Source organism: Quercus lobata, chromosome 9 (assembly GCF_001633185.2).
Source record: "Quercus lobata isolate SW786 chromosome 9, ValleyOak3.0 Primary Assembly, whole genome shotgun sequence".
NCBI lineage: Eukaryota > Viridiplantae > Streptophyta > Magnoliopsida > Fagales > Fagaceae > Quercus > Quercus lobata.
In genome coordinates this window covers 4,275,357-4,347,445 of record NC_044912.1, presented here as the reverse complement: position 1 = coordinate 4,347,445, position 72,089 = coordinate 4,275,357, and the positions used below count along the sequence as shown (strand labels likewise).

Genomic DNA, 72,089 nt, shown 5'->3' with positions numbered 1-72,089 from the left:
AAGTTTTCAAAAAATTAAGTTGGTTCTTGTTAATATCAGGTTTAGGCTTGATATTAGCATGCCGGTCATGGTCACAAATCCGGGTATCGGGTTTGAGGCGTGACAGTTGTGGTATCAGAGCAAAGGTTATGATTTTGTAGACTTTAAGTATCGATCTTCAGAGTAAGATATTAAGATTGGGTAGTTAAGGGTAGACAAGTAAGATGCATCTCTTCAGAGATGTTTGAATTGTTTGATCATTGGCTTATTATTTGATGTCTACTAACATTTTTGGATATCTTGAATTATGAAAACATGCTCAGTATTGCTATGGTTTTAGCTCTTTTGTTATTAGTACTATGATGCTTGCTACATTGGTGTTTTGTGGTCAACAAGGTCACTTTCATCATTTTTGTTCCATAGAAACCCCTGGAATCATCTTCGTTAGAGTACTATGGAATCATAGTAGGCTAACTCTATGTTTGATATATTTTGTATTTCTCTAAAGAAGGAAATTGCGGTTGGCTTCTCTATTTGACTAGAAAATGAAAATGGAGCACAAACAAGATGTGTGATGTATCTTTATTAAAAAGTAGATTTGACCGCCTAAATGGAAGCCAAATCTTAAAGCCCTTAATAAATAAATAAATAAATAACCTACAGTACTCCAGTCTTTTCTATTATTTGGTGATCTGACTCTTTTTATTACTGTGACATTCAAAAAGGGAAGCATGCATGGTAGAGCAAGTTTGTTACACCTTTAGCCGAGGAATTTTTAATTTTACCAGAGATTTTGTTTATTACAATTGCTATTAACTTAGTAAATTTAGTGTAACAGACATTTCTAAGGTATTGGAAGGTTTAAGCAGTTGTATGGCACATGGTTCTATCAGAATGAGTGTTTTGGCTTGTTTAAGTATGATATACAATAACCGATGTTTGGTACTCTATGATTCAAAATTGATGTCATGGGGTTATTCAGTTTTAAATAGACTCAAATTTGTAAAGTTTTTATTTATTTATTCTTTCATTTTCCTTGCATTGTTTTTCTCCATTACATGTCGAGTCCTTGACAAAGCTATTTTTATAATAATGTTTTCTGGCATTATTCATACAGCATTAATTCTTAACTAGTTTACTTTAGATGTGCATGGTGGACATATACTAAGAAATTGGCCCAGGATCATAGAAAGTATATATATATTTATATATAAATATATATATATTCATAGTATACTTAGAGAGAAAAAAAATTTGTGCTTGGTAACATGCATCTGTTCTTGTATAACAATTGCATGTGTCAATTGAGGTACTACATTTTTGAGTTTTCATGCAGCGTTGAGACAAAGTTTCCCATTACAAATTGCAATATTGTTTGAATAGTGAAATGAGGGAAAATAAGGTTGTAGATTATTTTGTTTGCTGGCTGCTAGTGCTATCTAAAATGTGCTTATCTCCTTTGCCTTTTCTTTCCTCTTTGTTATTTTAATATGATGCTTCTTAAATGCTACATGGGTATTTACTATATTAAACATTAAATTAGCATTATTGCCATGGACATTGTGCTTCTATGGCCTTATTTGAATACTATTAAGATTGGCTTGGAAATTTGTTCTGCAATTCACTTTAATGCATATTTTGGAGTTGGTAATCTTCTTGAAGCTAATATGATTCTTCTGCCTCTAAAGAATTTTGGTAGTATGCATGAATTATGGCCACCCTGATAATCATGCTGACAGTAGCTTTAGGCAGGTTGAAAAATCTGTCTATGAGTGCTTGTGGTACTCTTAGGGTTAGGATAATTTGCAGATTAAGGGTTTAGAACTTTAGAAAGAAGGGTTAGGGTTCAAGAATAACTAGGTTTTTAGTAAGCTATGTTTATTATTAACACTATAATTATGCCCTCTCTCTTTTCTAGTACAAGTGAACTTATGAGATACCTCAAGTAAATTATAGTGTGGTGATAATATATTTATACTTCAATGATGAGGGTTCCATTTTGATTTTTGAAATGAAAAAAAAAAATAAAAAAAAATAACAATGATTATTTTGATTTTTGAAATGTAACACAATGATTATATTGTCTACTTGGAATTGCTTATCAAACTTTTTAAGGAAGAAAGAAGTTTTTGAGAGTGAGTTATTAAATGTTTAAAAAAAAAATTGTATATATATTGTAGTCAGCCTTCCTAATGTTGGTATGGACTGAATTAGTTGAACACCGCTGACCACGTGTGATCTGCTAAGTCATTTGCCAACTAACCTTATGTGAGGTGACATAAAATGATTATTTTGCCTATTCTTTGGTCAAGTAATTTGTTAACTGCCGTTGAGCTCATGTGTGGTTAAACAAGTTATTGACAACGTATTTCTTTAATATCACCTAACATCACTAGTGATGATATTATTTGATGAAGTTTATTTTGAAAAAAAAAATGTTTTCAAAGTGAATTTTGATAAGTTTTTGGTTGTTGATAATGTATAATGTTATATATCATTCTTTTTATATAAAGGAGAGATATATGATAAATGGATGCTTTCTAAGGAGTATTTGAGTTTGTGGAATTGATCTTATTTGATTAATTCATTTTCAGGTTTTGGGTTTGCTTCGTTCCTATTGTTTATTTCTTGGAGATCTTTCTATAGTCATAATATTTTCACAATCAATATTGAGGTGGGAGTGCTATCTGGAGGCGCTTTCCTACAACAAATACTACTATAAAAGAAGAAGTTCACAATTTCTTCTAGCTAGTATCCGACACCCAGTCACATTGTTCAAGAGGTTTTAGAGCTTTATAATCCTCGTTGCAATTCACAGAATTCGTAAGTTCTCACTTCTCTTGCCTGCATCCATCTCTTTTGTTTCTTTCATTTCCTCCTCCCTAATTTATTTTCCTTTAAACTTGTTCTTCAATTTTAATTGAATGTACTTTTTATGTTATAAATTGTGGTTCAAGATTTATCAGATTATTTTCAATGGCTTCCATGCACACTGAAAGAGCCCCATCCTCATCGTCATCATCATCTTCCTCTTTCACACCTCAATTGACATATGATGTATTCCTCAGTTTTAGAGGTGAGGATACCCGCTATGGTTTTACGAGCCATTTATATACTGCTTTGGATCAAAAGGGCATTTACACCTTTATGGATGATGAAAAACTTGAGAGAGGAAAATCAATTTCACCTGAGCTCATGAAAGCAATAAAAGAATCTAGACTTGCTATTATCATTCTCTCAGAAAATTATGCATCTTCAACATGGTGAATAGATGAACTTGAAGAGATCATTGAATGTGTTGAAGAGCAAGGAATAATAGCTTTACCTGTTTTTTATCATGTGGAACCATCTGATGTTAAGAAACAAAAAAAAAACTTTTACACAAGCTTTTTATAAACATGAAAAAGAGAACACAGAGAAGGTGCATTCATGGAGAGCTGCTTTGAGAAAAGTGGCCGCTACTGCAAGGTGGCATATACCCACTAGGTAATTTTAATTTTACTTCATGTAACATTCAATTACTTTGGACTTCTTTCTCCAAAAACAAAACCCTACTTTTTTATATGTAGTAGTTGTTGTTATTGCTGTTGAAGGGAAAAAACACTTTCCCACTTGACATCTATTTGATCAAACTCTATTAAATTGATGATAAAAATGTTGCATGCTAACATGTCATTTACTTAAGGGAAAATTTCCCAAATTATCCTCACTTTTAGAATTAAAATCCATTGATTTAAATTTTTAATTAAATAGTATTTAAAAATATTTAGTATAACTTTTTTTTTTTTTGAGTTTTCATTGGATTGTGGAGAGATTTGTCGTTACAAGTATTTTGGTGCTTGATAAGCCTGTTATTACTATTCTAAAATTTTCAATTATGTTTTTACTAATCATGGTTAAACTTTGGTTGGTAAAGAAAAATTTATAGAAATTTAGAACATTATGTTACTAATATAAACATAAGGGGGGAAATGTTATTTTCTTCAAACCTCAAGGGAGGAGAGTATTTTTTTTTCCATTGGAATTATCCCTCATTATTATTCTTATCTTTAATGCAGTTATTAGCATTAATTACTTATTTTCCTTTAAAAAAACAGCAATTATAGAAAAAAAAATGACAAGGTAACCTTAACAATATAATTAAGTCATTTTTTTGGAATTCACACACAAAAAAAAAAAAAAAAAAAAAAAAATTCAAAACAGCTTATCCAAACGCTTATGGTGACTAGACATGGAAAAATAGGTCGCGATTCACTGATCCAAATAAAAAATAGGATAACCTGTAACCCGACCAAACCTAGCTAACCCATGACTCGACCTTTTTTTTAAAACTTTTTTTTTTGTAAAAAAAAAATAAATAAAATTAAGACGTGGTTGATTTACTTGTTTGTTGTGAGCTTTACAATGCACAACTTAAACTCAATTGACAAATATAATGCATGTGATTACTTTTTTTTTTTTTTTTTATAAAAAAGAAACATTAGCTTTTTTAAAATATTTTTTTTGATAATGCCATTTTTTTATATTTATATTTAACACAATTCAAATATAATGGCCTCAAGAAAGCAATTGAGACCTTTATCTAGTTACATGCAAACAAATTGAAAGATAAATAGCACGATAAGAAAATATTTTTAGATATCAAATGACAAAGTACATGCCATGATAATTTGGTTGCAGTAGAGTTAAAAGCATATATTTGAAATTATGGACATGATTTTTTTTTTTTTTTTGAGAAACAATTATAGACATGAATTAGAAGTATTGATAAGTGTGAAAATAGTGAAGCCGAATTATATCAATGAAATTGTCATAAATTATGGATTCTTAGGCCTATTTTTTAACAATACATGGCCTAGATAAACAGCTCTTCAAAAAAATTTATAAAAAAAATGATATTTTCTAGAGTGTGTATTGCTTAACAATGATATGATATTTATAGAAGAGACCATGTATAAATAAGTAAACAATCAAACTTTGATGTATATTTCCAAATTGAAATAGAATGCTAACCACGGTGCATCTAAAATTAAATACAACTATTAGATTTTTTTTCAAGATATAAAATTCTGAAATTAGTTTTTAATATTGTAAATTTCTTATATGTTTTTACTCATTCTCACATTAGCTATCCAAAAGGCCATTTATAATTTTCTTTTATGCTTTAGGATGTTAATATTGTGTACAAGTGAAACTTGTATGTTTCAAAGGGTAGACTAGACTCCTTTGTGTTTGTACTATTTTATTTTGGTTAGCAATGTTAGAATTTGTATAATTTTATAATTACTGAACATATATCAATTTGCTGAGCTGAGCTCTTTCTTGATATGGGTGATGAATTCAAAATAATGTATTTCTCACTAAATAATTTGCTACATGATTTACCAAGTGGAAAATACATGTTTATATATATATATATATATATATATATATAAAATCATATAAAAAACATGGGTCGACTTGACTGCTCGACGCTCAACCTGATTGAGCCAACCAGTTCAAATCCCTTTAAAATGACCCATTTTGACTTGAACTCAATTGACCTGACATGAACCCGACTTGACCCACCCATTTTGCTACGTCTAATTGTGACTTTAAAAATTAGAAAATGAAATTTTTCACATTTTTACCAAACATTGTGGCTTGTGGTTTTAAAAATTTTGTGTTGTCAAAATGGATGTTTTAAAAAAATGCTATTTTTTAAAACTTACTTTTTAAATGAGTTTATCCAAGTGGACGCTTTACATATTCTCTAACTTTAGACACATCTACTTCTAGACGTTTATAACTTAAAAATAAATGGGTCCAAATGCCGAAATCTTTGCTTCTCAACTAATTCTATATGTTTCTTTTCTTTCGTTTCCTTTAGAGATTTTAATTGTCGTCCCTTCTTTTTAATTGGTTGCCGTTTCACCAGCCATCCTCAACGTTTATTTATCTTATTCAATTTGTCAATTGAAAAGTTTTGTAACAAAATCAAGAAAAATGGAACATAGTAAACAGATCTAAAGGGAGGATTTGAGAGAGAATCCAAAACTAGTCAATTATTGATTCTACACAAATGAAAAAAAAAATTACTTTAGGGAAATTTTTTTTTTCAAAATATTGTGATTTTCATTATATTAAGGCATCCGTTGTAAATTAATGGAACTTTAATAAACTAGAAGATTCCTAATTAAGTATACTTATTACTTTCTTCTAAAAAAAATGGTAAATTACAACTGACAAACTTGTGGTTTGACTGAAATTTAAGTTGCTACCTATGTTTTGAAGGAGAGAGACGTAATAGTGGAGCAAAATTACATATTTAACCTCGTTTTTAACCAAAGTGGGTTATAGAACTCTAACTGAGCTAACCTCAAGTGAGTGAAGTGTCAAATTTTAAATTACAGGTAAGCAACTTAAATTTCGGTCAAATCACAGGTGGGTAAGTTGTAATTTGCCAAAAAAAAAGAAAAAAAGAAAAAAGGTAGACTTATTACTTCAGCATAATGGCCATTGCTACCCTAAGCAATGGGATTGGATGACGACATTGAATCCCTCATTTCTGAATATTTTGCTCATTTTCCTTACCTTTCTTAGGTTGTTTCTTCTTCTTCTTTCCCACCCGTTGTATATACTCTGAATTGTAAGGCCAGGATCTTGGGAAGTAGGGACCCGTTTCATATGAAACTAAAATCTAAAAGGTAAAATAGGATAATGATTGAAGATGTAAAATCTAGTAACCTTCAAATCATATATCTATAAAATTAAGAAATGACTAAAGGAACTATTGTATTGTTAAAATGAACTATAACACAATACATGTATAGGTCTAGAAATATTTAGTTAAATTTATTAGTCCATTTTTCAGTTTTAACTAACTAACTAAACTGAATGTCATATATCTATTAAATTTTATTTTGGGTCCTTTCATGGTAGGTCAAACTCACTAGTTAGTATTTTTTTTTTTTTTTTTTCTTCTCTTCTTTGTAGGTCGGAGGCAGAAGTTATCCAAGACATTGTGAAAGTCACATTTGATAAATTGAATGATACATCCTCAGTAGATACCAAGGGACTAGTTGGAATAAATTCTCAAGTTGAACAATTGAAGTCATATTTAGCTATAGGGTCAGAGGATGTTCGCATTATAGGAATTTGGGGTACTGGAGGAATGGGTAAGACAACTCTTGCTAGAGTTGTTTATGATATGGTTTCCAATCAATTTGAAGCTTGTGGTTTTATCACCGATGTTAGGGTAAATTCAAAAAAATATGGTTTGCCTTGGTTACAAAAACAACTTTTGAAAAAGCTTTTGAAATGCAAAGACATTGATGTAGAAGATGTCAATAGTGGAGTTCTCATGCTCAAGAAGAGGTTACGTCACAAAAAGATTCTTGTTGTTCTTGATGATGTAAATCAACCAAAACAACTAGACAAATTAGCTGGGGAGCATGATTGGTTTGGTCTAGGTAGTAGAGTTATAATAACCACAAGAGATAAGCATTTATTGGTGACACATGGAGCAAATGAAATATATGAAGTTAAAACATTGAATAATGATGAAGCTCTTCAACTTTTTAGTTTGAAAGCTTTTAAAAAAGACCAACCTGACATTGATTATGTGGAGCTATCCCAAGCTTTTGTACATTATTCTCAGGGCCTTCCTTTAGCCCTTGAGATCTTGGGTTCCTTTTTTATTAATAGATGCGTTCGTGAATGGAAAAGTGAATTGGATAGGCTTAGAAAATTTCCCAAAAGAGAAATTTTTGATGTACTTTAGATAAGCTTTGATGGACTAGAACAAATGGAGAAGGAAATTTTCTTGAATATTGCATGTTTTTTTAATCATGAGAGTCAAGAAACTGTTAAAGAAACATTAGATATTCTTGAGCTTTACCCTGAAATTGGATTAAGGGTTCTTAGGGAAAAATCTCTCATAAAATTGAGTTGTAATCATGTGTGCATGCATGGTTTATTACAAGAAATGGGTCGGGACATAGTTCGTTGTGAGTTCTTTGACAATCCTGAGAAGCGTAACAAATTGTGGTTGTATGGGGACATTGACAATGTGCTAACCAAAAATAAGGTATGATGGTATTTAAAGAACATAAGCAAACACATTATTATATTTTTCGTTTTTCTTTTGAGAAAAAAAGAGTTAATTATAATAGTTTTAATAATCAAGCATTTTATGCTAATCCCTTTTTCCTAATTATTAGGGTACATCGAAAATTAAAGGCATTGTCCTAGAGTTATATGAACCAAAAAAGGTAGATTGGGATCCTCAAGCCTTCTCAAAGATGCAAAATCTAAAATTGCTCATAATTGATAATGTTCACCTCAAGCATGGTCCCAAAAATCTTCCTAATGATTTAAGATTTCTTGATTGGAGTGAGTACCCTTCAAAATCTTTGCCATCAAATTTCCAGGCAAATGAGCTTGTTAAACTTTGCTTCAATTGCAGCTACATTGAAAGACTTTGGGAAGGAACAAAGGTAATTTAGGAATCTTTTTTTTCTTTTATTTTATTTTCTATTATTTATTTATTTTTAAGTCGTTAAACTATAAGCCCTCGTAGAAACTTTTTTTTTTTTTTTTTTTTTTTGGGGTGGCTTTTAACGGTCTTTTAGGAATTTGAAATTCATCCAATCAAACAAGTCTCTAAAACTTATTGAAACCCCAAACTTTATCGAAGTCCCAAATCTTGAGAGATTGGTTCTTGAAGACTGTATAAATTTATGGAAGATTCATCCATCAATTGGTTTTCTTCAAAAGCTTACTCTTCTTAATCTAAAAGGTTGCAAAAACCTTAGAAATCTTCCAAAAATTTTTGCAATGAAGTCTGCTAAGATTCTAATTTTTTCAGGTTGCTCAAAAGTAAAGAGAATTCCAGAGTTTGGGGAAAACATGAAATGTGTATCAAAGTTTTTCCTGGATGGCACTGCTATTACAAAATTACCCACATCAATTGGGAACTTGACTGGTCTTGTTTTATTCAGTGGAAGAGATTGCAAAAATCTCTTGTCTCTTCCCAGCACTTTTTTTAATATGAAGTCTCTTAAACATGTTGATTTTACCGGATGCTCAAAACTACTAGAGAACTTGGGGACTATTGAAAGTGTGGAAAAGCATGATGTGGGTGGAACTTCTATACAATCGATGCCTTCATCCTATTCTCTCATCCAAACTGTAAGGTTGAATTTATTCAACCATCTAATTGGCTTTATTCCGTGCCAAATTTGCTTGTATTTCAGCATTTAGTAACCTTGTATTTAGGTGGGTTTGATGTAAGGGTAGTGAGTGAGATAGAGTGAAGATTGCTCAAGAGTGTGCAAGAAAACAGAGACTCGCGGCTTGGCCTCGCGGGTGACTCGCGGCTGCAAGCCGCCAGACGCAGCACATGTGCCAAGCATGCTGGAAGGTGAACAGTCATGCAAGCTGGAGCACTACAGAACAAAATAGGACAACTGGCCATACGGTTATCTCGCGACTGGATCTCGCGACTTAGTAAAGCCGCGAGGTCAAGCCGCGAGCCACCCCTGTTTTGTAAAACCTGACGTTTCACATTCCTCTCACACTCCAATATAAATACCCCTTTTACCCACGATTGTAAGAGAGCTTCCAGAGAGAATTTTGAGAGAGAAACCCTAAAGAAAAACAAGATTGATTCACCCACAATCTATACATTAGAGTCTCTTCAAATTCCTCAACTCTCTTCCTCTCCATTGTCAAATCCTTGAGAGGCATTATACCAAACCTGATTCTCACCATTATCATTACTGTGAGAGAGCTGTTTGGATTTCTGGGAAGCAGTTAGGAAGGAACCAATCTTCATTGGTTGATGCTACGGTCTAGTAGCGGAATCCGGGAAGCTAGAAAAGAAAAAGGTTCGGCGCAACCTCGTTGGAGCAAGAAGCTTGGAGGGCTTAGGTGCACTGGGTAGATTAGGCTTGGAGGGTCTATTGCTGTCCATGTATCCCAACTGTATTTTCTAGTGGATTGTTTACCGCTTGGAGGGCGGCGGAGAGGTTTTACACCGAGGGCTTCGGTTTCCTCTTCAATAACATATCGCGTGTTGTCTTTGTGTTTGCATCTTCCTTCCTCTCTATCTTTGCCTTTTTATTATCTGCTGTGGATTGTGTTTTATTTTGGCTTAGATAGTTTTTACCAATTCCATATTATAGCTTATGTTAAGTTTCCACACACTAGTTGTTTAACATATTGCTTGAATTGGTTAAGTTGTAATTTGGGGGTCTAAACGTTCAAAGGTGTTTATACATGTTTTTGAACTTTCACAAACTTTAAAGAAAATAACTTTCATTGGATTTAAGCTCCTCCATTTTTATTCAATGTCGAGAAGTCCCGATCCCTTGGACTTATTATCGACTTCTTTGACACAGCACTTAATCTAAGTTATGGCAATCTTAGGGCAATCCCCAATGATATTAATCGCTTAGCATCTTTGGAAGTATTAATTCTAAATGGAAATAATTTTGGTTGCCTCCCAGAAAGTATTGGTCAACTATCTATTCTGAGATCTTTATTGGTGGATAATTGCACGATTCTTCGGTCATTGCCAAAGCTTCCAATAAAAATTGATTATATTAGGGGATTTGGTTGTACCTCACTGGAAATGGTACCAGATTTATTGAAGCCAAATTCGTTATGTGAGCCACGACTCTATCTTACAAATTGCTGTAAACTGGCAGATAATCAAGCCTACATTGACATTTTTTTGGCAAGGATAATGAAGTACCATCAGGTCTCTATCTGTGTCCCTCTCTCTCTCTCTCTCTTCTAAACAACCTGTTTTCAATGTTTCAGGGACTCTCTCTTGATGACAGATATGACACTACATTTTGAAAAGAGATATGACATCATTATTCCTGGAAGTGAAATTCCCGAGTGGTTTAGCTATCAAAGCATTGGAGCTGAAGTGAATGCAAAAGAACCTTATTCTCATTTGTATAATGAGTGGATGGGGATTGCTGTTTGCGTTGTATTTTCCCCTCATCCATCTCACCACATCCATAATTGCAGTTTAATTCACTGTAACTTGATAACTAATGGAAAAGCTGTGTTGTTGGCCGGATATCAGACCATTGTTTTTTTATCAGATCATATTTGGCTTCTTTACATGCTTCCTCAATACGTAGCCAGGAGTCTAGTCAGGAAATGTGATGACAATGGATTCTGGGAATGTGATGCGAATGGATTCAGTCAGATTGGCATTAGATTTGTAACCTGTCACTTGAAGGTGAAGAAATGTGGGTTCCGTATGATATACAAGAAAGACATTGAAGATCTCAACCAAACTATGGGTCAGAGTAGCAATACCAGCATCATTCCTTTTGAGAACTTGGGTGTTCACAATCATAAATTCGACAATTCAGCAGTCGTAGCAGAAGTTAACAAAGCAAAGCAAACCCGTGACGATTATGATGGGGCTGGACCAAGTGGAGAAGGAAGCTCTAATGATATGCCACTCCCAAGAAGGATTAGAAGGCTCACAGAATTTAAAACCCATGGTAACTCTGATTGGGCAGAGTCAAGTGAGTACAAGGAATGTGGTGAGGAGTTTAGTGATTGGCAGGAATCTAGTGAAGTGACCAGGTAGGTTAATCAACTTTTTTCTCTTCGTTACCTGTAAGCCACTGTATTTCTTCTTAATTCAAGTTCAGTTGGTTGCGGCATTATTTTTTCCTCTTAGTGTACAGGTATTTCCCACTATATGTTTGATTTGCGTTTCTTATTTGTTCTAGTTGCTACCTTCATGGAAGATTATTAGACTTGTTGGTGAGAAGAAACTCTCAAATCGCTAGGAGACAAGAAGAAATGCAATTGAAGGGTAAAATATTCACTCTTGTTGTCTATAGGTTGTCGCCTAGAAATTTTCAATGTACAAAAACGGTATATGCATACCACTACAATCATTATAATTGGAATTAATTATTATGTTTATACGTGACACGTGAATAACTGATTTTTTTCAACTTTTTTATTCTTCCTTTTATTTTCTTTTCATTTTTGTTTTGCTATGGCTTCTTTTAAAGGTTCACAGTGCTGCTGTTGTGCTTTTGGGAAGTACACTGCTCAAAGTAGAAAGATTGAGTTTTGCAATTGTGAAGGAGTTCACAAATGCCATCTGAAACATGGATATTTGAGATCCAACAGTGATGTAAGAGTAAGACGCTTCCTGGTTTCTGGTTTTGTTATCATTGTTGATTTGAAGGTTTAGAAATATCAACATGTAGTGACATCTCAATGTTCTTGTTGTACATTTGATGGTTTAGAAATATCATCTTGTTGTTTAATTGTTTTTTTCCTTTTAAAATTATGCTTCTGGGTTGTCCTTATTTTTGAAATCCATAACATAAAGCTCAATTTATTTACATGACGGGTAGTTCAAACGAATAAACTAGAATTCTAATTCTTACATTTTTCCTTGTAGTCCTTCCCATATAATTTGGTTTGGTTTAATTTAATATATGCAGAGGGGATTTATATGTTTGGAACTATTAAAGGGCTTCCTTGTCTTTTCTTGTCATCTAGAATCTGGTTTGGTTTCATCTGTCCATTAGAACTGATTTCCTTCAGCCTTCTCGATTCAGGCATGGATCAAGAGCTGCTGAAGGGTATCAGGGGAAATTCAGAGAACTTAAAGTACTTCTTGGTGTTGTTTGTCTCTATTTTATGCTCTATTTGGACTTATAGGAACAGGACAACTGCTAAGGGAGATCCTTTCCCTACCACTAATGTGGTCATGTATAGTAAAAGTTTGATTTCTATGTGCAGGGTAGCTAAAAGTTCAGAAATAAAGGAAAGCATCAACAGCAGCAAAATAAGCAAGGCCAGACCTTTATAGAGTCATTCAACTAGCAGCCAATTCTGCTGGAGGAGAGCAACAAGGGTAGAAGAACGAAATGGAAGGGAACAATTCATTCAGTTTTATTTGTAAAATTAGAGATGGGTCCAGGGCTGGTAGTTTGAGCTAGGCTAGAGAGGCTGGAATAGAGGTAACAAAGAGGTGGCAGAGCTGATGAAGGACATTCAGATGTTTAGGAACCAGTTAACAGATATTCGGGTTCAGACAGGTGGACAGACGTCTTCTGTCAGAGCCTCAATCTCTAGCAACCATTGCTTCTAACTTGTTTATGAACATTAGCTTGGATAGAACACAATGGACTCCCAATCGTGGGCATTTTTATTCTAGTGCCATTTATGTTCCTGTGTATCAATGTATCATGGCGCAAATCAATCACCAAAGTCATAAATTTTGTAGAACAAAATAGAAATCCATAGAATTTTAAGATTACATTTTCTGTTTAGAGAGAAATTCCTCATTATATATGTTGATGACAATCAACAGTTAGGCTGTCATTTTAGCCTCTCGTTTTTATCTTCCATTTCGTTTAATATAGTTGAGTAGTTTTTGGTCGTTGTTTTCTCATTTTCACACCTACTTTGTTTAAACAATTGAGTTGTTGACCTCACTGCAAAACAGAGGATGTGCATACCAATGTCCAATCTTAAATGTAACAAGAAATTAGTAGAGTAGTACTAGTGTTTAAGGTTCTTCCTTCTTTAATACATGAAAAGGCCACCAAAACAGTTCTTTGTTTTGAATTTAACGGCTCTTTACGTTAAATGACACTGCTTATCTAATTTAATGGCACGTTTTGTTTTCAGTTAATACTATTATTTTGAGTGACAACATCGTTTAGCCATTAAAGAAGAGCGATACACTTTCGTTAATTGATAGTGATACTGTTCACTTATACATTGGTGCAGCTCAACATAACCAATGGTAGAGGACACTTGAGAAAGTACTAAGCAAGCACACTGGCGAACAATCTGAAACCCTTATTTACATAGCTCATGACAAAAATTCATTAGGAAAGTCATAATTTTTTTATTTTACACCTCAATAGATCAGATATCAAGAAAAAAAGTTCTTGATTGACAAATGTCAAAAAACAAATGACTGAATGAGTTAAATCTAAAAATTGCCAATCCAAACTGGTTTAGCCATCAAAGTATGGGGTCTGAAGATGAAGTGAATATAGAAGAAACTTATTCTCATTTGTGTAAAGAGCAGATGGGGATAGGGATTGCTGTTTGTGTTGCATTCTGTCATAAAAATAAAAAATAAAAAATAAAAATAAAAATAAAAAATAAAAAAAATAAAAAAAACAACAAGAGGGGTTCACTTTACCACTCGTTGATAGCCAAAGGAAAAGAATTGCCTTGTGCACCAGGCGCTGGCACAATTTATTTTACTCTTGAATGCTACGAGGACAAGGAAAACATGTACATATTGAGTGAATGTTATGAAAAAGGGTTCAGTAAGATTGGCATTAGAATTAATGATAGCTGCTTCAAGGTGAAGAAATGCAGGTTGTGTATTGTATACAAGAAAGACGCTGAAGATTTCAACCAATTTATGGCTCAAAGAGGCAACAATGGCTTCACTCCGCATGAGGGCTTTGATATTCTCCAAAATAATTTTGGCATTTCGACAGTGATAGTGGAAGGTTACAAAGCCATGTGAAGCCATGGCAACTCTGATTCCGAGGAGTCAAGTGAGTACGAGGAATGTGGTCAGGAATCTAGTGCGAGTGACCTCGAAGGTTGATAAACTTTTTTTCTCTTGATTACCTGTAAGTCACTGTCTTTCTTCTCAAATCAAGCTCTGTTGCTTGTTGCAATTTCTTTTTGTACATTTGTTAGCGGATAGCCCACCATATATTTGATTAGAGTTGTCTCAATGGCACTCCTAGCATTGAAGAAAAAGTTCAAAAGGATAATAATGTTACTTATGGAGATCAACAAATACTGTTAATATATTCTCTTTTTTTGTTTTCCCATGTTCTTCTTATTTTCAGACATTTAGTACCTTAGTAAATTATAAAAATATAATGTCAAGTTTGAATGGAAACGGTGCTACCGGCCTATCACATGCATTGCCTCATTGATCTGTAATATTAATAGTTAAGCAAGGAGTATTGGAGGAAATCACTATTGAAGGATTCCAATGATTCTAGGACAATTATGGTAGGAAGGCAAGCGGCACGGTTGTAGAGGTTATATATAGTTTGTGCCTCAAAGGTGTCCCCTTAGTGGTTTTTTCCATTCAAGAAGTCCTCCTATGGTTTTCCACTTCATAACTAAATCACCATGTCAATCTCTTTGTTCTTAATCACATAAGGGTCTAAATCTAATCGTTTATCATATTTTTAAAATTAATCGTTTATCATATTTTTAAAATTGGTTGATAATTATCTCTCTCTTTCAGTCAATCCAAAAAAAAAAAATTAAAAATTAAAAACAGTCCTATAAAATAAAGTGACTAGGGTCTTATAAAACGGAGTATAAACGGATCTAGCTAAGGCAGAAGCATTGCCTTGTAGTATCTTCATCATACATTGTCCAAGTGAAAGGTATGAACTTTGTACAAAAGGGAAAAGATTAATGGCAACATCACTCACAAAGAACAAAATTGACAAACAATGCAGTTATACACATACTCTGCAGTCTGCAAAGAATTAAGCCCAATATAATCCTATTTGGTGACATTTTTACTTTTTACCTCATTTAAATGTAAAAGTTTACTCTAAAATTTGAAAAACCAACAAAAAATTCAATGAAGAGAAATGGAACCAATGAAGTCACATCATGAGAAGGCTTGGAACAGATTAAGTTACTATTACCAACCTGGATTTTTTGGACACCCTTTCATTAATTGACATGTTCATTTAAAAAAAAAACAATCACAATATTGGCAGCGTGATCCCATTATTCATTTTAAAGAGACATATCATTAGTTTGAAAGAGTAAAGATACTTCAGTTGATGTCAAAGTAGCTCTAATATAAATAATCTTGATGTCGATTACGAACTTTGCTTGCTCCTAGCCTTCCCTTTTTTTCCCCACATTATTTTTTACTCTCTTCATTTTCAGTTTCTAAATGTCTAAGTCACCCTATCTGTGTACTTCTATAGTTTAATTGCACCCTCTGCCTTTTGTCATAAAATTATTCCTACTTATCATAGAGAGACCAAAAAATAAAAATCAGCCTTACTAAGAAACCCCATATGAAATGACTCTAAATAAGAAAGAAAAAAGAGTAAAACAGAAACTGAGTGCAAACACAGTTACACATCCTTATCATTGTTATCAATGACCTGAAGTGCATAATTATTTTGCGCTCTGCTTATATTAAATTAGTTAGTGGATGTATTAGTCATAAAGTTTCCAAATTTCACTAAGCATTTAAATAAAAATAACTTTATAGTTTTTCAAAAAGCAATTAGAGCTGGACTTCCAGGTAATTACGCAGAATGTGTAGGAGTAATTGTCATCAAAAAGCAATTAGAGCAGGACTTCTAGGAAATTACGCAGAATGTGCAGCAGTTTTAAATTTTATTTGAATGTATTTGTTGTATAAATTGTGGTTCTAAGGTTTATTAGGATATATTATGATTTATTCCTTTGAAACTGTGGGTTGGGTGTAGTGGGTCAGTAGATTTTGTGATTCGGACTTGATGGGGGGTTTGAAGATTGGTATGTTTTTAGGAATCAAAATCTTGTGTTTATTTCCCTTACCTAATCTTCTGTCTCACTCTCTCACAAGTTTGAAAATAGTTTTGTCCCATTAGATAATCTTACTGAAAAATGGGTCAATGCAAGGTCAACACAAAAATCAAAAAGAGCACCGAAAGCCCATACAATTTACCTCGCTCCATGAGATTATTTTCCACTAAGCCTGGTATTATTATGCCGTCCACGATACGATGACGTCTAACTTGAAGAAACCAATATTAAGAAACTTCACAAAGGATAATCATGAAGCTAAATTTTTTGTCCCACGATTTTTTTTTAAGCCTATTTCCCTTAACATAACTTTAGAATATGTTTCAAAACATAATTGTAACTTTAATATATACCTACAAAACATACATTAAAAAGAATTTAGAAAGACAATCGTGAAGAAAGAGCCTTTCTCTGCCACTAATATGGTCTTGTATTGTAAAAGTTTGATATCAATGTGCAGGGTAACTAACAGTTCAAAAACAAAGAAAAGCCTTGATTGGAACGGTTAAAAAGCAGCTGGATCAGCAAGTATAGACCTTTAGAGAGTGTCCCAATTAGCAACCAGTCCTGTTGGAGTCGAGCTGCAGGGGTAGGAGAAGGAAATACTGAAGATCCAAGCTTCTTTTGAAAAAAAAAGAGAAGGTGCATGTCCATGGTTGGTTGTTTCAGCTGAGCTTTTTCTTCATTTTTAATCTTTTTGTGGATATTCACAAAATAAACATGACACTGCCACTAGTAGATATTGTTACAGATTTTCAAGATTAAATTCTATTAATTGTATGTGCATGCATGCAAGCCAAACACATACTATAAATGAACAAAAGCCAAAGAGAAGGGGTTTTACTTGATTGGAACGGTTAAAAAGCTTTTTAATTTTTGTTTATTTTGTTTGATCTGTCCATTAGAAGTGATTTCATTCTGCTTTACTAGATTCTGGCTTGGATACAGAGCTAGTTGAAGGATCACGGACAATTTAAAGAACTTAAAAGTACTTCTTGGTCTTGTTTTTCTTTATTTTATGGTGTATTTGGACTTATAGGAACAAGGCAGGGGAGATCCTTTATTCCCTACCACTAATGCAGTCATGCATAGTAAAAGTTTGATTTCTATGTGCAAGGTAACTGTTAAGAACTAAAGGAAAGCCTCAACCGCAGTAAAATAAGCAAAGTCCAGACCTTTATAGTCTTTCAATTGGCAACCAATCCTGCTGGAGGAGAGCTGCAAGGGAATATGAACAAAATGGATGACATTCGTTCAGTTTTGATTGTAAGAATAGAGATGGGTCCATGGTTGGTTGTTTGAGCTGAACTAAAGAGGCTGGAATGGAAGTAACAAAGAGGTGGTGGTAGAGCTGATGAAGGACATTCAAATGTTTAGGAACAGTCGACACGTTTGGGTTCGGACAGGTGGACAGTCATCTTCTGGCAGAGCCTCAATCTCTAGCAACCATTGCTCCTTACTTCTTTATGAACATTAGCTTCGATAGTACATAGTGCACTCTCTTAACCTTGTATATTTTTATTCTAGTGTTGTTTTTGTTCCTTTGTAATTTGTACCATTGTATCATGCCTCAAATCCACTACCAAAATCACTAATTTTTTTAGAACAAAATAGAAATCCACAGAATATTCATATTACATTTTGCTGTTTAGTGAAAAATTCCTTATTATCTATTTTGATGACGACAAACTTTGCCCCAACTGACATTTTAGTCTCTCATAATTATCTTCCTTTTTGTTTAACGTAGTTGAATACTTTTTGGTCTTTCTTTTCTCACTACCCACTTTCACACCTACTTTATTTAAATAATTGAGTTGTTGACCTCACCGCAAAACCGAGGATATGCATGCTTGCACTTAACCATATCTCTTTCATTCCAAAACCCAGTGCCCATTCTTAAATTTAACAAGAAAATTAGTAGAGTAGTACTAGTAATTGTTTATGATTCTTCTTCGTTAAAACATGAAAAGCCCACCGTGGCAGGGGCGGAGCCACATAGTGGCTTGGGGGGGCCGTGGCCCCTGCAAAAAAAAAAAAAATTTCCCATTAGACTATGAAGAAAAAATAATTAGGCCCCCCCAACCTTAGACAGCCGGCCCCCCCTACCAATTTCTCACCCATTCTCCCAGGCCTCAATCAAAAATTAGAAACACCCTCAAATTAAAAAAAAAAAAAAAAAATTATCTGTTCTACTTTCAAGCAAAAAAAAAAAAAAAACCCAAAAAAATTTGAACTAAAATCTGAAAAAAAAAAAAAAAAAAAAAATTTACAAAGAAGCCCACGGCAAGCTAAGCCCACAATGAGCCCAGTAGCTCACTCACGGCAAGCCCACAGATTCTTAACCAAAAAAAAAAAAAAATACAGAGAATCAGAAAATCGAACCATCACGTCGCTGGCAGAGAAATCAAATCGGTGGCAGAGAAATCAAACCCCAATGCCCAATACTGCCTATACAGAGCAAATCAGCAAAAGCAAATCAAACTCAACAGCAAACCAAACACAGAGAGACAGAGGTGTTTATCTAAGAAAAAAAAAAATCCCCAATACACAAACCAAAACCAAACCCCAGTCAACCCACGGTCACGTCGCCGCAACGCCGCAGCTCACTCGTCGTCGCCGTCGTCACTCGCCCCTCATTGCAAATCGCAGATCGCTCTGCCTCTGCTCCGGTGCTCCCTCCGGCCCTCCCTCAAGGTATTTCTCTCTTTTTCTCTCTCTCTCTTTATCTCACTGTACTAAAATGAAAAATAAAACGAAATTTTTGTAGATTGTAGATGTCAGACGGTAGATCGGTCATCACTCATTGGAGATCGCAGACGGCAGATCACTCTGCCTCTGCTCTGATGCAGGCGTGCAGCGTTGCTCCTTCTGTTGTTCACTCGTTGCTTCCTCCGCTCCGGCTCTTGCAATCCGGCCCTCCCTCAAGGTTTTTCTCTCTGACTCTCTCTCTCTCTCTCTCTCTCTGAATGACCGAATGGAAAAATTGAAATGAAATCTCTCTGAGTCTCTTTATTCTTTAACTTTAATAGCATCTCACTCTTTTATTGGTTGATTTTTGCTTTTTTTCTGTTTGTCTTTTTAAATTTGTCTTTATCTTATCCGGTTATTCCTTTTTGTTGGTCAATGGTCAGTGTGTTGGTTTTTAGTGTAAACCAACATTATTAAATAATAATTAATATTCATTCAAAAGCTAATAATTGAATTATTAGCTATCATTTATTGCAATTTTTTAGGAATTGTTTAATTGCTTATTGCTATATTTTAGGAATTGTAACAAAGGATACGTGTTTCACTCTTTTAAGGCTATTTCTTAGGAATTGTTTAATCATTTATTGTTGTAGTTGACTTCAACTTTATCTCTTTAGTATTTTATAGCCCGTATGTTTTCACAGTTTATAACTTTTGTGCGTTACAAACGGGAATGAAACTCTCATTCCAAAATAACGCGTAATTTACCCTACAGTTGGAAACAAATCGACGAACGATAGTTTTATTAATTGTTACGTACATACGCGTATTTTACGTGTAACATACGTGTAATTACCAACTAGGATTAAAGCATTATAATTAATGACAAATAAATTAAAGCAATATAGTTTATTGTTACACTAAACAACAATAATTAAAGCTATATAATTAAATTAACCAATACATTATAAAAGACAAATTAATTAAATTATTTTTGTTTTTGTTTGAGGAGTTATTATTAATTAAAGTTGTATTAAAAATGGGTTGACTGTTTAAATTATAATGGAAATTTTGTTTTTTTCTTGAGTATGAATAACATTCATATAACTAAGCAAAAATTTCTAATTAAAATTTTATTTTTTAAAATTCTTTTCAGGTTAATTTTTGAGTCATATTCTTAAAGCTAAAAGAATTATGAGCAAACGAAAAACAATTGATGCATTCTTTAAGAAAAAAGATGTTAGCAATTTAGAAATTAGGACACTTGTGGCTGTAGAAACAAATGTTAATACTTCGATGCCTGATGAACACCCCTCCAAATGTCCAAAACTTCAATCTGAAGAGATAGATCGTGATCCAGGAACACGTAAACAAATATGTGAATTTCCTATCAGTAAACAAGATGAAATCCGACGAGCTTATCTCATAGACAGTCCATACCAACCTGAAGATATAGTCTATCCATACAATGATGATACTCATCGTCGTCGATTTCAACCTTCATGGTTTGTTTCATATAAGGATTGGTTGGAATACTCACCTTCAATGGATGCATTATATTGTCTACCTTGCTACCTTTTTAGTAAGAAACCAATTAGATGTATGCATTTCAATAAGTTTTAATAATTGGAAAAAGGTGAAAGATGAAATGAATTGTCCTTTAATTCGTCATGAAGGGAAAGAACCAAACTCCCCACATAAAATTGCTGTGAAATGTTGCGAGGATTTAAAGAATTATTCACGACATATTGACAAGCTAATTAAGAAACAAACGTCATCGATTACGGCTCAAAACCTCAATAGAGTGTGCTCGATGGCTAGCATTCCAAGCTTGTGCTTTTAGAGGTCATGATAAAAGTCTTGATTCAAAAAATAGAGGTAATTTTATTGAATTGATAGAATTCACATCAACTTTCAATAACAAAGTAGCTAGTGTTGTCTTGGAAAATGCTCCAGGAAATGCCAAATATACATCACCCACAATTCAAAAGGAGATTTTGCATATTCTTGCTAGTAATGTGCGAAATGCTATTCGTGAAGAAATTGGGGATGCAAAATTCTGCATTCTTGTTGATGAAGCCCGGGATGAGTCGAAGAGAGAGCAAATGGCCATCATTTTGAGATTTGTTGATAAAGAAGGTTTCATTAAAGAGTGTTTCTTTCATGTTGTGCATGTTAAAGACACTACTGCATTGATTTTAAAGAATGAGATATGTGCTATCCCTTCTCGTTATAACCTCCACATTGAAAATATTCGAGGTCAAGGATATGATGGGGCTAATAACATGCGTGGTGAATGGAATGGATTACAAGCTCTTTTTCTTAAAGATTGCCCATATGCTTATTATGGTACATTGTATGGCTCATAGATTGCAATTAGCTCTAGTTACAGCATCTAGAGAAGTAAAAGATGTTCATCAATTCTTTGATCATTTGGTTAATATTATCAATATTGTTGTTGGTTCTAGTAAGCGTAATGATGAATTGTAACATGCTCAAGCAAAACAAGTTGAGAATATGATTGCTTCTAATGAAATTGAGACTGGAAGAGGCACAAACCAGCTTGGTACTTTGCAACGAGCTGGAGACACTAGGTGGGGATCTCATTTTCAATCTATTTGTAGTTTGATTAAAATGTTTGACGCTACTTGCAAAGTTATCAACACTATTTCTGAGGAAGGGGCTAACTATAAACAACGCTGTGATGCTGAGGGAGCTTATCAGGTATTAACATCATTTGAATTTATTTTAATCTTGCATTTGATGAAAGAGATAATGGGAATTACTAATGTTCTTTGTCAAGCTTTGCAACAACATTCTCAAGACCTTTTAAATGCCATGCATTTAGTTTCAACTACAAAATCACTTATTCAAAAGTTGAGAGATGATGGATGGGAGCCTTTACTTGCTAGTATTATATCATTTTGTGAGCAACATGAAATTGATATTCCCGATATGAATGCTCGTTACACTAAAGGTCGAGGTAGATATCGTCGTCAAGATGACGATTTAACAATGGAACATCATTTTAGAATTGGCATATTTACAGTTGCAATAGACTTTCAATTGCAAGAATTGGAAAGTAGATTTTGTGAGCTAACAACGGAACTTGTCATTCTTAGTTCAGCTTTAAATCCCAAGGATGCTTTTAGATTATTCAAAATTGTTGATATATGCAATTTGGTTAAGAAATATTATCCTCAAGATTTCACTGAACATGAACAAGAACTTTTGGAGTCTCAATTGCAACATTATGAGCTTGATGTGATAAAACATCCAGATTTTCAGAATATGAGTACAATTTCCGAGCTATGTAGGGGATTAAAAATTTCAGGAAAGTCTAAAATCTATTTTTTGATTGATAGACTTATTCGTCTTGTGTTGACCCTTCCAGTTTCTACAGCAACTACAGAACGAGCTTTCTCAGTTATGAAGTTGTTAAAAACAAGACTTCGCAATAGAATGGAGGATGAGCTTTTGGCAAATAATATGATAGTTTATATAGAGAAGGAAATTGCAAGGAATTTCACTATAGAGATGATAATGGATGAATTTTATTCCATGAAAAATCGTCGTCAGGCATGATTTGATCCGGTTGATGACCCGACCTGACCCGAATAATGAGAGATTTACTGAGACTTAGTCCATGGAGCAGAAGCTTGGGCAAACAAAAAAATTTTGGCCCGTTTTATAGCCCATTGTGAATCTTGTGCGCAGGATATAAAAGCCCTTTTTTTGGTGATTAGGGTTTTGTCTTGTTGTTTTTGAGAAAAAAAAAACACTGTAGCTGCACATTGTAATTTTCTTTGATAATAGTGAAATCCCTGCAACTCTGTGGACGTAGGCAAATTGCTGAACCACGTAAATACTGTCTTATGCGTGTGATTGTTTTACTTTTGGCGTTTTGTTTTCTCTATTTTTTTGTTTCTCACAGGTTTGGAATTTCAGTTGAATTCCCAACATGTTCAAGTATATAATAATATATGAAAGTTGATAATTTTGTATCCAATAGACTTAAGAATTATATTTAGTATATCTCTGTTACAACCCGGCCCCCCCAAGTATGTATTCCTGGCTACGCCCTTGAGCCCACCACAGAAGTTCCTTTTTTGAATTTAACGGCTCTTTACATTAAACGGCTCCATTTTTCTAATTTAATGGCACGATGGCATTTTGTTTTCAGTTACTCCTATTATTTTACGAAGCGACATCGTTTTATTATTATAGAAGAACAAGCGACGCCGTTTCATTAATTGGATACTGTTCATATAGCCTATGTTCTGGTTGCAATTGTCATTGATTAATTTCATCGTTTTTTCTCAAAATCAAATTTTTGTTGCTCTCTCTCTCTCCGTTTTTCCCTTTTTTGTTTTACTTTGTTTACAGTGAAATTCAATAAGTGAGAACATTGAGAAGGAGAAGAAGAAGGAGAAAGAAATTGAACTGTGAGTTTCAATTCAAGGTTCGTAAACATAATAACCAGTGGTAGAGGATCATAATTTACTAAGATAGCAGTTGTATATATAACAACATGCCAAGTAGTATATATGTTGCATCAAATGCATGGTTGCTCTCTTTCACACTAGAGTTGAGACCTCAAGTTGTGAATGAATTGGAGGGACCACATCAACATCACAATCACATGTTCCTGCTACCAACATCAATTTTGTTAGTATTAATAACAACATGCCATTTGAAAAGTTGTGAAAAGTTTGATATCTTGTGTAAACCGAATCTTATAGCTGGTCATCAGAAATTACCGTCCTATTGTCTTCTCGCTTATGCAGCCCATTCCCTTTCCATTAAAAAAAAAAAAAAAATTGAACTTTATACTATAATCTTTGTTGGTGTGTCCTATTTTCCTCTTTTCAAATGCGTGGAAACTGGGGCATGGTCTAGACGATTATCACTTTATTGAGTCTTCCAACTGGCAACCAATCCTGGTGGAGGAGAGCTGCAAGGGTAGAAGAAAATGGAAGGGATTCATTCAGTTTTGAATTTAAAAATAGAGATGGGTCCATGGCTAGTTGTTTGAGCTGGACTAGAGAGGCTGGTTATAGAAGTAACAAAGAGGTGATGAAGGACATTCAGATGTTTAGGAACCAGTTGACAGATGTTTGGGTTTGGAAAGGTGGGCAGTTATCTTCTGGCAGAGCCTCAATCTCTAGCAATCATTGCTCCTAACTTCTTTATAAACATTAGCTTCGATAGCACACAGAGGAGGACTCTCTTAATCTTGTATATTTTTATTCTAGTACTGTTTTTGATCCTTTGTATTAATGTATCATGGCACAAATCTATTACAGAAATTCATAAACTTCTTTAGAACAAAATAGAAATCCACTGAATTATAAGACTAAATTAATTTGCTGTTTACAGAGAAATTCGTTATTATACATGCCGATCAGTTGATGACAGAAGAACTTTGCTCCCAACTGTCCGTGTAGTCTCTCTTAAATTAAACATAACAAGCAATTAGTAGAATAATAACAAGTACAAAGCAAGCTCACTCTAGAGGATTCCTTTTTTATTTTATATAGTTGAATTGTGTCCTCGTTTACAGCTCTATCAGTTTATCTCTTTGATTCTCATGCTCATTTTCTATTTTAGGGTAAATTACAAAGCACACTCTTAATGTTTGGGATTACTTACATTTTACACCCTTAAGATTGCTTGGATTTTAAACCCTTAAGTTTGGTTCTATTGGCAAAACTCCACCCTCCATCAGTTTTGGGCTGTTAAGTTATACATTGGCATGTTAATGTGTTTTTTTTTTTTTTTTTTTTTTTTTTTTTTTTTTGTGGGTGCCAAATTAGCTTCCGAAAATGGCGTTGTTTCACTTAAAACAAAGAGCACTGCTGGTGCTTCTGAAACAACGTTATTTTAGGAGGCTGATTTAGAAAAAAAAAAATACGCATCAATATGCTAACGTGTTACTTAACAACCAGAACTTATGGAGGGTGGGGTTCTGCTAGCAAAACTAAACTACTTTAGAGTGTAAAATTTAATTTTTCAAATTTCAGAGTGTAAAATCCAAATAATCCTAAATTTTAGAAGGGTACTTTGCAATTTATCATAATTTTAACAAGCATTTATGTAATATGCAGTTATGCACTGAATTTGGCTTTCAAATGAATTAACAAACTGGAATCAGAAGTTGGTTTTAGCAAAAATTGCCAAAACTTAGGTGTTGTTTGTTTTGTTTTTTTTCTTTGTCTTTGTTAAAAAAAAAAAAAAAAATCAAAATAGTCAAAATGAACTAAATCTATTATCAATGATCCATAGCAGACTCCAACAATTTTGGACTATTTTAAGTTTTGTTGTTGTTAATTAGTTTTTCTTTGAAGATAAAAAGAAGCCAGAAAGCAACGTGCCCGCCTACATTGACAGTGGTGGCTATAGATAACGTCGTTACATATTACTAATTAAGTTCATCCCATGTTCTTCTCAAAAAAAAAGTTCATCTCATGTGCTACGGTTAAAGAAGCCAAATAGGGGGAAATAAAAAAAAGGGTTCAAGACCAAATTGCATTAAAGCTCAACAAAGGTGGTGGTTATAGCGGTTTTTTTTTTTTTTTAAGTGAATAGAACAAAAGATAGTTGGTCAAAAATCAATATAGATACAACTTTATAGCTGGTCACCAGGAAATTACTCTTTCTCCTCTTTTCGAGAACTTAGTATATTTCATCAAATTTCCACTTAACTACACTTATACCAAAAAAAAATAAATAAATAAAGTCTTCACTAAAGCAAGCAAAAAAAGACTAAAGAAAGTAATATAAAGTATATAAACAAAAGTTAAGGGTGAATTTCAAAAAGACCGAATGAGGTTTGGAACAATAGCAAACACATTCCCTGCACTTCTAATTTTGTGTTATTCACCCCTAAGCTTTCAGTAATGACAAAATTCTTATTTCAGGGATCACGTGTGGTGCACGTGACCATTTCATCATATTTTAAAAAAAAAAAAAAAAGTCGGCCTTCAGTGTGAGGCCCCCACCATATATGTACAATTCAACTCTTAAGAAATTACGCTGTGAGACAATTATTCTTATTACCAGCTCATAGTCATGTCCTAAAGAATGTTGTCTAAAAAGTTGATGAATGTTAGTGACTTCAAATGCTTGAATATTTTATTATGTCCGGCTAAAACCGCTGTTTAATTTCTATTTCTGGTTCCAAGTATATATAGCACGTTTCATCAAATGCATAGTTGCTCCCTTTCGCACTAGAGTTGCTGGAGATCGAGTTGAGAGTTGAGACCTCAAGTTGTGAAAGAATTGGAGGGATGACATCAACATCATTATCACATGTTCGTACTACCAACGTCACTTTTATTAACATCAATAAGCAGAACATACTATCTCAAGAGTTGTAAAAAGTATTAAGAAAATTTGGATATCTTGCAATTAAGCTGAATCTTATACCTAAGACTAAGAGCACTAGCATCCAGATGGCTAAAAAAGTTCTATTTTACAATCTCAAAAGTTACTTTATCTATTATACCAAATCACTTTACAATACAACCAACATCCCAGTTTTTATATTTATACCATCTCATTTAAATATTCAATTTTATTCTTTCTTTATTTATACCATCTCAATTTTATTCATTATTTATTCTTTTTCCATTAAAATAATAATATTATTCTTACAACCAAGTGAATAGTAGGTTCTATATATGCGAACCCACTATTCACAAGTTGCAAAAATTTTTAAGAATCCATACTCAGATGTTGGGTAATTTTTAGGGGTGGCAAATGCGTGGGCATAATTGGGCTAGGTATATAAAACTCATTTACCCATTAAAACCCATTTAACTAATTGCTTATAACCCAAATCCAACCCAACCCAATTATTATGGGTAAACCCCAACCCACCCAATTACCCAATTATCAAAATTACCAAAATGCCACTAAAGTGAAAATTACAAAAGTACTCTAAAATCTTCAAAAAATGACCAAAATACTCCTGAAACCAAAAATTACCAAAATATCACCAAAACCCAAAGCAAATGACCAAAATACCCCCAAACCTTAAAATGACCAAAATACCCCCCCCAAAAAACCCAAAAAAGACCAAAATACCCCTAAAACCTAAAAAAATGACCAAAATACCCTCAAAACCTAAAAATTACCAAAATAATCACGAAACCTACAAAATGACCAAAATACCCCCAGAAACCAAAAAATGACCAAAATACCCTTGAAACCTAAAAATTACCAAAATAATCACAAAACCTACAAAATGACCAAATACCCCTAGGAATCCAAAAAATGAACAAAATATCCCTAAAACCTAAAAATGACCAAAATACCCCCGAAACAAAAAAAATTACCAAAATACCCCTGAAACCCAAAAAATGACCAAAATACCACCGAAACCAAAAAATGACCAAAATAACGCTGAAACCTAAAAATGACCAATAATTTTAGAGGTATTTTGGTCGTTTTAGGGGTTTCAGGGTATTATTTGTAATTTTAGAGGTTTCAGGTTGTTTGTGGCCATTTTAGAGGTTTTGGGTTTATTTGGGTCATTTCAAAGGTTTAGGGGTATTTTCGTCACTTTATAGGTTTGAGGGTATTTTGGTCATTTTAGGTTTCTAGACGATTTTGATCAATTTTTAGGCTTCAGGGTTATTTTGGCCATTTTTTAAGTTTCGAGGGTATTTTTGTTATTTTTTAGGTTTTGGGGTTATTTTGGTCATTTTTTAGGCTTTGGGGTTATTTTGGCCATTTTTTAGGTTTCAGAGGGATTTTGGTAATTTTTAGGTTTCGGGGGTATTTTGGTTATTTTTAAATTTCGGGGTATTTTGGCCATTTTTTTGGATTTCAAGGGTATTTTGATAATTTTTTGGTTTCAGGGGTGTTTTGGTAATTTTTTGGGTTTCGGGGGTATTTTGGTAATTTTTTAGGTTTCAGGGGTATTTTCGTCATTTTTGGGTTTTGGGGGTATTTTGGTCATTTTTAGGTTTTGGGGGGTATTTTTGGTCATTTTTAGGTTTTGGTGGGTATTTTCGTCATTTTTTGAGTTTCAGGAGTATTTTGGTCATTTTCAAGTTTTGGAGGTATTTTGGCCATTTTTTGGATTCAAAGGGTATTTTGGTAATTTTCAAGTTTTGGGGGGCTATTTTGGTCATTTTTTGTTTTTCGGGGGGGTATTTTGGTCATTTTGTAGGTTTTAGGGTTATTTTGGTAATTTTTAGGTTTTGGAGATATTTTGTTTATTTTTTTGGTCTTGGGGATATTTTGGTCATTTTCTGGGTTTTGGAGGTATTTTGGTAATTTTTAGGTTTTGGGGGGTATTTTGTTCATTTTTTGGGTTTCAAGGGATATTTTGGTCATTTTTTGGGTTTCGAGGGTATTTTGATCATTTTGTAGGTTTTTGGGTTATTTTGGTAATTTTCAGGTTTTAGGATTATTTTGGTCATTTTTTTAATTTAAGGGGTTTTTTTTTAAAGGTTTTAGGGGTATTTTGGTCATTTTTAGGTTTAGATGTTATTTTGGTCATTTTTTAGGTTTTGGGGGGTATTTTGGTAATTTTAGTGGTTTTAGGGCATTTTAGAGTTGAGTAATTTGTAGAAATGGTAGTTGGATCATAATTTGGTCTAATTGGGTACCCAATTAAAACCCAATAAACATTAATGTTAATTGGGTTAATACCCATTTAACCCAATTAATAATTGGATGAGTTTGGGTCTCATTTAAGTGGGCGGGTTTAGGTGGGCAAATGGATTTGGGTTGATTTTGCCACCTCTAGTAATTTTTGAGGTTTTGGATGCAAAATAGCAATTAGGGGGTGTTTACACCCCCCGTGCCAGTGCTCTAATCATCAGGAATTACTCAACGTCCTATTGTCTTCTTTTTATGAACGTAGAGTGTGGGTCACGCTGCTCATAAGCCTTCCTTGCCAACCTAGTTAAGTTTGACAAAAAAAAAAAAAAAAAAGGAAAAAAAGAAAAAAGAAAGTTACTTGATCAGTACCTCAGATTTTACTGTAATGATGCATGTTGTCCACACCATAATGATCTTTTCAAAAACGTGGAAAGTAGGCTAAGCTTGAAAATTCGTTCGAGTACTTTTAGCACTACCTAAAAAGTTATAATTTTTATTCCAATTAATTTTTGTGGCAGATTGTAATTAGTTATATGTCACTTTTATATGATCTTAATACTTTTTACTCACCACTCATAATTTTCCATGTAGATAATTATGGCAAAAATTGTACATCTTTTTATGCTACTAGATTTTTTGGACTCATTGTTAAAGGTACTGAGGAGCAGAAATAAATCATTGTTATAGTTAAGGTAATTTTTTATCAAATTAATTTGAAGAAAAATTCTTCAACTCATTGCTTGTCAATTTCAATAACTATTTAATATTTATTGTGCGATTCATTTCCTGGATTATTAAAATCACATATATTAACATATGGTCGTGTCTTGATTGGACATGCAACCATTATCATATGAAAAAGATGGGATTGGATTCTGTGAAATAATTGCATTGCAAGTTGCAATTATCGTGATGTAAAAATTAAAAAGTCTTGCAGGTTGCAAGACTAAAACGTTGAATATTTGTTTTTAGAAACAAACACGTACAAGGAAGAGAAAAAAATGTTATAACACAAAAACACACTGCAAATTACACTAAAAAATCATGGTAACTTTTAAAGGAGTGAGTAAAACATTGAATAGTTTTAAAAAAATTATGATCTAAATGTAGAAATTAGAAGTGAATTTTCAATTTTCAATCTTACCTATAAATTCACTATTCCATGCTTTATAACATGTATTATTGCACCTTCACTTAATTAAGAAAGTATTCATTTCTCAAAAAGAGAAAAATTATGAAAGTATTTTAGTCTAAACCTGGAAAATGTATTCACTATTTTATTCAATGGATAGGATAAATCAACACAATACAACTAAAAATATTATTTATTAGGTTAACAATTAAATACTTAAAAATTTAATCAAATAATACTTTTGCTATCTTTAAATTATTATTTTTGTTATCATCTTGTGTGTATATATATTAAAAGAAATTTTGTAGATAACATTTTATTAAAAAAAAAAAAAAAAAAAAAACCAGTGGACATGGTCAAGTGGCTATGTAAAAGCCACAAACCAACTAGTTAGTACTTTCAAATAACCTACATTGTAATAACTTGGTGTGTATGGGAGTTTATGGGAAAGGAGATTGTACATGCCTAAGTGAATAGTGAAATATTAAAAGAAATCTTTTTTTTTTTTTTTTTAAGAGAGAGAGTTTCAACTTATGGGGTTCAGTTTTAATGGTAGTTTTTTATCATCAAACCAAGACATCAATCAATTTTTAGTATAGGCGGAGATTGAACCCCAGATTTATTAAAAGAAATCTAAATACTCATGTTTGTAAAAAAAGTACTTTCAAGTAACACAGTGGACATGGACTATCAAATAAGGTGAAGAAGTGCAAGTTGCGTATTGTATACAAGAAAGACGCAGAAGATTTCAACCCATTTATGGCTAAGAGAGGCAACAATGGCTTCACTCCTCACGAGGGCTTCGATGTTCTCCAAAATAATTTTGGCATTTTGACAGTGATAGTGGAAGGTTACAAAGCCGTGTGAAGCCATGGTAACTCTGATTTTGAGGAGTCAAGTGAGTACGAGGAATGTGGTCAAGAATAGTGCGAGTGACCTTGTAGGTTGATAAACTTTTTTTCTCTTGATTACCTGTAAGTCACTGTCTTTCTTCTCAATTCAAGCTCTGTTGGTTGTTGCAATTTCTTTTTGTACATCTGTTAACGGATTGCCTACCATATATTTGATTAGAGGTGTCTCAATGGCACTCCTAGCATTGAAGACAAAGTTCAAAAGGTTAATAATGTTACTTATGGAAATCAACAAATACTGTTAATATATTCTTTTTTTTTCCCATGTTCTTCTTATTTTCAGACATTTAGTACCTTAATAGACTATAAAAATATAATGTCAAGTTTGAACGGAAACAGTGCTATCAGCCTATCACATGCATTGCCTCATTGATCTGTAATATTAATAGTTAAGCAAGGAGTATTGGAGGAAATCACTATTGAAGGATTCCAAAGATTCTAGGACAATTACGGTAGGAAGGCAAGCGGCACGCTTGTAGAGGTTATATAGAGTTTGTACCTCAAAGGTGTCCCCTTAGTGGTTTTTTCCATTTGAGAAGTTCTCCTATGATTTTCCACTTCATAACCAAATCACCGTGTCAATCTCTTTGTTCATAATTACATTGGGGTCTAAATCTAATCATTTATCATATTTTTAAAATTGGTTGATAATCATCTCTCTTTAGAAGCTACTCAATCAATCAAAAAATAACAATTAAAAATTAAAAACAGAGTCTTATAAAATAAAGTGACAAAGGTCTTATAAAACAGTTTTATAAACAGATCTATAGCCGAGGTAGAAGCATTGCCTTGCAGTATCTTCATCATGCATTCTCATAGTGAAAGGTTTGACCTTTGTACAAAAGGGAAAAGATTAATGGCAACATCACTCACAAAGATAAAAAATTGACAAACAATGCAGTTATATACATACTCTACAATCTGCAAAGAATTAAGCCCAATATAATCCTATCTAGTGACATTTTTACTTTTTACCACATATAAATGTAAAATTTTTTCTCTAAAATTTGAAAAATCAACAAACAATTCAATGAAAAGAAATGGAACCAATGAAGTCATTTCATGAGAAGGCATAGAGCAAATTAAGTTGTTATTACCATCCTTGATTTTTTGGACACCCCTTCATTAATTGGCATGTTCAGTTTTTTAAAGAACAATTACGTTATTTGCAGAGTGATCCCATTATTCATTTTAAAGAAGCATAGTCATTAGTTTGAAAGGGTTAAGATTCTTCAGTTGATGTCAAAGTAGCTCTAATATAAATAATCTTGATGTCAATCACGTACTTTGCTGCCTCCTAGCCTTCACTTTTTTTCTCCACATTATTTTTTACTCTCTTCATTTTCAGTTTCTAAATGTCTACGTCACCCTATCCATGTACTTCTATATTTTGGTTGCACCCTCTGCCTTTTGTTATAAAATTATTCCTACTTATCATAGAGAGACCAAAAAATAAAAATCAGCCTTAATAAAAAACCCCAAATGAAATTACTCTAAATAAGAAAGAAAAAAGAGTAAAACAGAAACCGAGTGCAAACACAGTTACACATCCTTATCATTGTTATCAATGACCTGAAGTGCATAATTATTTTGCACTTTGCTTATATTAAATTAATTAGTGAATGTATTAATCATAAAATTTCCAAATTCCACTAAGCATTTAAATAATAATAACTTTATAGTTTTTCAAAAGACAATTAGAGTAGGACTTCCAGGAAATTATGTAGAATGTGTAGGAGTAATTGTCATCAAATTTCCACTACAATGCTAATCCAGAAATAATAAAAATATCATAAAAGCATGATAAAGCGTAAACAATACTTTACTTGTTACCTGAAACTTAGGCCCGTTTGGTATATATGTTTAAAAACTGAAAATTGTTGTTTAAAAACTTTTGTGGAAATACGTGTGGGTGAAAAAGTGTGTGAAAATATATGAAATGTTGTTTAAAAACTGAAAATTGTTGTTTGGAAATACTCTTCAAACACCCCCTACCTTTCTTCTCTTTTTCTTATTGGGCGAGTAAATTACGTATATATAGCTCTAATAAAGTCCACTTCTCTACTTTATCTTCCTTCAACTTTGTTTTTTCTTACTTCAATTTTAAATTTTATTTGAATGTACTTATTGCATAAATAATGGTTCTAAGAATTATTAGGATATATTATATTTATTCCTTTGAAACTGTGGGTTGGGTCTAGTGGGTCAGTAGATTTTGTGATTTGGACTTGATGGGGGTTTAAGGATTGGTATGTGTTAGGAATCAAAATCTTGTGTTTATTTCCCTTACCTAATCTTGCGTCTCACTCTCTCACATGTTTGAAAATAGTTTTGTCCCATTAGATAATCTTACTGAAAAATGGGTCAATGCAAGGTCAACACAATAATCAAAAAGAGCACCGAAAGCCCAAACAACTTACCTCGCTCCATGAGATAATTTCCACTAAGCTTTTCAACTTTCCACTTAGCCTAGTATTTAAAAATAAATAAATAAAAAGTTTCCCACTAGAGTATCTATGCCGTCCACGATACGACAATGTCTAAATTGAAGAAAGCAATATTAACAAACTTTACAGAGGATAACCATGAAGCTAAATCTATTGTCCCACGATATATATATATATATATATATATATATATATATATACATATATATATATATTAAATCCTATTGCCCCTAAAAACTTGCCATTAGAAAACTTAAGTTATTATAGAAAATTTTATGCTACAAAAAAAGTTTTTATAGGAAATTTAACATAACTTTAGAATATGTTTCAAAATATAATTGTAACTTTCATATGTACATACAAAACATACATATATATATATATTAAATCCTATTGCCCCTAAAAACTTGCCATTAGAAAACTTAAGTTATTATAGAAAATTTTATGCTACAAAAAAAGTTTTTATAGGAAATTTAACATAACTTTAGAATATGTTTCAAAATATAATTGTAACTTTCATATATACATACAAAACATACATTAAAAAGAATTTAGAAAGAAATAGAAATCCATAGAATTTTAATATTACATTTTACTGTTTAGAGAGAAATTCCTTATTATATATGTTGATGACTACAAATGGTAAGGCTGTCATTTTAGTGTCTCATAATTATCTTCCAATTCGTTTAACATAGTTGAATAATTTTCTCACTTTCACACCTACTTACTTTGTGTTTAACAATTGATTTGTTGACTCTCTCTTTGATTTCAATACAGCAATACCCAATGCCCATTCTTAAATTTATTAGTAGAATAGTTCTAGTTGTTGTTTATGATTATGCTTTCTTTAAAACATGGAAAGCCCACTTTATGTTAAACAACACTGTTTTATCATTTTATTTTATTTTTGTTGAGAAAAACACCGTTTTATAATTTAATGGCACGACAGAGTCGACATCGTTTTGCCATTAAAGAAGAGCTATATATATAATTAAAAAAATATATTAAAATCATATTGTGTCATTTTAAAAAATTAAATAATTTTTTACTTTTTCAGCTTCTCTAAATAATACTTGTTTTCCTTCTTTTTGGTACTGCAGGTTAACCTGGAAAAAAGTAATTATTATATATAAATTTAAAAAATATTATGATTTTTTATCCTTAAAAAATATTTGTGACCATCCTAAATTTTTGTAGGCACACCATAATTTAAAAATAATTAATTGAATTTCAAAAAAAATCTCTAAATAAATTTATTACTAGCAATTAAATAAGGAAGAAGTGTTCCTCAAAAAAAAAAAAAGAAAAAAAAAAAGAGGAAGAAGTTGGTTTGCCACATGTTCAATCTTTTTTAAAGAAAACTGTTGTTGCACATATGAATATGCACACAACCGTACACAGTACACGAGGCAAAATTTCAGTTCTAATTTTGAAATAGTGAAATTGTGTTTTGTACGGGGGTGTGCAAAAAATCGAGGAGTTGAAAAAACCGGCCGAACTTTTGCCAAAATTTTGGTTCAGTTTCGGCGGTTTTGGTTTTGGTGTCCCACACAAATGTACCATCGAAACCGAACTAAAATATATTAAATATTTTGTACAACTCTTATGCAGAAAGTTCCTGGTATCCTAGCGGCAAGGATACGCTCACTTTTACCAGCCAGCCCAGATGGGTTCGACCCATGGTAGCTTTTACTTTTTTTCTCTCCTTATTACCACAACTACGTCGTTTTGGGTTTGCTTTATAACCCTACTAACCCTATTCTTCCTCCCCTTCTCTCTCTTTCTGTCATAGTTTTCCTCTTCAATTATTGTCTCTCTGTTTTTTCTCTTCTCAAACTGAGCTCACGGAAAGGTTTTTTACCACCAATTGTTCAATCTTTTTCGTCTCCTCGATCTTGACAACGTGATCCGCATCCTCAAGGTCCACTCTTTTCTCTCATTCAATGCTTTGTGTGAATTCTTTGATTTTATTTATTTATTATATTTAGTTTGCGATTCAATTTATATTTGGATGATGACAAAGATTTTTATCCTGGGTTTTGTGTTTCACTTTTGTTTTATAGTATTAGTATCTGAAATTCTCCTCTTATACCAACGGCGATTGTTAAATTACAAACGTTTTTCTCTTAATATCTCTCACACTATTATCATGTGAAAAGCTAACAGTATATAGGATCAAGAGGGTTGTTGCTTAAAGAAATCACTAAAAACACAGAGGATGCTTTTGTGTTGATTTAACGTTAGTTAATTAAATTTCTGCAAACGTAATAATCATAATAACGTGAGTTAAGTAATTTTCAGTTTGAGATTCCTGGAAGGAGAGGGAGACTTGCACATCCACTTTGTTTAAAATAATAATCAAACAAAAAAAATGTAGACTTCACTGAAAACAGAGGATGTGAATGGCCTAGCAACGCTAGGATCACCACAAAATTCACAAGAATTTACAATACCCAATTTCACTACTACCCTTCACTTGGGCCTATCACTATTAATTAATTTTTTTAATGGCCCATGTGCAAGGTAGTTGGCAAATTGAGTGTAGTTGTAAGATTGTTGTGAATTTTGTGGTGACATTAGTTTAGTAATGCCTCCCTCCTCTCTCTCTCTCTCACAAACTCGCAAACAAAAAGAAAGAATGGTGATCTTTCATTTCTTAAACAAGAAAATATATAATAGGAATTGAATTATGTGTTGTTTCTACTTTCTAAGAGATAGTGATAGGCCCAATATCTCTTAGAGTAGTGAGCTTTACAATCACTGCTGCAAATTCATTTCTCATATTTGTAAGTTTTCACTTTTCACATATGTCCATCTCTTTTATTCAACACTTTCACCCAAAAGAAATAAAAAGTTTAAACTATTAGAAAATGATATATTTAATAATTTAACCATATACTTGTAATAAAATTTAGGGTAAATTCCACAAACCTACCCTGAGGTTTGTGATAATACCAGTTAGGTCCAGAACATTTTAAAACCCACCAATTTGGTCCTAAAAAGACAACTTTGCCCCTAAACATACAAACTCTCTATTCTCTCTCGTCTCTCTCACTCTCACACCTCTCTCTGACCGAAAATACCCAACCCAAATCTCTGAATCCAAAAGAACAATACCAAAATCCCACTGAAGGTCCCCGGAAAATGCTACAAAAAAGCACATAAAAATCACTCTTGCAAAACCCATTAATCCGCTTGTAAACCCCATTAAAATCTCCAGAAAAACCTAACAAAAATCCACATAACTTTGAATTTAGCTCTAAAAGGCCTTTTTCCCGGTTGACCTTCATGGAATCTGGCACAACCACAACCACAATCACGACCATCGATCATGATCATGATCACAATCACGGCGGTGGCACTGCAATCTCAGACGTCCACCAGGACGTCATCAAGACCCACATCCTCACCAGGCTCGACGGCGCCACCCTCACCTCTGCCTCCTGCGCCTCCTCTCACTTGCACGCTCTCTCCACCGAAGAACAGCTCTGGCGGGAAATCTGCTCCTCCACGTGGCCTTCCATCAACGACCCACGTGTCCGCCACGTCATCTCCTCGTTCCCTGGTGGTTACCGTTCTTTTTTCTCTGACTCATTCCTACTCCTCCACCACCGCTCTCCGCCGAAGCATCATCATCATAACCATCCGTTTCTGGTCGAGATAATCTCCGCCGTTGATTTTCACTACAAGGAGAGTCTCATTTTCTCGAAGGTCCAAGAGAATGAGACCAAGTCCGATTGGTTTCACCGGTTAGAGAGAGAGTTCTAAGAAAGAGAACTCAGAGAAGAGAGTTGACAGAGAGGGAGAGTAACGAGATAGGAAAGAGAAAGAAGAGATAATAAAAATTAGGGACAAAATGGTCTTTTAGGATGAAATTGGTAGGTTTTAAATTGTGTTGGACCTAGTTGGATATTACGACAAACCTCATGGTAGGATTGTGGAATTTACCCTAAAATTTATTATTGAGAATGTTCATGTTATAGTTGTAGTAGAAACAGGAGCGAGAAGTGTAAATATGAGGTACAATCACTTTATAAACAAGTTCGTAGGTTTTTGATATTTTTTAAACCTTGCTGACCCCTTCACCCAATTTAGAAAGAAATATGACAAATAAAGAATACATATGCGTGCTAAAAGAACATGCGTGCGCAGACACATGTAAGGCAAGAAATTAATTTTAAATAGAAATTAAAGAGCAAGTTCGCTTAAAGCACTAGTCCCTTATTTTTCAATTTGGCCTTAATATATTGATTATGAAAAGATTGTTTTCTTAAATGACCTAAAGAGCAACATTTGGCGGATAAAAGAAAATTAAAATAATAGAGAAAGGGTTCTCAACCACAAATCAATAATTTTTTCTCTCAACAGAATACATTCCCAGAGTAGAATTACCAAACACAATCCTAGTGGATGTATTTGTCATCAAGTTTCCAGTAAAGCATTTATGCTGTTCACATTACATTTGGTATCCAAAGAGATAGAACAAAGCAATATAAATAGAACTTGGGTTTTACTTTAGGAAACTTTTTATAGAAAAAAAAAAAAAAAGTTAACTCATTTTTTTATTACAGTTTTTTTAATTTTTCATAAAAAATTTCCTAAAATTGATAATTAATGTATAATGCTCTTATAGTTGGTCAAAATGCAAGATATAATGTGCGTACAGATGGTCCTTGCCTGGGCTAATCACATCATAATGGCAAATGAGAAAAAGAAAGAAATCATGCACTGCTTGTATCCCTTCTTCAGCATTTATGCATATCACATCATATTGGCATCTGAACTCTGAACAGATAGAACGAAAGCAATATGAAAAGAACCTAAGTTGGTCAAAAAGAATAAAAGATAGGACATTACAACTGGAATCAAGAAGTTTCTCTTTCTCCAATATCTTCTAGTATAAATTTTTTTCTAGTATCAGATATCCGCTCGCGTTGTTTCAAGAGATTTTAGAGCTTTATAATTCTCACTGCAATTCGCCAAATCTGCAAGTTCTCACTTTTCTTTCTTGCATCCATATCTTTTATTTCTTTCTTTTCCTATTTCCTAATTGATTTTCCTTATAATTTAATCTTCAGTTTTAATTGAGTGTACATTTTATCTAAATTGTGATTGAAAATTTATCAGGATATTTTCAATGGCTTCCATGAACACCAAGAGAGCCTCATCATCTTCCTCTTCCACCCATCGATTGACATATGAAGTATTCCTTAGTTTTAGAGGTGAGGACACCCGCATTGGTTTTACAAGCCATTTGTATACTGCGTTGGATCAAAAGGGCATATACACCTTTATAGATGATGAAAAACTTGAGAGAGGAAAATCAATTTCACCTACACTCATGAAAGCAATAAAAGAATCGAGGTTTGCTATTGTCATTCTTTCAAAAAATTATGCATCTTCAACTTGGTGCCGAGAGGAACTTGAAGAGATCATTGGATGCATAACCAAGACAGGAATGACAGTTTTACCTATTTTTTATTATGTGGATCCATCTAATGTACGAAAGCAGACAGGAACTTTCAAACAAGCTTTTGATGAACATGAAAAACGTTTCAAGGAGAACATAGAGAAGGTGCAAAAATGGAGAGCTATTTTGAAAGAAGTGGCCAATATCTCAGGATGGCATGTACCAAAAAGGTAATTTAATTCAAAATATTTATATTTTAATAACATTTAGCTGCATTGGACGGTTTTAGTTGATGCCAATTAGGTTCAAGATTTTTCAAAACTTATCACTTGATCTCTAATTATTGTGAGAAAGGAGAAAATGAGTAACTAATTAGTGTCCAAGTTGGATTTACCAATTTAAAGACCAAGTTAGTCAATTTTGAAATGTCTTGAATTTGGCAAGCATTAATAAAGTTAATAATGTAATCTATACCCTTCTAAGACAAACTTTTATTACATAGTATATAATGTAATCTATACTAATATAATAAAATAAAAATGATATATATGATGGTTTAATATATATATATATATATGTATATATATTTGGTGGGTCTGATGGTTTAATATTTTAATTACCAAAAAAGTTATCATTAAATAGTTAAGAGGTAAGATGAAAAAATTTGAGGTACAAAATATGATGAGTTTACTTAAAAAAAAAAAAAAAAAAAAATCAAAAAGAGACTATGATGAGCTTAAACTTATCGAATAAAAAGATACAATAATATATATATATATATAATATAGAGAGAGAAGAGAGAGAGAGAGAGAGAGAGAGAGAGAGAGAGAGAGAGAGAGAGAGAGTAACAGTCTTAAATGTTGAAAGGTGGGAGGAAAACAAAATGAGTGATGAAGAGATGGTTATCTTTTAAAATCAAAACTTCTTATTGATTTTAGTGGTGAAAAATAAAAGTTACTTTAGTTGTGGGTTCATGTGAAAGTATATTTCTATAAAAAAAAAAATTGTGGAATAAGTTATGTCCATAGTAAAGTTGTATAATTCCCATTGTTTATCTTTCATCTAATTATATATGTTTGTCTTCTTTTGTGTCCCTTAGATGTTTTAATTGCCATTCCTTCTTCTTGGTTGCCATTTCATTTTGCCAAACATTCTAAATGTTCATTTATCTTCTTCAATTAGTCAATTACACAGTTGTCCCCACGTAACGTTGAGGTGTAACAGTCCTTGTGAGAGTCTTTCTAAATTCTATTATCTATATTTGATTTCCTTCATGAAACCAAATTTGCCTCCGACATTGTCTCTTACCGTCACACCTCTTTTTCCTCTTTCTTTTGTTTTGTTTTGTTTTTTGTTTTTTTTTAATAAACAAACATTCCATATCATTAATCAGCCAAAGAAATAGAATTTACAAGCAACATGTCACACTTCTTTTTCCTAATCTCCCTTCAACTATGGCTCTCACCTGATCAATTGGAATCCCAACTTTCCGATGAAATTTGGGATCAAATTTCTCATGTTCGACGAAATTTCTTTTTGTATTTTAAATGAGATTTGTTCTTCCCGTTTTATGCACTGATTATGATTAATTTCCTTCTTGACACCTATTTTTTTGTTGGAACAAAGAGTTAATTCAACTTATTTCGATTTTTTTTTTATTCTTTTTTTTTATGAAATGCTTGAAAGAGACTTGATTTGAGGGAAAAAACCAAACCAGTTTTGGTATAAGGCTCAAATTATGTTAAATCTTTGAATAATGGTGTTATCTTCTCGATTTTGTGCTTTTCAGTTACAAATCCGAGATTCCAAGAAACTTTGTATCTTTAATTTTTGTTTGGTAGCTCTAAAAATGGACAAAAAGGAAAGGAATTAAATTTGAGGAAGAAAAGGAATTGAATGAAATGAATTATTTTGGAATATTCATTTCATCCCCTTGTTTGGGAGTTTTAGGAAACACTTATTCCTCTCTATTCCCTTAAAAGTCAAAACCTCAAATCTTCATTTCCACCAAAATTGGGAGGAATCAGAGAGGATGAAATTAAATTTAATAAATTTTTCATTAAAAATTTTAAAATACCCTTATACATTCAACCATTTGTTTTAAAACTAGCTTGTAGTCCCATGTATATGGATGGATATACTTAAAGATATAGAATAAGATGCATAATGTAATTCCTATATATATAATTTAAATATTATTGATAGTCATTTTTATATTTTGTTGACTATTTAAAAATTTTTGTAAAGATATTATTAGGTATAAAATGTAAATTGTCCATTTTAAAAAAAAAAATTATTGTGAAGTACTTTTTTTTTTTTAACGATTCATTTATTCTAGGCTCTTTGGTATTTGTACTTAATAACTCACTTGGATGAATATTTATGATGCGGTCCCACATTTTATTATAAAATTAAGAATTCAATATAAATCATATTAAATCTTAAAAACTTATCAACATGCAATGATTCCAAATAGTAAATAAATCTCAAAATTCAAAAGCACGTAAATAATCCCAAAAACACATGATAAAAATATTAGATTTCACCTCTAACCCTAGCTAGAGATTTAGCCGCACATAGTTATGCAAAAGAAATCCATAAAAAACAATGCTAAACAATAAAACAAAAGATCAAAAACGTTCTCAGGTTTTTCCTCTACTATAACCTCAGCCTCCTCCAAAAGAAAAAGAAAAAAACCCCTCAAATTTAAGATGGGAATCCTTTGATATCCGGAATTCTATCTACTCTCATCTTCCAGCCCACTTTTGACCTTCAAAACAATTTTTATGGAATTTCTGGTAAACTACAAAGTTGTCGATCTTCAACTCTTCTTTCTGTGGCCATAAGAATCAGGTCAAATGAATATTTGTGCAAGAAGTTATGGCAAAAATACTGAAACAGTGCAGGATGTTTTCATATCAGGATTTTTCCAATTTTAGCTTGGACAAATTTCTCTCTTCCCTTTTTTATTTTCACATGTTTTTGACTTATTTAATGCTTCAAAAACCATGCTTCAATTGATCTTGACCCTTGGATTCTCTTGACAACAAGTCTGAATGGTTTTAATCTCCTACAAGAGAAAAATACATGTAATGAGTATATTTTTTAGAAATATTTCAAACTCATGAAATTGATGTGTTATTGCCTACCAAGACTAAGATAATAGTGTAATTTTAAGCAATCGACACGCACAATCTGGGAAAAAAAATTTAGAAAATTGACTATATTAGGCAGGGGCTTTTATAGAATGTTGTTTTTGAATAAAAGCTAAAATAAATATTTTTGAAATTTTTTACGTTCATGTGTATGTATATGTGTATGTATTTGTCGTTAGCAAATTGACTATATATATTAGGTGGTAGAGGCTTTTGGAGATTGTCATTAGAAAATTGACTATATATATTAGGTGGTAGAGGCTTTTGGAGATTGTTGGGTATAATTGAATTGGAATTATCTTTGAAACTTTGGTTTTGATTGAATCAGAAGAAGTATGTTTCAATATTTGGAGTCTTTTGTATATGTTTTATTGTAGCTTAAACTTGGTATTTGAAGTGTTAATTCACAGTTTCAATTGTTCATCTATTAATCATGAACAATAATATTGTTATTTACAATCATTATGATATGGTATCAATGATGTGATCATTTCGAAGTCTATTTATGATTTTAAAAAATTACAATCAAAAGACTTTTGAATTTAAATTTTTTTTTTTTTAAATTTATTGGAAATGTTGACTTGTATGAAACTTCATCATTTAAGGCTTGGTAAAAAGAAAACTCTTATAGGCACCATAAAATAGCTAAGATGTTGTGAGCCATGCCGGTATGCGATATATGGACCAATGATATGAAAGATAAAGAATTTTCTAAACCTTTATTTTAGACAAAATTACTTATTTCCATTCATTTTTAATCATTTTCAAGTCATACCTTTTTTTAAGCCAAATCGTAGAACTTTAAGCACAATAAATATTTTAAATTTTTGCTCAAAAAAATATTTTAAATTTTTATTTAATTATCCCATACATCACACGGATCAGCGACTAGTTATTATATAATTCTAAAACTCTCATATATTGTACCAAATATCTTATAATTTCACGTGGAATGATTTTTTTAGACAGGCATGAGTCAAAACTTATGTCAATTTCTATTATTTTTAGTTGATTTTAGCTTATTAATGGCACAAATTGAAATAATTAAAAAAAGTTAATGGTTTTAGTATATAAAAAATGTAAGATAGTTTCCTTTTTCCAACACTTATATGGGTCTCTCTCTCAAAAAAAAAAAAAAAAACACTTATATGGCTAGTTCTTTGGAGTTTGGCTTGAAGCATTCAATTACATTATTCTATATATATATATATATATATATATATATTCTTTGCCTATGGCCTATCTTGGTATGCCGTTGGGGGCTTCTCATAAGTCCCCTTCTATTTGGAATCCTATCTTAGAGAAGATTAATTGGAAGTTGGCCGGGTGGAAGAAGTTGTATTTGTCAAAAGGTGGAAGACTGACGCTGCTCAAGAGTACGCTTTCTAGCCTTCCTACTTACTATTTATCTCTTTTTACCATCCCGTCGCATGTGACTAATAAAATTGAGAAGATTTAGAGGGACTTCCTGTGGGGGGAGTCGAAGGTTCATTTGGTGGGGTGGGATAAGGTGTGTGCTCCTAAGGCTAATGGTGGTTTGGGAATTAGGAAATTAACTACTTTTAATAAAGCCTTACTAGGAAAGTGGTTATGGCGCTTTGGGGTTGAGAAGACTCGTCTTTGGAGGAGGGTTGTAGCTTTGAAGTTTGGGGAAGGGTGTTGGGGGGGGGGGGGTTGATCTTCCAAGCTAGGTAGGGGTGTTCATGGGTGTGGTTTATGGAGAAGTATCTGAAAAGGTTGGGAGGTTTGTAGCAAATTTATCTGGTTTGAGGTAGGGGTGGGGGATAGAGTGAAGTTTTGGACAGATCAGTGGTGTGGGGACTCACCACTCCATCTATCCTTCCTGGCAGTGTATGGGATTGCTACTAATAGAGAGGCTTCTTTGGCCTCGTCTCTCGAAAGGTTGGGGACCTTGGCTCGGAGAAGCTAGAAGGTTCTTTTACTTAGGGATCCAAATGATTGGGAGATGGGAGATGTGGATGAATTCCTTCATATCTTGGGTTCTTATTTACCTCATTTTGAGCAAGGAGACCGTATGATTTGGAAATTGTCAAAGAAGGGGAATTTTGACATTCGCTCATTCTATGATAAGCTTCGAAGTCCCTTGCCTTTTATTTTTCCTTGGAAAGGTATTTGGAAGGTTTAGGCCCCTTCGCACGTCTCTTTCTTTGTTTGGACTGCAACTTGGGAGAAGATTCTTACAGGGGACATTTTGCGGTGTAGAGGCTTTGATTTTGTTGACTGGTGCATTATGTGTCGTTGCAATGGGGAGACGGTGAATCATTTGTTTCTCCATTGTGAAAAAGCTTATAAGTTGTGGAGCTTGGTTTTCAGATCTTTTGGGATTTCTTGGGTCTTGCCAAGATCCGTTGTAGAAACGCTTTTCAGTTGGTGGAACTGGTTTGGAAAGCACTCTTCTAGCATTTGGAATTTAGCTCCATTGTGCCTAAGGTGGTGTATTTGGAGGAAGCGAAATTGGCGAACTTTTGAGGACAGGGACAAATCTGATGACCAGTTGCTCGCTTATTTTAGTGATTCTCTCTTTGATTGGTCTAGGGCTTGGGGACTCACCTCTAGTGATTCTCTCCCTTTGTTCCTTTGTTCTCTCCTTTGTAATTAGTTCTTTGTTGTTTTCCGTTTATTTTCTTGTTCTCTTTTCTTTCTTTTGTTTGTTTCTTTCTCTGTATTCTTTGTTCTGCCTCTGTTTTCATGAGGTAGCCTATTGAATATACTTCTTTCTTACTTATCAAAATATATATATATATATATATATATATAAAATAAAAAAAGAGGCATTCAATTACATTTATTTGTCTCAATTTCAGTTTTAGCCTCCTAAACTTATCGCCATAGATTCAGATTCACAATTATTTTCTCTTCTTTGTAGGTCTGAGGCAGAATGTATCCAAGACATTGTGGAAGTGATATTGAATAAATTGAGTAATACATTCTCAGCGCATACCATGGGACTAATAGGAATAGAATCCCGAGTTGAGAAATTGAAGTCACACTTAGCTATAGAGTCAAATGATGTTCGCATTATAGGAATTTGGGGGACAGGAGGAATGGGTAAGACAACTCTTGCAAGAACTGTTTATGGAATGGTTTCCAATAAATTTGAAGCTTACTGTTTTATTGCTAATGTTAGGGAAGAATCTAAAAAATGTGGTTTATGTAAGTTACAAAAAAAACTTTTGAAAAAACTTTTGATGCTCAAAAATTTGAATTTTCAAGATGTTGGTGAGGGAGTTCTCATGATGAAGAAAATGTTACATAACAAAAAGATTCTTCTTGTTCTTGATGATGTAACTGAATTAGACCAATTAGAGAAGTTAGCAGGGGAGCATTGCTGGTTTGGTTTAGGTAGTAGGATTATTATAACAACAAGAGATAAGCATTTGTTGGTGTTGCATGAAGTAAAGGAAATATATGAGGCTGAAGTCTTGAATCATGAGGAAGCTCTTCAACTTTTTAGTTTGAAAGCTTTGAAAATGGACCATCCACCTGAAGATTATGGAAAGCTATCTCAAGCTTTTGTAGATTATTCTAAGGGGCTTCCTTTGGCCCTTGAAGTTTTGGGTTCTTTCTTGTTCAAAAAAAGCATTGATGAATGGAAAAGTGAACTTGGTAGGCTCACCGAATTTGGTGAAAGAAGAATTCTCGATGTGCTTCGAATAAGTTTCGATGGACTACAACCAATACAAAAGGAAATTTTCTTAAATATTGCATGCTTTTTTAATCACATGAATCAAGATGATGTCAAAAAAATATTGGACTGTCTTGGGCTATATCCTATAATTGGATTAAGGGTTCTTATTGATAAGTCTCTCATTAAATTGCAAGAAAATCAATTGGGGATGCATAGTTTACTACAAGAAATGGGCCGAGATATAGTTCATCAACAATGCCCTGAAGACCCTAGGTGGCGTAGTAGATTGTGGTCATTTAAAGATATTGATAATGTGTTGACAAGAAATACGGTAAGGGATTATTTAGAGAAACTAAGCATTTATCTTATTATATTATTCAACATAATATTTTTTATAAAGAATAATGGAGTTTAAATTATATTAGTGTAGTAATCTTACATTTTATACTGATCCCTCTTATTCTTATTAATAGGGAACAATGGCAATTCAAGGCATAGTACTAAAGTTGTATGAACCAAAAAAGGTATATCGGGATCCTGAAGCCTTTTCAAAGATGCAAGATCTAAAATTGCTTAAAATTTGCGGTGTTCAACTTATGCATGGTCTCAAATACCTTCCTAATAGCTTAAGATTTCTTGATTGGAGAGGGTATCCTTCAAAATCGTTGACATCAAGTTTCCAATTACAGGTAATTTAGGTACCCTTATACTACTTTTTTTTTATAATAAGTTTGTTTGCAGAAGCTAATTGTTTCTCTTTTTTTTTTTCTTTTTCTTTTTTGGCTTTTAACAGAGTTTTGAGAATTTGAAATTCATCGAGATGAGACAATCTCAAGAACTTATTGAAGCCCCAGACATCATTAAAGTCCCAAATCTTGAGAGTTTGGTTCTTGCATATTGTATAAATTTAGGTATGATTCACCCATCAATTGGAATTCATAAAAAGCTTACTATTCTTAATTTAGAAGGATGCAAGAACCTCAGAAGTCTTCCAAGCAAATTTGAAATGGAGTGTCTTACGGAACTTAATCTTAGTTGGTGCTCAAAAATAACAAAAATTCCAGAATTTGGGAGAAACTTGAAACATGTACGCAGGCTTAATTTAAGTTGTACTGCAATTACAACACTACCCACGTCAATTGAGCATTTGACTGCCCTTTGTTCTTTGCGTTTAAGTTATTGCAAAAATCTTGTGCGTTTACCTAATACCATTTTTAATTTAAAGTTGGTTAGAGAAGTCTTTCTCCAGGGATGCTCAAAACTGGATAGACTGCCAGAGAACCTAGGGAATGCCGAAAGTCTAGAGGAGTTGTATTTGAGCGAAACTGCTATAAGAAAGGTCCCTTCTTCCATTGGTCTCTTAAAACATCTTAATGGGCTATATATCAGTGGATGTAAGGGGTTATCATCTAATAAATTGTGGTATGAGCTCCTCCCGTTTTATTCAATGCCAACAAGCCCTGATCCCATGGACTTGCTATTCTCTTCTCTATCTCTATCAGGTGTGTCTTCTTCAACCTACTTGTATTTGAATGACTGCAATCTCAAGTTGGATCTAAGTGTAAATGATTTTGTTTGCCTTCCGGAAAGCATCATTCGACTTTCGAAATTGAAATGGATGAAGTTGAATTATTGCACAAGTCTTCGATCATTGCCAAAGCTTCCATTGAATATTAAATGGGTTGAGGCAGAAGGTTGTATCTCATTGGAAATGTTACCAGATCCATTAAAACCAAGCGATTCATTGGAACCATCTCTCTATCTTCATAATTGCTTTAAATTGGCTGGCAATCAAAGCTGCATAGATTGGTTTATCTCAGGGATAAAAAAGTACCTCAAGCTCTCTCCCTCTCTCCCTCTCTCAGTCCTAGAAGAGTCATATAACCTTGTTATTCCTGGAAGTGAAATTCCTGAGTGGTTTAGCCACCAAAGCATGGGGAATGAAGTGAAAATAAAACAACCTTCTCATTTGTGTAAGAACGTGGGAATTGCAATTTGCGTTGTGTTTTGTACGCATGATGTTGATCCAAATCAATTCCCCCCCTTTCTTAGCTATTCGTTGATAGCCAATGGAAAAGAAATTTATATTGGTAACGGACCTGATGGTACCGAAATTTATAGGGTTTCATCTGATCACCTTTGGCTAGTCTATCTAACTCCTCAATTCTTCGACGAGGAATCAAATAAATTATTGTGGGAAGGTGACGTGAATGGATTCAATCAGATTAGAATTGAAATTCAAACCATAGATTCAAGTTTTAAGGTAAAAAAATGGGGGTTCCGTATGATACACAAGAAAGACAGAGAAGATCTTGACCGAACAATGGTCCAATATAGCAACAACAGCATTACTCCTTATGATGGCATGGATGTTGTCCATCATAATTTTGACCATTCGTCAGTGGTAGTGGAATGTCACAAAGTCAAGCGCAGTCGTGATGATTACAATGGGGCTGGACCCAGTGGAGAAGGAAGCTCAAAAAGGATTAAAAGGCACACAGAAACCAATGGTAACTCTGATTCTGAGGAGTCAAGTGAGTACAAGGACTGTGATGAGGAGTTAAGCAATTGTGAAGAATCTAATGAACGTAACACTGATGGTTAATCAACTTTTCAGTAAGTCACTGTCTTTCCTCTCTTGGTTTCTGCATTTTCTTTTTCTTTTAGTGTACATTTTTTAATGGATTGCCCACCACGTGTTTGAGTAGAGTTGTCAATGAGACTCCTAGCAATTTGACAACAAAGAATGGTAAGAAAATGCTTTTGTTGGTGTTTTAAAAGTGGAAGAAATAATGTGATCAAAAGCCAGTAAACATAAAAAATGGAAGCTTTTGTTGCCAAATCTCATCTTAAAAAGACATCTTTTTCCTTTGCATTTTGTTAGCTAGATTTTTTTCTATTTCTTCCTCCCTAGACATTTAGGAGCTTAACAGAATATATATAATGTCAAGTTCAAATGGAAAGGGAACTCATTGATTTGTGATATTAATACTTTAATACTCATTTTATAATTGCTCTTTAATTATGGAAGTGTTTGGCATATGATTATTGTTCTTCGGCTCTTGATGTTCTTGAAATTTTCCCGGCCCATTTTCGATCATGACCAAGGCCATCCACCCATGCCCATTTCACATGTTCATCCTTATAGTAATTAGACCCAAGCAGGAAAGCAAGTATTTAACAAGATTGAAAATGGGAGAAGGTAGTCTGCTTAGATTTGTAAACCTTGCTCTACTTGTTATTGTCATTTTGATGCATTACATCTACAATTTAAGTTTTGTCACATTTTCCTCATTGTTTTGTCATTTTAGCCTGATTTATTACTTCTCATAGTAAATTGATAATATACCTTTATAGACATCCAAGTATATACATATGGTTCCAATTTTTTTGCATGTACCTCCGAAACTGTCTAGGTTCTGTAAATGTTGTGGTAGATGTGCTAGTCAAAGATACTTTCGGCCCAGGTGAAATTCTAAATTTTTTTGAAAACTATATAGCCAAAATGATTCTGAGAGAATTTTACAAATTCATGTTTGTGTTGCTGACAAGCTCATAAGGCTTCATTCCAATTCTGGGGCTTTGGTTGAAAAGGATAATGGTTGTTGCATAGCAGAAATTGAAGAAACCATGCCAGTAGGTCCTTTTTTGATCTCACTAGCATAACCATAAGTGAAGACCTTGAGCATTGGAACCACTTTGTAGGTTACAATCATCTTCTAAAATTATTGTTGTTCTTTGGAGGATTTTATTGAATATTCTTCTTGTGAGGGCAGAATTGAGGAGACTTGTGAGGACTTTTTTCCTGTGTGTCAAAGATGCAGAAACCTTAGACCTTATTTTTTCCCTTGTCATCTAGAGAAATCTTGTTTGGTTTGATTTGTCCATTAGAACTAATTTCATTCAGCCTTACTTGATTCAGGCATGGATGAAGAGAAATCAGGGCAATTTAGAGAACTTAAAGTACTTCTCGTTGTCTTTTGTCTCTATCTTATGGTCTATTTGGACTTATAGGAACAAGGCAACCGTGAAGAAAGAGCCTTTCTCTGCCACTAATGTGGCCATGTATTTTAAAAGTTTGTTTGATTTCAATGTGCAGGGTAACGAACATTTCAAAAAACAAAGAAAAGCCTCAACAGCAGCAAGATAAGCAAATCCAGACCTTTAGAGAGGGTTTAACTGCAACCAATCCTGTTGGAGGAGAGCTGCAAGGGTAGGAGATGGAAATAGCGGGGATCCAATTTCTTTTTTAAAAATAGAGAATGTGCATGTCCATAGCTGCTTCTGAGGAATCAAGTGAGTGATTAGTGACCTGAGAATTTTTTTCATTGGAAGGAGAAGTGACCTGGAAGGTTGATCAACGTTTTTCTCTCTATCACCTGTAAGTCACCATCCTTCTTAATTTGAGTTTTGTTGGTTGATGCATCATCGCTTTCCCTTTCCTTTGGCATATAGTTGTACTCTTTTGGGTTAATTTTAACTTAAAAATAGTTTCTTGCTAGCTGTACCTTAGTTAATTATTAGCACTTATTCAAACTCCCCTCTGGTTTGTTTCCTTAATCAAAAAACACAAAGCAATACTCCTAGCTAATTTGATATTCATATAAAAAACAGAGTCTTATGAAATAAACAATGATTAGGGTCATCTTGGTTTAGTTTAAAATTTTTCAAGGTCCAAAAACAATATATGCATGCCACTGCAAACATTACAATCGAAATTAATTTTTATCTCATGACAAATTATGTATGTGAAGTCATGCATAGATCGCAATCAGAATGATTAGTCTAGCTAGGGGTAGCATCAAGCTTCCTCCCTAGTTGAAAGTTCTCTAAAGTTGTGTACTAATTTTCAACCAAAGAAAATGCTTTTTTTTTTTTCTGTTGAAGAGAATAGATGTGTTTTCTGTTCTAGTTCTTGTTCCTTTTATTTTTGTTTTGCGCCGAAAATTCTTACTAATTTAAAGTATGACAACAGTTATATAACTTTCCCCACTCCACTTGCTATATAGCTAAGACAATCAGGATTCCAATTCTAAAATGTACAAACTTTACAATCAAATTTAGTTATAAAATTTAAAGTCTTCCGCAATGAGGAACTTGATGATAACTTTTATGAGGAATTAATTTGGATATTTAAAATTTCTGTAAAGAACAAATCGTTAAAACAAGTTCTTGATACATCCAAATATCAACATCATTGACAACTGATCATATCAGAATAATTAGTCTTCCTAGAGGTTGTGTCTAGCTTCCTTCCTTGTTGAAGGTTTTTTAGGGTTGTTTACTAACCTGAAACCAAAGCAGATGCTCTTTTTCTGATTAAGAGAATAACTGATTTTTTTATTCTTTTCTTTTTATTTTTTTATTTTGCTTTTCTCTGAATTTTTATTATTTAAAAGTAGGACAACAACCATAAAGTTACTAAAATGACTTGTATTAGCATGTTTGAGGAAATTGTTATTGCAATCTCATAATGCAACAATCTTTAGAATCAAATCATGGTTAGTGATTGTTCAAAATTTTCAACCATGAGGAGCTTGATCATAACTTAACTTAATGGGGAATTAATTTTGATATGCAAAATTTCTTCAATGACCAAGTCATTACCATGTTCTCGATATATCCAAATATTGTCACGTTGTTGACAATTGATCAGTTCATTGATCAACAGAGAAAGGTCTGCATCAGTAGCAGTAATATTCTTGGTGAACTGCATTTAGTCCAATTTTATGCGTCACCAAAAAAATGTTGTGAATGACTGCATAATATTCAATTGTTAGACCTGTCTTGTCAGATCTATGATTTACCATAACATAAGTGTGTTTGGATCTATTACTAAATGACCTTAGCCATCTGATGCCTTTATTCAATGTTGGGAAATCATCAAAGACTTCATCTTCCCATGTAATGCTTGTGAAGAAGAATTGGTGAGACCTTTATAATATTTGAATTTCATTTTTGAAGTGTTATACCTTTGTTCCTTTGATTTCTTATTTAGATATTTCTTTCGTGCGTTCTTTCTTCTCCTTCCTCTTTTACTTCAGAGATTTAGGAGTTTAATAGGTGCCCTGTGACATATCTTTTTTCTATTGTGCTGTCTTACATATATAATTTAGTAGACTGGTACAACCACATGTCAGTGTCCCGTTACTTTTTGATAGTAATAGTTTAAAACTCTTTTTATATGTAGTACTACTCTTTAATTGTTTAAGCTTTTACCAAATAAATTTTGTGCTATTTCCTCTTGATGTTCTAGAAGTTTTCTGTCTTTTTTACCTTTAACTGTGAATGAAATTATTGACTGAAATTTGTACTTACTCGTATCAGATCATGAGCAGGGCAAAACTGTTAATGCTCATTTCACAGGATAAAACAAACCAGAATACTTATCTCCATAGGTAACTTAGCTTGGCTACCCTATCAAAGTGACTCAACTAGAATTAGAATCAAAGGATAACAGAAGTTAAACCTAAGCATACAACAAACTTAGCCATAAATTACTAACCTAATTCTCTAGTGCATATTCAATCAGGCAAGCAACTGTGCAGAAAAGGCTGAAAATTAGAGAATGTATCCTGCTTTGATTGGTAAGCCCTGCTCTAATTGTTATCGTTGTTTTGATGCATTACATCCAGAATATAAGTTTTCATATTTTTCTGCTTGGTTTTGTCTTTTTAGCCTAATGTATTGTATTTTGTAGTGGAAAGATCCAACAGTTTTATTTTGATGTGTTTTGTCCAAAATTTAAGTTTAGTCATGTATGTGTGTGTCAATCTTTTTCAATAATACAAAAAATATTATTTTGCTAGGTAATAAAAACCATACTTTAGTAATCCCTCAATTAAGTCAAAATAAGCTACTACTATTAATAGGTATTTAAACTTATCTTTACACTTTGGCTTGAAAACAGGACCTGATTAGAGAGCTGTACTCTCCAGAAGTGGGTGCTCAAATTTTAGCTATCCCTATCTCAAGCTGTTGAGTTACTGATAAGCTGCTATGGCCTCATACAACACAACATAGTGAGTGAAACCAAGTTTTTTATCCAATGAGGAAGAGAACTTGGATCGTTTATTCCTGAAGCACAGTCTTGCTTGGGCTGTATAACCTCAACACAATGATGTTTGAGGGTGCAAAACAGTGTACTTATGATGTGCTAATGCTCAGTAAAGTTTTGTTTTGTAGGTATGCACAAGCCTATGATGCACAACATGTTGATTAGGGTAACTAGTGGAGTGTACCAGGGCGAGTGTGTCCAGTCGTGGAAGGATGGCAAGTGTTGCTGACAGTTGAGGGGCGCTGGCAGAGCAGGTGCAAATGGGTTTTTTTTTGCCTATGTAGCTAAATCATGTGCTGGCAGATAATTTGTTGGCTGTTCCAGTAAAGCCATATGCAAACGAGTGGAAGCATACTGTTTGAGAAGCATTTTTTCCAGGCTTGTTTTGGTTAGTGGAAGATTGGAGGACCTGTGTTTGGAAAAGAAGGGTCCTTGGCAGCTTGTTGTGCTGATTGAAGAACACGAGTGCAAGGGAGTTGGAGAATGCCAATGGTGTACATTGGCTGTGCATGGAAGTCATAATGAGACTAGAACCCTGGTTACTCTTGCTTCTAACTCTTTTATGAACATTTTTTGGGCTTGTAACTATATTACTAGAGAGTTAACTTTAGCAGTCTGGATAATATATAGCCAATTTGTTTCAATAGTGGGACTTCAAAGTTACTTTCAGCAAAAAATGTTCTTTAGTTGATATTCTCCACATGTTAATAGATAGTCAAAATTGCCAATGAGCTGGGTAGCTCAAATGGTACCTTCTACCCCCCCAAATTTTATACCAACAGGTAATCACAAGGCTCATGAGCGTGAGAGTTGGCTTGGAACGTCAATAAACAAGGCTAGCCAAATTTGGATAACATTGGTAAATTATCGCTTCTCCTAAAAACTTAAACTGTTAAGAAATTGTGAATCTAATCATTTAACCATAATTTTAACACTTCCCTTCACGTGTGGACCTAAACCCCTTCCTAAAAAATAGGTCCCAACTTGTGGGGTTTTTTAACATGTTAAATTAAAGATAGAGTAGAGACATGATTGAACTAAAGATCTTGTGCTCTTATATCATGGTAAATTACATAGTATTCACCCAAAAACATAATAATTACTTAATTAGTAATTTATAGAAAAATGCTCGTATAGTTGCAAGTTGCAACTCAAGAGATATCTATAGCAAAGTAGAAAATTACTAGATTATAAACAAATCTAGCTAAGGAAGAAGCATTGCCTTGCAGGCTTGCATTTAAAGCAGATAAAAAATAAGCTCACATTTTGTCTTAGCATGTTCGTCATACATTTTGTCATATTGAAAGGTTTGAACTTTGTACAAAAGGGCAAAGATTAATGGCAACATCACTCAAAATGATCAAAAATTGACAAACAATGCAGTTATGTATAATGCTATCTGGTGACATTTTTACTTTTTACCTCATATAAATGTAAAAGTTTTGCTCTAAAATACGAAAAATCAACAAAGTATTCAATGAAAAGAAATGGAACCAATGAAGTCACATCATGAGAAGGCATGAAATAGATTAAGTTACTATTACTAGATTTATTGGACACCCATTCATTAATTGGAATGTTCAGTTTTTTAAAGAACAATGACATCATTTTAAAGAGGCATAGTCGTTAGTTTCAAAGGGTAAAGATTCTTCAATTGATGTCAAAGCAGCTCTAATATCAATGATTTTGATGTTGATTACAAACTTTGCTTGCTCCTAGCTCTTACTTTTTTTTCCCCAAATTATATTTTACTATCTTCATTTTCAGTTTTTAACTGTCTGAGTCACCCTATCAGTTTCGATTGTATGATAAAAGAAAACTAAAGTAATATGACTTGCTTTAACACTTTCTTCAGCTACTTTATACTGCTAATACTAAATTAAAATAGTGGATGTATTAATCATAAAGTTTCCAGATTCCACTAAAGCATTTATGCGAGATACATCATGATGGAACCTTAATTGTGAATGGACAGAAAGAAAGCCATACGAATAAAAATAAGTTTATAGCTTTTAAAAAAAAAAAAAAAAAAAAAAAAAAGGGTCATCCCATCACCAGCAGAAGATTTTGATTCATTAGAATCTACTCATGCATGTGTCTCACTCTCTCACATGTTTGAAAATAGTTTTGCCCCATATGAATCTACTCAACACAAAAATTTACACTTTGACTTGGAACACAGGACCTGGTTAGGGAGCTATACTCTCCTGAAGTAGTGAAGTGTCTGCTCAAATTTTAGCCACCCCTATCTCAAGGTAAGGAGCTAATACTAAAAAAAAAATCGCCTCAATGTAACACGTGGTGATATCAAAATTTAGCTACTTTTGAAAGTAGGGGGAATTCAGGTAATGGATTCTCATTGGAGGGTCATAGCTCTTAGATGGAGACATCTGTGGGAATTGAAGCTTCCTTTGAATTTAATAATTGTTATGTGGAAGTTTGGCATGAGGACTTATTGATTAAAACATAATAGTGAAATGAAACATAGTGAATGATAGTAATTGTGTGAGGAAGAGGAAAACTTGGTTCATTTATTCTTGAAATGCAATCTTGCTTGGGCTGTATCGTTTGGATAGATTTGAGCCTTAGAACTAAGTTCATTTCTCCTTGCTCTTTGATGCGGTGGTTGGCTCCTTGTTTTGCAGGTCTGCAAAAGTATGCATAACAAGCAGATCAGAGTAATTGCAGGAAAGTACCAAGGCAGATTTGTAAAGTTGTGGAGGGTTGTAGGTATTGCTGACAATTTAGGGACACTAGCAGAGATAGTGTGAACGGAGTGGTTTTGGCTTTGTAGCCAAATCAAGTGCCGGCAGGCTGTTGCAGTTCTTCCATATGCAACCAAATGGCATGCAGCTAGATGCCCCTCTGTTTGGAAAGCATTAACTAAGGCTATACAGCTTGGTTTTTGTAGACTTGTTTCCATAATTTCTAAGAGTGGAGGAACTCCTTTTGAGAAGGTTTCCGTGGCAACTTGTTGTGCTGATTGAAGACCACAAGGGCATTGAAGTTTGAGAACACTAGTGGTTGTATATTTTGTGCATAAGAGAGTTGCTACAGATGTTAGGGCCTTGCTGTTGCTTCAAAGTCTTTTGAACATTTTTGGACTCTACTACCAGCCAACGCTTCAGACATTATTGTATTAATAAACCATATCCAAAAAGAAAGAAGTTAAATTAACACCTTTTCTGGACTAATTTAAGCTATGGCATCCAACTACACGCAATCATTAACATTGTAAGACATGATATAACAGATTCATGTCCTTGCGTGAAAATCATATTCAACTCTCCTTTTAGATTCAAATAAGAGCAATTGAATTAACTATCTAATGGCTCTAACCGATTAACATGCTTTTTTTTTTTTTTTTTTGTGCTCTTCAAATGGATTGTTCTGTTAAACTTCTATCAAATACAGAAATTGAAAATTTCTCTTCCTTATGTAAAGGTTGTTATATACTTTGATTGTTTTTATTTTTCCCCACGATAATCCAAAATATTCCATCTGTGTCTTTTGGGTCACATTAAATAATTTTTTAACAGAAAATTTTGGCTCCAGCCAAAGTCACATTAAATAATTTTTAACATAAAGACTTGGCTCAAATTGGCTAGAGGGTAATGATAAGAAGATAAATAAAGTTTGTTTGTTAATGGAAGGTTGAAATTTCCTTAATTGATTTCCAATTTAAAAGGATCTATAGAGCAAAATCATCTAGTCTTTTCAAGCAAAAAAAAAAGTTAATTTCTGCCATGCTGCAAAACATGAGCATTTGATTTCATCCAAGGTTAGGCAAAACATAATATGAAATGATAAATCTCATTAGTACTTGTTTTTTTGTTCAATAAATATCATCATTGAAACTCTCAAATAGCTCATGATGCAAGTCCATTTGCAAATTCAAAATTTTTTATGAAAGGGTTCCCACTGAATTTTTAGATTACATTTTCAATTTTCAGATATTATAGATACCCCAAAAAAGAAATCTTCAGATATTAAAAATAATTTTAAACTAAAATCAGCAATAAGTCTTCAATTGCCTTCTTCTCTTTTTCAACAAACATGACGAGCCTTCTCTTCCTGTCCTATCCCTAACGATTTTTGGGCATTTGCTATACCTTTTGGATCTGCAATACAACAAATCACATAAGCTACATTACACATCAAAAATCAGCTATTCTATAACAATCATCAATGCATTAATGGAAGGGAAACATGTCAAAGGTTAGATAACATGACACAATTTTTTTATTTTTTTTTATTTTTTTTGACTTTCAAAGAACTTGGGTGCAATCATGAGACCAAGATTAGCTTCTTCTTTTTTTTATTTTTTATTTATTTATTTTTATAATAAGAATGAGACCAAGTTAGCTATTGTTTGAAAAGATCAAACCAAAATATAGAACCAAGTGAAATGTCTAACAATTCTAAGTTTAAAAATTTTGCAATGTAAAATACTTGATTGGACATTGAAAATCTCTCTAAACTAGTTGTATTCCCTGAATTTATATTTCTTAGTCCTTCTAAAAGATGTAGGAGTCAAAAGGAAGACTAGGAAAAAGAACCCTCAAAAGTAATTAAGAGTGACATCGTTATCTTGTTCTATAGAATTTCTAATATATCCCATCTTCTCTGCTACCCATAAATGGCACAAAGAAATCAAAACTCACCAAAAAACTGTGTGAAAATGCGTGTGAAGAAGTTCAAGTTGCGGGAAACATTGTACGCCATGGCAGGCGGAAGAGGTTTCACAATGGTGTCAATGCTGAATACTCGTTGAAGAAACTGCATACACAAAACTCAAAAGAATTATCATATCACAAACTCTATTATGAACGGCGGATTTAGATGCAAAATTATACAAAGTAAGCAAATGAAAGAAGAAAAGAGGAGTAAAAATATATATTATTGAGAGCCAAACAAACATAGATGTAAACTGTATATTTCCAAGCAGTGAGTGATGGATAGGCTATAAAAGTGTCAATCAACAGAAAAACAGAACATGACAATAAAGACCATATTAATTAATTGATATACATCCTACAGACATGCCCTTGCCCATAATAACAATGTGGATATTGATGGCATTCACACACAAACCAAAAAACCCTCAATCAATTTCAGTGATCTACATCATAGAAGGCACAAATATGTAACCTCACTTCATAAAACTAAGGCCTCAACCATATTAAGAATCAACTATATGAAGCCTCAATAATAAGAGGCTTCAACCTCATGTTAGTTGCGTTACCACTTATAACAAAAACTTAAACTATTAAGAAATAGTAGATTTAATCATTTAACCATTATTACAACACTTTCTCTCGCGTGTGGGTTTATACTCCCCTTTAATAAGTAAAGCCCAAAAGATTTGATTTTTAACATTTTTTTTTTAAAATAAGAGGGTAGAGCAAAGATAGGGTTCAAACTCAAGACCACCTACTTTGATACTAAACTATCAAATGTCCCAAAAGCTTAAAGTGTTAGAAAATAGCGAGCTTAATCATTTAACCATTATTCTAACTGTTTGAAACAAAATGACCTGCCATGGTCTATCAACTTGAAACTCTATATATTGGATAAAAGTTCTCATCCACGACAAGAATAAAAATTTCTTCTTTCTTTCCTTCTGTTTTCAGTTTTCTCTGCTAGGTAGAAATTATCAACCACTACTACAATGGGTTATCCCCAGTTGTATTTCTAATTTGGTTTATTATAGTAATACTGAGGTTTTGAGTAGTTTAACCCAGAGATATCATAGAGTTGCAACACATTGGCCAACTGGTAGGAGCTCACATTCCCAATTTATCCTCAAACAAATTAACAATCTCTCATATAACACATAAATCTATTAAAACACCATTGAGAACAACCAGGAATTCCCAACACTGCAAAAGGGTACACTACTAATGACAAAGACATGAACTTTAAACAACCAATAGCAAGTAATCAAGAAACTAAGAATTGGGTAAGCAAAGATACACAAATTAAAGTTCAAGTAATCCAGAATTTTCTCAACTGGGTAACCAAAGAAACACAATTTAAAGCAAGTAATCAAGAAACTAAGAATTGGGTAACCAAAGAAACACAATTTAAAGCAAGAAATCAATAAACTAAGAATTGGGCAACCAAAGAAACAAAATTTAAAGCAAGAAATCAAGAATTGTCTCAACTGGGTAAGCAAAACAGAACCAAGAAACAAAAATGAAAATCAAGAAAATAGAGACTTGGTAGTTACGTTGAAAGCTGTAGCGAAGCTGGGGGTCAATCTCGACGAGGGAATCATCACCGTAATCAACTCAGATCCAGGCACGTGCATCACTGACTCAACTCTAGGCTACTGTTTTGTGACTTTGAGCTTTGCGTCTTGGAACCCTTCCGCGGTTTCACCTTCGCCCCTCCATGGAAAATTATTAGGTACTCCCGAGTATCATAAATGCGTACTCCCTCCTCTCAAATGAATGGTAGGTCCTACCATAAATTTAATTAGTGGAACCCACCATTCATGTGAGAGGAGGGAGTACGCATTTATGGTACTCCGGGAGTACACAATAATTTCCCGTCGATGACTCAACTTCTTCTTCCTAATTGCCATTTTTATTCGTCAGAGTTACACAGAGAGAGGTGTAGTGTTGTTTGAATAGGTGATAAAGGTTTGTGTTTGGCTTTGTGGGTTTTTATTGCTTGCATTCTATGTTAGGTTAAAGCCCATTCCTGTTTAGTGTGACCTTTAAATAAGAAGGAATAGTTATAGACTTAAGCTTCGTGTTTGGTTAGGGGCATCTAATTGATGCAGATTAATGTTACAGATGTAACAATTTTCAAAATAGTAGACTTGTTAGGTTTTTATTGATTCTTATATAAGTCCTATTTTTATTTACTTATAATAACGAGGTACTTTATTTACAAAGTGGCCTTAGCCATGTGCTTCCATTGTTTTGCAATGTTAGGAAAACATCTTACACCTTATCATCCCATGTGATGCTTATGCAAAGTGATGGGTGAGATCTTAATAGTATTTGAATGTGATTTAAAAGCGACATATCTTGCTCTTTAATTATACATAACATTGCTCTTTCATTATGGAAATTTTTACCATATGACTTTTGTGCTTTTGGCTCTTGATATTCTTGAAATTTTCCTGACTCATTTCAAATCATAACCAAAGCAAACCATCCATGTTCATTTCACATGTTTGTCTTTTTAGTAATTAGACTCAGCAAGCAAACAACTGTGTAGACAAGGTTGAAAATTGGAGAAGGTAGTCTGGTTAGATTTGTAAACCCTACTCTTCTTGTTATTGTTGTTGATGCATTATGTCTAGAATTTAAGTTTTGTCACATTTTCATTGTTGCTTTGTCATTTTAACTTGATGAAATACATTTCATAGTGAATTGATAAATTTGTCATGGTATACATGATCCGAAAATGGTAAAACCCTAAAATATTTAAAAGTAGATACCACCCATTTGTGCTCCCTTGCTATTAATACCCAAGTCATCACTTAGAATACATGGAAAATTTCCTTGTAATAATTTGATCACAATATTTTATTGGTTGTCCCCAAAGAAAAAGTGATTTCAAATGAAATTGCTTGGGTTCTCTACATATTGTGGCATATATATGTGCTAATCAAAGATACTTTCAGATGGAATTTTGAATTAGTTTGAAAAATCTATAGAAAAAATGATTCTGAGAGAATTTTACAGATTCCTATTTGTGTTGCTGACAAGCTCATAAGGCCTCATCCCAAATCTAGGGTTTATTTGGTTGAAAAAGGATAATGGCTGTTGCATGCTAGGAATTGTAGAAACCAAGCTTGCAGGTCCTTTTATTAATCTTATTGGCACAACCACAAGTGAAGACCTAGAGCTTTGGAACCAGTTATGTAGGTTACAATTACCATCTAAAATGATTATGTAGATACTGAAAGACCATATTTTATTTTTTCCTTTTCATTTAGAGAAATCAGGTTTGGTTTGATCAGTACATTAGAACTGATTTCATTCAGCCTTATTTGATTCAAGCATGGTTGAAAGGATGGACGAAGAGAGGGAGATTTGGGGATCTTAAAGTACTTCTCGTTGTGTTTTTTTCTCTATTTTATGGTATATTTGGACTTATAAGAACAAGACAACCATGAAGAATGAGCCTTTCTCTGCCACTAATATGGTCTTGTATTGTAAAAGTTTGATTTTAATGTGCAGGGTAACTAACAGTTCAAAAAAACAAAGAAAAGCCTTGACAGCAGTTGGATTAGCAAGTATATACCTTTAGAGAGTTTCCCAACTAGCAACCAATCCTATTGGAGTCGAGCTGCAAGGGTAGGAGAAGGAAATACCGAGGATCCAAGCTTCTTTTGAAAAAAAAGAGAAGGTACACGTCCATGGTTGGTTGTTTCAGCTGAGCTTTTTCTTCATTTTTAATCTTTTTGTGGATATTCACAAAATTAACATGACACTGCCACTAGTAGATATTGTTACAGATTTTCAAGATTAAATTCCATTAATTGTAGGTGCGTGCATGCAAGCCAAATACATATTATACACGAACAAAAGCCAAAGAGAAGGGGTTTTACTTGATTGGAACTATTAAAAAGCTTTTTATTTTTTGTTTGATTTGTCCATTAGAAGTGATTTCATTCTACCTTACTAGATTCAGGCTTGGATACAGAGCTGGTTGAAGGATCAGGGACAATTTAAAGAACTTAAAAGTACTTCCTGGCCTTGTTTTTCTTTATTTTATGGTGTATTTGGACTTACAGGAACAAGGCAAGGGAGATCCTTTATTCCCTGCCACTAATATGGTCATGCATAGTAAAAGTTTAATTTCTATGTGCAAGGTAACTGTTAAGAACTAAAGGAAAGCCTCAACCGCAATAAAATAAGCAAGTCCAGACCTCTATAGTCTTTCAATTGGCAACCAATTCTGCTGGAGGAGAGCTGCAAGGGAATATGAACAAAATGGATGAGATTCATTCAGTTTTGATTGTAAGAATAGAGATGGGTCCATGACTGGTTGTTTGAGCTAAACTAGAGGCTGGAATGGAAGTAACAAAGAGGTGGTGGCAGAGCTAATGAAGGACATTCAGATGTTTAGGAACAGTTGACATGTTTGGGTTCGAACAAATGGACAGGAATCCTCTGGCAGAGCCTCAATCTCTAGCAACCATTGCTTCTTACTTCTTTATGAACATTAGCTTCGATAGTACACAGTGCACTCTCTTAATCTTGTATATTTTTATTCTAGTGTTGTTTTTGTTCCTTTGTAATTTGTATTATTATATCATGCCTCAAATCCACTACCAAAATCATTAATGTTTTTAGAACAAAATAGAAATCCACAGAATATTCAAATTACATTTTTCTGTTTAGTGAGAAATTCCTTATTATTTATGTTGATGACGACAAACTTTGCCCCGGCTAACATTTTATTCTCTCATAATTATCTTCCATTTGGTTTAATGTAGTTGAATAATTTTTTCTTTCTTTTCTCACTACTTGCTTTCACACCTACGTTATTTAAACAATTAAGTTGTTGACCTCACTGAGGATGTGCATGCTTGCACTTAACTATATCTCTTTGATTCTAAAACCCAATGCCCATTTTTAAATTTAACAAGAAAATTAGTAGAGTATTACTAGTAATTGTTTATGATTCTTCTTCTTTAAAACATGAAAAGCCCACCATGGAAGTTCCTGTATTGAATTTAATGGTTCTTTGAGTTAAACGACACCGCTTTTCTTATTTATTGCCATGACAATGTTTTGTCTTCAATTACTACTGTTATTTTATGGAATTTTTTTCCAAATAACCTTAAATATCAAATAATTTAGTTAGTTGTCACGTTTCAAAACAATGCAGGAAACTAGCATCTCGAGTGTCTAAAACTCAAGTTCCAAGGTAAAACTTGAGTTTCTAATTCTCGATTTATAAGTGGCCGCATCCAATGTGGAAAAAAATCCACGTGGAACTCGAGTTTTTAAGACTCGAGTTTCACCATTTTATTTTCCTTCTTCTTCCTCGCATTCTTCAGACCTAGCATTCTGCATTCCTTCTTCTTCCTCGCGTTTTTTAGACCCAGCATTCTTCTTTGTGCAGATCTGAAGGTCCAATCGGAGCTCCAACGTTCTTTGTTCTTCCTCTGTTCATTGTTCCTCTTCAAATCTGTTCTTCGTCTTTATTCTTCGTCAAATCGTTCTTCTTGTTCTTCTTTAGGTCTGCATTCAACCATCCAATTAGAGCTCCAGCATTCTTCGTTCTTCCTTTGTTCATCATTCTTCGTCACTATTCTTGTTCTTCGTTAGATTGTTCTTCTTGTTCTTCTTCAGGTCTGTTTTTCTTTAAGTACCAAAATCGAGTCTCAAAGACTCGGTTTTGCTTTTAAGAACTCGAGTCTATAAGACTCGAGATCTATCTAGCATCATAATTCCAACTCAACAAGTGAGAATCAAGTCTTTGACCCTCGAGTTTTAGACTGAAATTGAGTCTATGAAACTCGAGATGCTAGTTTGCAATTTTCTTCCAACCGCATATTAACTTATGATATACTTTCTCCTCACTATGCTAGTCTGCAAATTCCCTCTATTTTACGAAGTAACATTGTTTTGTCATTGTTGGTCCTTGCCAGATGTCAATGCCTCATTGGCTCCACGTTATTTATAAATTTTGTTAGTTCTGTTAGAGTTACAACGGCTAGTATGTTAGTTATATATACATATCTCTGGTTGCAATTGTCATCGAGTGATTTTTTTTTCCTTGAATCAAATTTTGTTGTTTTCTCTCTCTTTATTTTTCATGCCGTTTTTGTTTTACTTTGTTTACTGTGACATTCAATAAGTGAGAACACTGAGAAGGAGAAGACAATTGCAAGGTGAGTTTCAATTCAAGGTTTGGAAACATAAATAGTGGTAGAGTATCATAATTTACTAAGATAGTAGTTGTATATGTGCATTTATTCTTTGTGATTATGAAACCTCAATGCGAAAACAATTTATCTTATTGAGATGCAACAGTTCAAGTTGTAACAATGTAACTTTAAGATGCTATTTGTCTTTTATTATAAATTTAAAAGATAATTGTACATATGAAGATGAAAATTACATATAACATGAAAAATTTAACTCTAAAGAAACTAAGTTCTAAGACAATTTTCCTTACCAGCTCATAGTCATGTCCTAAGTAATGTTGTTTAACAAGTTGATGGATATTAGTAGGGCCGGCCTAAGAAAATTTGGGGCCTAAGGCGGAAATTTTATATGGGGCCTTTTAATATGTAAACATTAATTAAATAAAATTATATAATACTAATTAAATTAAGACTAATTTGATGTAAATACAGAAATTGATGAATAATACTAACTAAACTAAGGTTAATTTTATATAGAGGATCGAATATGATAGTTGAGCCATAAATTTAAACAAAAAGAACTTAAAAAAATATTATTTTTTAAAAAAAGAAACTTATTTTAACTTGGATAAATGACTATGCATAGTTAAGTTCATTTGTAATCTAAATTTTAATTTTATATGTTCTTTTCAAGAGAAAGAGATAGATAGATATTATTTGGTATGTGGTTTTGTAGGAGATTACAAAAATTAAGGTCTCAAACTATTAGAGGAGATTAGTCATTATTGATGATCTATCACATTTGTAGCATCTTTTTTGAAACATTTTAGGGTTTCAATTGGTTTAAATTTCTATTGGTCTCCTATTTTGGAAGCCTTGTTAGAAATGAAAAAAAAAAAAAAAAAAAAAACCAAAAGATATTACAAAATGTTCACAATATAATGTGATAATGACTATAATTGATGAATTTCAACAACTTAATTTATTTGTATTTGAATTACTTTTTTATGTGATTGGTGATATGTCAATTAAACCTATAGTAAAATTTGTGATAATTTTAGCATCACTCTTAAAAAAAAAGTATCAATTATTTAAAAAATGTTATATTTTTATATATTTTTGGGTATTTTAGAAAGGGAGATGAGGCTTTTTTTTTAATAGGGAATTTTTTTTATTTTGTTGTGAGGTCTTAGGCCTAGGCCTTGGGACGGCCCTGAATATTAGTCACCATTAGGTTAATTTGTCAGAGTGTCCTATTTTCCTCTTTTCAAAAGCATGGAAACTGAAAGACTAAAGTCACCATTAGGTTAAACACTAACGCTATGTTTGGATGGGTGGATTTTAGAGAGGATGGAAAAATTTGAAGAGAAAATGAGAAAGGATGTTGTTTGGTAAGGAGGGAGGGAGAGGAAAATTTTTGGTGGGGCCCAGGCATTTTCCACCTGAGCCCACCTAAAACTTGTCTCTCCAAAATGGAGAGAAAATAGTGTGGGAGGAGTTTTATGGGTAAATGACAAAATTGCCCACTGCACTAATTTCGTCCCTTTTTTTTTTTTTTTTCTTCTGCCTGCTTTCCTGGGCATTTGCTCCTTTTAAGGCATTATTTTTTATTATTATTATTATTATTTTCACTTTCTGAGAATAATGCCTACTCTTTTTTTTTTTTTAAAATCCTTTTTTCTTTTGATTTTCTGGGTTGTACGTAGTGTTACGGTTTTTTTTTTTTAATTAGACATGATTTTTTTTTCCTGGACATAATTTTTATTGTTTAATAAATTTGGGTGATTTTTTTTTTTAATTGCTTGTCATTTTTTTATTTTAATTGTGCATCATTTTTTAACAAGGGTATATGAGTAAATTTATACAAATTCACTTTTTCCATCCCTCCACTTTTTCACTCCCAACCAAACAAAAAGGAAGGAAATTAAAATTTTTTCTATTCTCCCACTTTTCTATCTTCCCACCATTTTTTATCCTCTCACTTTTCCACCCCTCCAACCAAACACACCTTAAAGTAAAAAACAAGTAGAAAGTGGACCATGACTAAACACTATAATGTCAAGAATAAACGTAGAAAGCAGATTGAATTTTTAGAGAAAGTTACTGCATGCATTACTGGTCATCCATTTCCTCTAAAAATAATCATGCAGGATGTCTACTTTGAAGAAAGTAATATGAAACAAAACTTCAAGGCAGAAGTTATATCCTACTGTACTCTTTCCAAGAACGTGAAAAGTGGGCTAGGCTTGAAGACCAACGAAGCAGTTGACCTAGTACCATCTTTCCGAAAAATGGGTCATGGTCAACACAAAAATCAAAAGGAGAAAGTGCATAGAATTTACTTGGCTCCATGAGATAATTTCCCCTGAAACTGAAGTGGCCCAAAGTAGAACACACTACATGCTTTTAGCAGATAACCATGAAGCTACACCTATTGTCCCCATTCCCCCAAAAAAAAAAAAAAAATCCTATGGCCCTTAAAAACTAACTATTGTAAAATTTAATATAACCTTAGTATACAAACATATATTGAAAAGAATTTAATGACTCCAAAATATGATAGGAGCAATCTCAACAGAAAATGTTATGTCACTCTTTGCTTATGATGGGCCATTATGGCAAAATACACTCACAAGCATTCCACCCTAGAAGATGCAAATTAGCATTCCACACTTACAAGCATAGAACCAATTGTTTCAATTGCAGGACTTCGGGAGTTAATTCCAGCAATCATTGTTCTTGTTTAATTGATAGTACAGCTAATTAGTAAGGGGTTGTGTCATTTGTTTAATGCCTGGTCCACCAAACCAAAGTGACCAACTTAGTAAACATATTGTCAAGCATATAATCGCATAAAAGCATTATGAAAAGAGTCAAATTGTTCAACAGTTTGATTTTTTAAAATTTCGCCTTCACAAATCTCAATATATATAAGTTTCAAAGTCTGATAATATTTTGATTTTCATTTTAGTGATTTTTTTTATGTTATGAAAATTATGAAAAGCGTATTCTATATATATATATATATATATATATATATTTATATAGAGTTAAAGCCAAAGCTTAGAGAAAGTTCAATTAGATTCTAAATTGGAGTCCAATTTTGCATTATGTGTTCCGTCTAACTTTAAAATTTTTGTATCTAGTGAATTATTAGGTGCAAAAATAGAATAGTTTAAATCCAATTATATTATAAATTGGATTTCAATTGGAATAAAATTTTCGTGTCTTATCTAATTTTGTAATTTTTGTGACAAGTGAATTATTGGGTGTAAAATTGAAAAGCCCAAATCTAATTAAATTCCAAATCATATATGTGTGTGTAATTATGATTATTTTTAAATGTAACCGATACATATACATGGGATATATATATGTGTGTAGTTATAATTTTGATACATTTTTACGATCAGTGGAGTAAGTGCCGGGCAATCAAAGAAAGTTCATGTGACACGTTTTAGTCTATCCTAATTGACAGGTTTGAAGAAACCAAAATTCAAAGTCAAGAGTAAATGCATTCAAAGAATAATAACTAGTCCGTGTAGTAGGGACTAGGGATAAAAGAAAAGGTGTTGGAATCATATTTGAGAGCATTGCCTAAGCACAAAAACAGTCTGTATTCAAAAGGTTTTAGAGCTTTACAACAGCCAATAGCTGCAATTCTCCAAATCCGTAAGTTATTAATTTTCTTGCACACGTCCATGTCTTATATTTTTCTCTTCTTGTAATAAAATATCCACAACAAATTGTTTTTCCTCTTCTCTAATTTATTTTCCTTCTAATTTTTTCTTCAGTTTTAAAATTTTAATGGCATGTACCTATTGTATGAATTGTGCTATACTTTTGAACAGATGGTGGGGTTGAGGCCTGAGGGTCTGTGCTGGGTTTATGTGGCCTTTGGTCTGTGGGTCAGTGAGTTTTGTGATTTGGACTTGATGGTGGGGTTAGGACTTAGGAATCAAAATCTTGTGTTTAATTAGCTCCGTTACGAATATAAATGAAAAAGGAAAAACCCAAATACCCAATGAATATTCATCCCACCACCACCACTGAAAGATTTTGATTCGTTGAAATCCAAACATGAATATGTCTCACTCTCACATGTTTGAAAAAATGGGTCAAGGTCAACACAAAAATCAATATATTTACAAGTACTTCACCGTAGAAGATACAGATTAGTATTGCCCTCCAAAAAATGATCACTACTCTAAAAGGAGACAAGTAAAGCTCTAGGGGTATGTCTGTAAATAAACCAAGCTGTCTGGGAGCTTGTTTATGTTCGTTTGTTTAGTAAACAGGCTAAGCTCAAACCCAACTTTAGGCTCGATTATTAAACAGGTTAAGTTCAAACATAATAATGTGTTTGTGAATAGGGCTTGAATTAATTATATATAATTCTATACATTTATATGTATACATGTTTTAAAATATATTTATATAGACTTGAAATTAGGTTATACAAGTTGGCAAAATAGTTCATTTGATATAAAATTATTATTTGTAGTTTATTCACAATATAAACAATCCATTTGTAATAATAATAATAAAAAAAATCATAGATTTGTGAAGGGTAAAACATTTTAGTAATGATTTTACTATAAATAAGAAAAAAAATAAATTAATCAAGTAGCTCATGAGTCATGAGTAAGCTCAGCTTGTGTTCAAAATAAAATTTAATAAACAAGCCTTAACTTTTAATACTTGGTTTTGCTCAGCTCATTTACGGCCTAAGAAGGCTAAACTTAGGCCAAGTTTAGCACTTAGGTAATAGAACCAATTGTTTCAATTGCAGGATTTCAGAGTTAATTCCAGCAATTTCAGCATATAAAGAGCCATATGTTTAAATTTTATCACATATATATATATATATATATATAAAAGAAAAAAAGAAAAAAAAAGAATTATCTGAAAATGAGATGAACTTTCCCCCCTATATAATGTGCGTACAAACGACCATTGCATAGGCTAATCACATCATAATGGCATATCAAAAAGATAAAGAAATCATGCACAATGGATATCACATCATAACAGTATCTGAATTCTGAACATATAGAATGAAAGCAATATGAATAGAACTTAAATTGGTCAAAAACCACAATAGATAGGACATTGCCTAGGAATAAAAAAAGAAAGAAAAAAGAATATATATATATATATATATATATATATAAGTTTACAACTTCTTCTAGTATCAGATATCCGGTGGCGTTGTTTCAAGAAGTTTTAGAGCTATATAATCCTTGTGATTCACCAAATCCTAAGTTCTCACTTTTCTTGAATCCATCTCTTTTATTTATTTTCCTTCTAATTTTTTGTTCAATTTTAATTGAATGTACTTTGTTATCCAATAAATTGTGGTTCACGGTTTATCAGAATATTTTCAATGGCTTCTATGGGCACTGAAAGAGCCTCATCATCTTCTTCTTTCACACCTTGTTGGACATATGATGTATTCCTTAGGTTTTAGAGGTGAGGATACACGCAATGGTTTTACAGACCATTTATATTTTGCTTTGAAACAAAAAGGCATTTTTACCTTTAGAGATGATGAAAAACTTGAGAGAGGAAAATCAATTTCACCAAAGCTCTTGAAAGTAATTGAAGAATCGAGATTTGCTATTGTCATTCTCTCAAGAAACTATGCATCTTCAATATGGTGCCTAGATGAACTTGCAAAGATCATTAAATGCATGAAAGAGACTGGAATGACAATTCTACCTATTTTTTATAAAGTGGATCCATCAGATGTACGAAAGCAGACAGGAACTTTTGCAGAAGCTTTTGTTAAACACAAAAAGGAGAACAAAAAGAAGGTGCAGAAATGGAGAGCTACTTTGAGAGAAGTGGCCAATTTCTCAGGGTGGCATTTGCAGGATGGGTAATTTAATTTAACATTTTTTTTTTTTGTTTTAGATTGAAGAAGAGATTTGAAATCGAATCATACTTAATTCCATTTGAAGTAGTGTAGGAATTAATGATATTTACAAAAAATAATTTGTCAAAATAAAATTTTATTGAAAAAAGAGCTTCAAATCAATTTGTTTACTAGCTTGTAACTTATTTTATAAGTACATTCGCATTTAATGATAAACTTAATTAGATACATATTAGAGGTTCCTATCTATTTTAATAATATTACGTTCTAGAATTGATAACATTTGCTAGAGATGTAAATTATTCATTATTAATTGCCCTATTTTAGTTTAAAAGAACATATTGTTTGCTGAATTATTCTTATACTTAATTAATATTTCTTAACCTAATTTTTGTTATTTTCGTGTAACTATTTATATTTTTCATGTAAGTTGTGAAAGTTGATTTATTATGAAGAGGTAATGAAAAGGTAAAGACAATTTTTAGAATATAGTAAAAAATTTCATAGAAATTTATAATTAAATTAATGATAGTTTTTTTTTTTAATAGATATGATACGGTTTTTTTTTTTTTTTTTTTAAGAAAACTTTAAATGGTTAAAATGAGTGTACTAGTTTTTACTAGGCATCAAGTAGAATGAGTAGAAGTGATTTTAATTCGGCTTGACATTGTTCTAAACATACTATAAGTAGTTTAGATCAGAGGGAATTCACACAAAATTAGAAAATGTGAAATCTAATTGATATGATATTTGGCACAAACTTAAAGTGTCATTGGAATCTAATTAGCTTGTAACCTTAGCATAGATACATTTACAATAAATATAATTAGATGCATATCATAATTTTTACATAAATTTAATATTATGATGGTTTCCTTGTAGTTGAATTGGCACCTCCACATGCACAAAGTGCTTGAGGGTCCAGGAGGAAAATGGTTCGAGCTGCGGGATTAGCAGCATGTTGTAATTATTTCTATAAAAAAAAACTCTTAAAATATCATTTTAAGAATATTATTTGGTAAAACTGGCAAATTTTTATTTCTTGTTTATTTTATTTTATAAAATAAAAAATGAAAAAAAATTGTTACTTCTTAACTTAATATTTTTTATTGTGATTAATTTTTTTTTTCAAGTGTTCATTTTTAAAATAATATATGAATAACCAAGTTTTAGAGCATCATGTACTTTTTCATTAAAATTCATAGTTCGTCCAATAATAAGTTTTTTGTTTTTAAAAGAAAATCCGGATTAGTTTAAATAGATTAGAAGTGGTTTAATATGGGATCCATATAAAAAGGGTTAGAAGTAGTTTTAGAAGCACTTAAAATTTGTCTTGAATAGGTTGTAAGTATTATGCATTCAAAGTTTTACATATAAATATAATATACTTTTACTATGATTTTTTTTTTTAAGTTTATATTTATGAAAACACATGTAAAGAAATTTTATACAAAATGAGAGATTGAATGACACAAGGCTCAAATTGAAACCCCTTTAAATTATAGAGAAACTTGGCATCAAATTAGTGGGCAATTAAAAGGAAACTTGGCATCAAATTAGTGGACAATTAAACAAAATTGGAGTTCATTTAGAATCTAATTTCGATTCGTAATTGATTTTTAAAATAATTTGCACATTAGTTTAATATATATGATGATTTGGATTTTTATTGAACTTCCACTCCAATATATTATGAGAAATGCTATGTCCACAATATTTTCAGAACAAATCTTAAGTGATAGGTTGTTATTAGCTATTATGAGTGGACAAAAAAGTAATTTAAGTTGTGGATTCAAATTATAAGTTTAGAACCAATAACAACTTGCCACTCATGATTTATTGTAAAAGTGTTGTGAAAATATTGTGGATGTAGTATTCTCATATAGTATACACATAACTACATTTATAGCGGGGAGGGGCTTAATGATAGTTGTAATAATAATAAGGCAAATAGGTAATTAATTCTATTTGAAATATTTCTTTCTTAAATAATTAAAAAATACTCTTCCTTATCTTTAATCTTGTTTTAAACCATAAGCATACCTACATACATGTTCATGATTCTTTCTATTTTGTCTTAAGCCATTTAACTTATAAGTTTCTATTCACTTAACATAATAAAACATTGGATTTCTACTTCTTTTCTTTTCAGACCATTTTTTGTGTTTTGAACTCAAAATATACTGTTCTCTGTTAATTGCAGGCCAGAATAAAAAATTATCCAAAACATTGTGGGAGAGCTATGGCATAAATTGACTTATGCATACTCAAAAGATATCAAAGACCAAGTAGGAATAATTTCTCGAGCGGAGAAATTGAAGTCATGTTTGACTATGGGATTAAATGATGTTCGTATTATAGGGGTTTGGGGAATGGGGAGAATTGGTAAAACAACTCTTGCTAGAGTTGTTTTTCATATGGTTTCTAATAAATTTGAAGGTTGTTGTTTTCTTGCAAATGTTAGGGAAGTTTATGAAAAAGAGGGTTTAGTGCGATTACAAGAACAATTTATTCTTCAAATTTTCAATGAAAGTATGAGTATACAAGATGTTTGTCATGGAGTTTCAGTGATCGAGAATAGGTTACGTCATAAAAGAATTCTTCTCGTTCTTGATGATGTAAATCAATTAGACCAAATAAATAAGTTAGCTGAGAAGCGTATTTGGTTTGGTTCAGGTAGTAGAGTTATCATAACAACAAGGGATAGACATTTACTAGAAATACTTGAAGTAGAAGAAATATTTGACGTT

At 32.7% G+C, this 72,089-nt stretch overlaps 5 protein-coding genes, 1 long non-coding RNA gene and 1 pseudogene across 16 annotated transcripts in view; 6 read left to right on the top strand and 1 right to left on the bottom strand.

Annotated features, from left to right (window-relative positions):
- The first annotated feature begins 2,955 nt into the window (after positions 1–2,955).
- On the top strand, positions 2,956–7,741 carry LOC115961082 (TMV resistance protein N-like). The gene is made up of 2 exons (XM_031080125.1): positions 2,956–3,242; positions 6,955–7,741. Exons 1-2 carry the CDS (start codon positions 2,956–2,958, stop codon positions 7,739–7,741), a joined length of 1,074 nt encoding a protein of 357 aa, XP_030935985.1.
- An 11,587-nt stretch (positions 7,742–19,328) lies between these two features.
- Positions 19,329–22,827, top strand: LOC115961081 (annotated as a pseudogene).
- A 12,322-nt stretch (positions 22,828–35,149) lies between these two features.
- On the top strand, positions 35,150–60,854 carry LOC115960035 (TMV resistance protein N-like). Of its 11 annotated transcripts, none has more exons than XR_004085074.1 (11): positions 35,150–35,268; positions 38,475–38,987; positions 44,800–45,892; positions 46,035–46,250; positions 46,355–48,177; positions 48,647–48,763; positions 49,661–49,857; positions 51,900–51,959; positions 52,094–52,148; positions 52,472–52,583; positions 52,747–53,032. XR_004085074.1 is itself a non-coding variant. In XM_031078732.1 (6 exons), the coding sequence occupies exons 2-5, from the start codon at positions 38,485–38,487 to the stop codon at positions 48,164–48,166; spliced, it is 3,624 nt and encodes a 1,207-aa protein (XP_030934592.1). In that variant the 5' UTR covers positions 35,150–35,268; positions 38,475–38,484; the 3' UTR covers positions 48,167–48,177; positions 49,484–49,654. The 11 variants fall into 11 exon arrangements, 1 of the variants encoding a protein (XP_030934592.1); XR_004085071.1 differs by having other exon boundaries at positions 49,661–49,942; XR_004085069.1 differs by having other exon boundaries at positions 49,661–49,942; positions 51,889–51,959.
- On the top strand, positions 36,636–37,115 carry LOC115961080 (F-box protein At2g27310-like). The gene has a single exon (XM_031080124.1). The coding sequence runs from the start codon at positions 36,636–36,638 to the stop codon at positions 37,113–37,115; it is 480 nt and encodes a 159-aa protein (XP_030935984.1).
- Positions 56,658–58,931, bottom strand: LOC115961079. The gene is made up of 3 exons (XR_004085289.1): positions 58,851–58,931; positions 57,283–57,397; positions 56,658–56,739 (listed from the first exon to the last, which is right to left on the bottom strand). It is a non-coding gene; the product is annotated as an uncharacterized LOC115961079 (long non-coding RNA).
- Positions 60,855–68,911: 8,057 nt separating the features above from the next.
- Positions 68,912–69,346, top strand: LOC115961078 (toll/interleukin-1 receptor-like protein). The gene has a single exon (XM_031080123.1). The coding sequence runs from the start codon at positions 68,912–68,914 to the stop codon at positions 69,344–69,346; it is 435 nt and encodes a 144-aa protein (XP_030935983.1).
- A 2,326-nt stretch (positions 69,347–71,672) lies between these two features.
- Positions 71,673–72,089, top strand: part of LOC115961077 (TMV resistance protein N-like) — a 3,367-nt gene continuing 2,950 nt past the window's right edge. Inside the window, exon 1 of the mRNA XM_031080122.1 lies at positions 71,673–72,089. This exon is cut by the window's right edge and continues 543 nt beyond it. Coding sequence (XP_030935982.1) covers positions 71,673–72,089 — 417 coding nt within the window.

Bases quoted from the DNA above. Each gene is read 5' to 3' on its own strand.
- LOC115961082 (XM_031080125.1), top strand. From the start codon at position 2,956: ATGGCTTCCATGCACACTGAAAGAGCCCCATCCTCATCGTCATCATCA. The intron at 3,243-6,954 runs GTGAATAGATGA...TCTTCTTTGTAG, and splicing joins AATTATGCATCTTCAACATG to GTCGGAGGCAGAAGTTATCC.
- LOC115961080 (XM_031080124.1), top strand. From the start codon at position 36,636: ATGGAATCTGGCACAACCACAACCACAATCACGACCATCGATCATGAT.
- LOC115960035 (XM_031078732.1), top strand. From the start codon at position 38,485: ATGGCTTCCATGAACACCAAGAGAGCCTCATCATCTTCCTCTTCCACC. The intron at 38,988-44,799 runs GTAATTTAATTC...TCTTCTTTGTAG, and splicing joins GGATGGCATGTACCAAAAAG to GTCTGAGGCAGAATGTATCC. The intron at 46,251-46,354 runs GTAATTTAGGTA...GGCTTTTAACAG, and splicing joins CATCAAGTTTCCAATTACAG to AGTTTTGAGAATTTGAAATT.
- LOC115961078 (XM_031080123.1), top strand. From the start codon at position 68,912: ATGTATTCCTTAGGTTTTAGAGGTGAGGATACACGCAATGGTTTTACA.